Source organism: Panonychus citri, unplaced genomic scaffold, assembly GCF_014898815.1.
Source record: "Panonychus citri isolate SS breed McGregor unplaced genomic scaffold, ASM1489881v1 Contig00138, whole genome shotgun sequence".
NCBI lineage: Eukaryota > Metazoa > Arthropoda > Arachnida > Trombidiformes > Tetranychidae > Panonychus > Panonychus citri.
The window spans coordinates 60,564-126,942 of NW_026515543.1; the positions used below are offsets into that span (position 1 = coordinate 60,564).

At 32.0% G+C, this 66,379-nt stretch overlaps 5 protein-coding genes across 7 annotated transcripts; 2 read left to right on the forward strand and 3 right to left on the reverse strand.

Annotated features, from left to right (window-relative positions):
* Positions 1–2,222: 2,222 nt before the first annotated feature.
* Positions 2,223–9,062, reverse strand: LOC128393462 (histone-lysine N-methyltransferase SETD2-like). 2 transcript variants are annotated; one of them, XM_053353645.1, is made up of 3 exons: positions 8,602–9,061; positions 3,077–8,199; positions 2,223–2,942 (listed from the first exon to the last, which is right to left on the reverse strand). In XM_053353645.1, the coding sequence occupies exons 1-3, from the start codon at positions 8,774–8,776 to the stop codon at positions 2,751–2,753; spliced, it is 5,490 nt and encodes a 1,829-aa protein (XP_053209620.1). In that variant the 5' UTR covers positions 8,777–9,061; the 3' UTR covers positions 2,223–2,750. The 2 variants fall into 2 exon arrangements, with proteins under 2 accessions (XP_053209620.1, XP_053209619.1); XM_053353644.1 differs by having other exon boundaries at positions 3,077–9,062.
* A 137-nt stretch (positions 9,063–9,199) lies between these two features.
* LOC128393466 (uncharacterized) lies at positions 9,200–10,758 on the forward strand. The gene is made up of 6 exons (XM_053353650.1): positions 9,200–9,345; positions 9,466–9,561; positions 9,640–9,860; positions 9,987–10,294; positions 10,385–10,460; positions 10,588–10,758. Exons 3-6 carry the CDS (start codon positions 9,705–9,707, stop codon positions 10,657–10,659), a joined length of 612 nt encoding a protein of 203 aa, XP_053209625.1. The 5' UTR covers positions 9,200–9,345; positions 9,466–9,561; positions 9,640–9,704; the 3' UTR covers positions 10,660–10,758.
* A 171-nt stretch (positions 10,759–10,929) lies between these two features.
* Positions 10,930–35,551, reverse strand: LOC128393464 (PR domain zinc finger protein 1-like). 2 transcript variants are annotated; one of them, XM_053353648.1, is made up of 6 exons: positions 34,773–35,551; positions 24,172–24,299; positions 14,020–14,199; positions 13,363–13,741; positions 12,777–12,976; positions 10,930–12,700 (listed from the first exon to the last, which is right to left on the reverse strand). In XM_053353648.1, exons 3-6 carry the CDS (start codon positions 14,188–14,190, stop codon positions 11,243–11,245), a joined length of 2,208 nt encoding a protein of 735 aa, XP_053209623.1. In that variant the 5' UTR covers positions 14,191–14,199; positions 24,172–24,299; positions 34,773–35,551; the 3' UTR covers positions 10,930–11,242. The 2 variants fall into 2 exon arrangements, with proteins under 2 accessions (XP_053209623.1, XP_053209622.1); XM_053353647.1 differs by lacking the exons at positions 24,172–24,299; positions 34,773–35,551 and adding an exon at positions 14,628–15,804.
* A 2,176-nt stretch (positions 35,552–37,727) lies between these two features.
* Positions 37,728–39,212, reverse strand: LOC128393077 (uncharacterized). The gene has a single exon (XM_053353199.1). The coding sequence runs from the start codon at positions 38,756–38,758 to the stop codon at positions 37,775–37,777; it is 984 nt and encodes a 327-aa protein (XP_053209174.1). The 5' UTR covers positions 38,759–39,212; the 3' UTR covers positions 37,728–37,774.
* An 8,591-nt stretch (positions 39,213–47,803) lies between these two features.
* On the forward strand, positions 47,804–50,572 carry LOC128392952 (annexin A13-like). Its single transcript, XM_053353046.1, has 7 exons — positions 47,804–48,020; positions 48,100–48,311; positions 48,403–48,493; positions 49,077–49,225; positions 49,315–49,492; positions 49,558–49,670; positions 49,783–50,572. The coding sequence occupies exons 1-7, from the start codon at positions 47,960–47,962 to the stop codon at positions 49,933–49,935; spliced, it is 957 nt and encodes a 318-aa protein (XP_053209021.1). The 5' UTR covers positions 47,804–47,959; the 3' UTR covers positions 49,936–50,572.
* Positions 50,573–66,379: the final 15,807 nt, after the last annotated feature.

The following is a 66,379-nucleotide window of genomic DNA, read 5'->3' on the forward strand; positions in this document are numbered from 1 at the left end:
ATAAATTTTACTGATGGAAAAATCTTTCAATTGTTGATGTTTATTTATATTGGAAAATGTTATTATCTCTTATTATTAATATTTCTATTTCCATGATCATGAAAAAGTCACCAGAATCTGATACATGATATATAAGAGAAATTTTTTTTTCTTCCCTTCTATTATATTACAGAACTTTTTTTTTCTCTTCATTTTTTTTTCATCATCTTGGGACTTTCCAATTGGTCAGTTTAATGAGTGTCCACTAGTTTCTCATCCCAATGCTCCGAAGGTGAAACAAAAACTAATGACCAATATACTGGACAATGAATTATGGGAACATGAAAATGAACAACAATAAAGTTCATGGTTCTCATATTTCATCTGATTAAATTTAAGATTCTGAGTGTTGATTGTGTCTTTTGGCTTATCATCACAATTAATTGTATCATTTTTGATCTGGTTTGATTGTTTTATTAAGATAATCAACTTACAATTAAGTCGCAATTAGTTTGATTAGTTTTTGTGTTTTTTGTTCATAATTGCAATTATATTGATAATAAAGTTTAGCTCCTTCTTAATTAATGTAATCTAATTTAGATGGTGAAACAATTTAATTAAGTTTGATTGTTTCATCATTATGATTTGTTGTTGTACGTTAATTTCATTGTCATTGGTTAAGGTCAATTAGTTGATTGTTATTAACTATTAATTCAATTGAATGACAAAAAATCCTTTCTCATTAATTATTGATTTCCTTTCATTGTGATTATTAGGATATTCAAGTGATAAGATTGATATTGATTGTTGATAGTGATTAAAACTGTTAAACAACAATTAATTATCAATATAAGTTGGGATTCTTGATAAGGAACAATCAATTTTAATTTTCTCAACGTTCAAAGGAATGATAATGATTAAGGATCAAGTTGATTGTTCCAACAACAATTTAATTCTAATAATTAATCATCAACAAGTGTAAAAAAAATGGTCGATTTGTTAATGACAATTAAGAAAAATTTTCCAATCAATAGATTAGAAAGTTAAACATTTTCTGATTAGGAAAATCTAAGTTAATTGTTCATCTAATTGTGAAAATAAAAACAAAGTATTGATTAAAATACTAATCTAAATGTAAACACTTGGATTAAAATAAAAAACAATTAACAATTGAAAGATTATAATGAAACAACAAGAGGATATTAATCCTTGTGATTGATTTAATTAACCGGATTAAAGTTAATTAAACCAGTTGATTGAGAAACTTAAAGAAAATCTTTGTTGAGATGAGAAGACAAATCAACAAAATGAATCAAATGAATCAAATTAACCGATAAGATCAATGGAAACGGTAAAAAAAAGGTTTCTACAGATACGATGACCACTGGTCATCCTTTTCGAGAAACAATAACAAAACTTATCGTTCCATTGATTAGATGAATTAATTAATCACAAGAAACAATTGATAATAAGGTTAATGAAAATGCTCACGTTAAAATGAACACCGATAATCAAAATTGTGAAAGGAAAAGACAAATAATAATAATGGAAACTTTTTGTTATTCTATTAACTTAGTGGTCATTTTTTCTGACCTTTCTCTGAGTTTATCGTGTTCCCCATGAACATCACCATTACCCTGATAGTCTATTACTTACCCACCACACACTGTGAATGGTTGATTGATTCAATTATCGGATAATCATTGTAACATTTCAACTCCCTTCGAGTCATTATAATACTTATGAGGTTGGAAAACAAATGAAAATGTTTCTCTTCAGTAAATTACAATCATCAGATTCCTATCATGATAAACACCATAACTCCCAGGAGATAATTTCGTAAGCTAATCATTGTTTCAACTCCTTTTTCTTGTAACTTTTGTCCGTTGGGTCAGTAATTCAATGTCCAGTGTTGTCTCATTAAATGGACAATACAATTAATAAAGTGGATGACCGATCAAAATTTTCTCCCCACATTATTATTAAATCTAGACAATCAAATGTTGACCATTAAGATTAATCCGATTCTTTTGACCTTTTTTGCTTTTCCACTAATCAATTGTTTTAGATTCATTTCTCTCATTAACAGTTAATTATTTATCTCTTTCTCTCTCTCACACACACACTCTTCACTTATCATCTTCTTCTTGGTTATATTAACATTAGTATTTATGTAAACAATATTCTCTCTCATTGTTTCTCACTTAAATCATGATCATTAATAAGATTAGATATTAATCCATATTAATTTAGTTATCCAATGATAAATAACTGGCAATAATTTTTATTTTCATCAAATGTGATTGACTTTTAGATGATGATAAAGAAGATGATGTCAAGATGATGAGATTGATGATGATGATGATCGTTGAATTGATGATGAAACGGATTAAGATGATGATCAAACTCTTTCTTTATGATTCTTCTTTCTGTCTTCCATTGTCTTTGTTTTAACTCATCTAATTGTGATTAAGTTGCTGCTCCAATTTTGTTTTGTTTTTTATTTTCAATTTTCGCTCATCAAAATCAATATGTATGTTCATTGTGGTTTTGTTTTGTTTTGTTTTGTTTTTTATGTCAACTCAAGTTTCTCTTTGTTTTCATTATTTACAAATTGAATGAAAAATTGGACTCGTATGGACATTGCAATTTGTTATTTGTTTTTATATGGATTTAATGATAACTTTGTTGTTACTTTTTCTTTTTCTTCTTCTTCTTCTTCTTCTTCTTTCTTATTCGAGTTTAGGATTTTGTTTGTATTTTGGTTGTTATCATGAGTTGGGTGAACACTTTTCTTTATCCTTACAAATCTCTTCATTTGCTTCTGGCCGATAGATGGGTCCCTTGGCGGCCATGTATTTTTTCACATACTCTTTAGCTTTATGTTTAACTGTTTCACTGCAACATAAATCTTCAATGTTTCGACAATGTCGAAGCTCTTTAAGCATAACAAAATGAGTTAACTGTTAAGGGAAAAACAAGAAAAGAAAAAGAAAAAAAGTTTAAAATTAGTAACATGATATAAACACAATGAAAAAGATTCTTCTTCTCTTTGCAAGAGAGGAGAGAGAGAGAGAGAGAGAGAGTTTAAACTTACCCGGCGTGCAACATATTTAAAATCATCATTACATAAAATTCGTCCCACCCTACAATCAATTTTTCTGTATGGATTAAGACAATATTTAATATGCTCTGACATCTCTGCTTTAAACTTTTCCTTGATTCGTCTTTCCTTTTTATCACCTCGATCTCGCCTATTTGATGCTATCAGATCACCATCGTTAATTTCCATGAGAGATGAGAAATTTTTAACAATTGCTAGTGATTTTTTACTTTCACTATCGTTATTATTATTGGTTGTTGTTGTTGTTGTTGTCGTTGTCGTTGCTGATGGAGTTGTTGAGGTGCTATTATTATTGGTATGATGGGGAAGTCCAATGCTATTGGTTGAAGATGATCGCCTTTTCCTGGGATCAGGTTCATAAGAACCAGGTAAGGTATGACTTGGTGTTCCCATACATTCACTGGTTGAATCATCATTTGTTGTTACATTATCAGGTGATCCAGATTCACCACCATTGACTAATGGTTCCTCTGAGGATAATTGGGGTGATGTTTCTTTAGAAGGTTGTGCTGTTGTGGTTACCGATGGTGTTTCATCATCATTATTATCATCATTACTGTTTCCGGTATTTTCATTTGTTGTAATTAAAGTAGTAACTCCATCAGAATTGGTATTTGAATTATTATCAATTTGCTGTTGCTCTGTACATGTTTCCATTTTTTCAATTGATGATTGATCTGATGACAATTGTGTTAATTGTTGCTGTACATCTATAGGTGTTTGCTGTCCCATTGATGAGGATGATGATGATGATGATTGCTGTGATTGTACTCTTGATTCATCTTGAGATGTATTATCAGTATTATTATTATTTATGGAGGTTGTGGTTATGATGTTGGTAGTTGTGGTGATCATGTTAACACTGCTACTATCAATTGTATTGGTTATAATAGTATCAGTTTCTTTCATCTTTGATTTAATTGTCTCAGTGATCAAATTCATCTCAGGTAAATCCCATTGGACCATTTTTGTCACCTTATTGTAATAATATACATTTCCATAATTGTCTTTTGAGCAACGCCAATTGGGAGGAAGGGCTGTTTGTATTGACTCTTTGGTGAAGGTGGGTAAAAATGGTGTTGGAACCTTTTCAAATATAAATGGTTCAATTTGGTGACCATGAAGATCAAATGGAGGTGGAACAAAGTAACAATTATCATCTGGTGTTAAATAATAGGTTCCTGGGGCTGGATAAACACTATTAAAAAGAGTCTCATGACTATCATTGTTACTAGAATTACCACTAATACTAATATTACAATTAATGCTACTTGAATTATTGTTACTATTAGAACAAGATTTATCTTTGCTGTTGGTCGTTGTCGTTGTTGTTGTTGTTGTGGTGGTGGTGGTGGTTCCTGATGATGAGGATGATGATGTTGTTGACGATGATTTTAGTGGAGATGATGATGGTAATAAGGATGATTTTTTAACAGGGACATACTCAACACCATAATCCGTTGAAATAACAGCTTCTTCATCTGACATTAGAGTATGATTAAGACTAACAGTACAATCAATTAATACAGGAATTGAGGAAAATGACAAGTAATTGGTTAATGATGATTGGTTACAATCAGATGTACTATTGTTTGATGGAGAACCAAAATCGGGTCTATTATCTTTTAATCTAAATGTTGATTCTTCTGAGATGAATTTATTTGATGGATGGGAAGAAGAAGAAGAAGAAGAAAATTGTTGAGAGGTAGTTGTTATGGTGTTTATGTGATTAGGATGATGAGACTCAAGATTATATGTTTGTTGATGATAATCGGTTGATGGTGTAAGCGGTGTCAATGGGGCAACAGGGGTTACCGGTGTTGTTAAACCAGAATTTGAGGAGTAATCACTATTTACACCGTAACCGGTAAATAGATTGGCTGCTTCGGGAAACATACCAAGGGCGGTTGGAGGTACGGGCGGTGGTGGATGAGAGGGTAAACTGATTAAATTGGGTGAATTGTTGAACACTTGTTGTCCTGTTTTAAATGGGCTTTGATGTTGTATTGGTAAATTACCATGAGATGGTAAATAATTTGAGTCAAAAGTTGGTGGTTGGGGTACTGGTAGATGATTTAAATTTGGATAAATAGGTAAAGATGATTGAGGTCCAGGTAATTGTTGATTTTGATGTTGAAGCATTAACATTTTCTCTTTATATTGACGAATCTCTTCATGATATTTTTCAAGAGCAGCAGAATAATCTTTTCTCATCAATTCCATTTCAAATTGCATCCTATGAACTTCTTTATTGACTTTGGGTGGTGTTGGACCTGTAGCAGCATCTGAATTTACATTACCACCACTTGCTCCACTAAGAGTAGCACCAATGCCACTGCCACTGCCACTGTTTGTATTTGAAGCTGGTGATGAGGAATTTAAATTGTTTTGTACTGATTTTTTATCATCTGAAGGCCTCTTAACGGTCTTTTTACGTAATTCACGTAACCTAAGGATTCCAGCGATGGTATTGTCACGATTATCGATACCTCTTTTCACCTTAGGATCATAGAAAATTGGAAGACCTCGAGCTTTTCTTTCTTGCTCTTCGACAGCTTTACGATCAGCTTCTTTCTCATCTTCAAGACGTTTCTGTCTCTCAAGTCGGGGAATCCTGAATACCTCTTTCAAATCTTTCCATAGATAAAGTAATTTAGATGTTAACATTACAATATCAGGAATCGGTTTAACCAATTCTTTTGGTACTTTGGATTCCTTATTGGTATCATCTTTAATTTCATTACGAGATTTTACCGAAACTCGTCTACCAATTACTCTTTCAGCGGTAACTGGAGGTGCATTAGATGTGGATGATGGTGTTGGTGTTGTTGTCGTTGTTGTTGTTGTTGTTGAAGAGGTTGAAACGTCAATTGAAGAGGTTGTTGAAGAAGTGGACAAAGATCGAGTTTCTCGAGCTTTAATTGGTTCAGGTTTACCTGGTGTTGAATCTCCAGGAGTACTGGAAGCAGATTGATTTTCACTTGTTGCCGTCTCGGTATAAACAACACCATTAACATCTTGTTTAATCTCAATTTCACATCCAAGTTCAATTTCAACTGGTACATCGACAACAGGTAAATCTTTTACTCCAACCTCCATGGGTTCAATACTGTTATTGTTGGTAAGTTTACCCTCGGCAGTTTCATTTTGATTCACTATTTCCTCTTTAGATTGACTAATTACTTCCTCTTTAACGATAGATTCACTTTCTGACTTGACCACAGATTCAATTGTAGCTTTTACTTTGTCTTCTTCTTCCTCTTCGGCATCATCTTCATCTTTTACTTCTTCCTCTTCTTCATCTTCTTCTTCTTCTTGTTTTACAATTTTATCGGTTACATCCAATTTCTTAGATGGTTCATCTTCTTTATCATTCAATTGTTTAGATAATGGTGATGGTGATGATGATGATGATGATGATGATGAGGATGATGATGGTTTTAGCCTTTGTGACTCTGTTTCTTTTAATGATTGATTTTCTTCTTGTTTATCTTCCTTTTTCACTGGAACAGCCAAAGGAGATGATGATACTGTTGTTATTGTTGTTATTATTGTTGTTGATGGTTCCACAATTAGAGGCAGTTGCGCATTGACAGATAGAGCACCATCTTTACGTTGATTTGCTTCACTTTCTGCTTGCTTGGCCCACCGTTCAACAACATCTAATACTTTACTATCCTTGAGAACAGTTTTATTGGGTATTGGTAGGATAGCCAAAACCTCAAGGATTTCACCTTTCAGGTAAATATCTTCCAGGTCAACCATCCAGCTCCATAAAAGTTGAAGACCATGATAGTCTAAGAATAATCTTAAATAAGCAACCTCTTGAGTACTTTTTAAAACTTGTAATAATTTGCTACGATTTGGTGTATCCTCTGCTCTAACCATTAAACGAGCAAGCATAAGAGTTTGCTGTCGATTTCTTATACCACCACTGGCCGTTAATTTGGCAATTTCTTCATCTAAACCAAGATCTTCAAATTCTTCCTCGGTTTGTTTCTCTTCTTCACCAGTTTGCTTCTCAAGAGATCGCTGTTGTTTTGGTACAATTAGAGATCCATCAATATTGATACTGGTTGAATTGGTTGAACCAATAAAACCTCTACAATTTGTTGCCTCACAAAAACATTTCTGAGCCTTTTTACCATAACGTTGAAATTGATAATCAAATGTAATCTCTTCACCAGGTTCAATTAATCTGGAAGCAAAAAATCCAATCCTTAATTCACCATTAACCGTCCATTTTTGAGTTTCACCATTTGGATCACAGCTATGATTAATAAATCGAGTTAAATTTCCTTTGAGAGTTGCATCAATAATCTCATCGCTTTTCAAAGCCATAAAATAATAATGTTCACGATTCTCTTTTGAATAACGTTTAACTCGACTTTTAAATTCTCGTGGATCAAGCACCTCACCAACATATTCAACGATAAATTGTCCAGGTTGAATTGGTTGAATTGTTCGTAATCCCCAACCTTTTTTACTCGTTTTAAATGGTTCAACTTTGGCAAATTGTCTCTTCTGGAAGCGCTTATTGGCACAATGGTCTCCCAATAAGCATCTATTACCACATTCAATCATTAACATACGATTAAGACAATCATCTAAACATCCCAAGACTCCTCTTTGTCTTTCCTCTTTTGTTAAAATACAATTACAAACCATACGACGCATTTCCTTTTTCAATTTACACTTTTTTCTTTCAAAAAGGTAAATATTTTCATCAATATGATCATAATCGGGAACTGGATCTGTTTCTTTAGGTAAATTAAGTGTCAAATTATTTAGAGATGATGATAAAGGTGAGGTTTTAGTTGATTCCATTGAGATATTATTGTTATTGACCATTGAACTTGATCCTTGTAGGTTTGAAGAAGAAGAAGAAGATGATGATGATGATGATGATGATGATGAATTATTCATATAAGCATGTTGTTGGTCGGTCCCATGTCCAGATTCAAGTTCACTGTTTCTCCTCCATCGTGATTTAACCTTTTCTGGCTTTAAATTTGTAGTTCCCTCGGTATCAATGGTACGATTACATGTTGATGATGATGATGATGTTGAACTATGATTAGATGCTGAACGTAAGACTGGAAGATTAGATGGTGGAAGAGGTTGAGTGAAACAATCAGAATCGGGTGTTTTAACACTTATATTGTCTAAATTATTGACATTCATTTCACCACCACCACTTGCCATACTATAATCACTATTAATATCATTACTACTACTTGTATCTGGACATAAATTAGATGGTAAAGAAGCTACTGCATTAATGATCTCAGTAATAGTACATATAGTTTTAGCAGTAGGGGTTTTACTTGTAGTGGTTGTTGCAGTTGCTGTTGCTGTTGTTGCTGTTGTGTTGATATTGGTGGTATTGGTAGTGGTAGAAACATTATCTGTGGTAGTTGTAGTAGTAATAGTATTGGTTATGGTTGTTGTGGTGGTGGTGGTGGTATTATTAAGATTGGAACTGGATAGAAAATTACAATTTTTAATGGTCTCCTTTGTATCAATGGTAATGTTATCCATCTCATTTCCCTCCGTATTATTGTCAACATCAGAATTGTTATTATTATTATTTTCTGGTGATGTTAATTCAGTTGATGAGCAGCAGTTTATTGTTGCCTCGGCTGCCGTTGATGCCGCCATGATTGGAACCATCCAGTAGATAATAATAATAATAGAATGATATATATATATATAATATAAACAAAAAGAAAAATTAAGAAAAAGAAGAAGAAAGGAAAAGCAAAAAAAAAAAGAAAAGAAAAGAAAAACCAAAAAGGTTCAACCAAATTTACAATCTATTTGTACAAGGTCAAGAGCAGGTTAACTGATAATGACAATTAAATAAGACAATTAAATTAATCAACATTGGATCAATTTTCTCCAACTTTTATACATTTTTAATTCACAAAGACAATAAAAAAAAAACACAATTTCACTTGAAAATTTTCACAGAAAAAAAAAATCCAAATTAAAATGGATGACACGATGAACGATTCCCACCAGATGTCACCACTTTCGCTCCACAAAGGGAACGTTGGCTAATTGCGATTGGAAAAAACGTTTTTTTTTTCTAATTTTTGGAAAAAAAAATTTCCAATTGTTGTTGTTTTTGTTTCCAATCAAACAATTAACAATTTTTGTTTTAATTGTTTCCTTTTTTTTCCCGTTTAATTAACTATTGATTATTTGTTTAATTGGATTAGTTGGTGGTCGTTTCTCTGGTGGGTTGACTAGTGTTTCTGGTGAATTTGTTGGTTTCTTTTGGTTTTTGTTGCCATTGATTTGTGATTTTTTTTTCTTGATTGTAAATTTATTTTACTTTTTGATTGATGATTGATTAGGTTGGTGATTTTTTTTTTCTTGTTGTAATTTGATTATTTGCAACTTTTTTGTTGGTTTGATTGGTTCATTTTCGTTTCCATTGTTTGGTATTTAAGGTTTGTATCTCTTTTTGGGTTTTCCTTTGGAAGAGATTTTGGTTTTTATTGATACATTTTGTTGTTTTCTTTTATTAGGTTTTTGGTCTTTTGGTGGTTTGGTCATCGTTATTGTTAATCATTTGATTAGTGATTAAAGAAAAATGGTTTGTTTACCTGCTATCTCTAGGTTGATTCGTCAACAATCATTTTCCATAAGGATGATTTCACCTTTACCCTTGAGATTTGCATCTGATCAATCAATTGGAAAATTGAACGAGAAAAAAATTGATGAATCCGTTGAGATATTAAAAGGAATGGTTAGTTTTGATTTCACTTTAATTAGATTGTAATTTACTTCATAGATGCAAATTTGTTTCCTTGTTGATGAGCTTTGATATGAAATAATTTACGTTTTTCTTTTCTTTCTCTTTTCTTTTCTCTAGATTGCCAACTTTAAACGTTTCTCACCTCGAGTTGGTCTTTTCTCACCTCAGATTGAATTGAATGATGAGATATTAAATAAACAGATCAAAGGTTTAACCAATTATCAATTACATACAATGAAATATCTATTCTACCTCAATTGGAAATACAATGCAATCAATTTCAAAGCAGTCGAAGTGACCAAAAATACGGACGAAGGGATCATCGACATTAGATGGCAAATGTACGGTAAACCAGGCTGGATGCTCATTTTCGTTGTTGATTTAGCTAATTCATTTAATAAAAAGCCAGAAGAACGTAGAGACGAGTAAGTTAAATTGTTAATTAAATTGTTCGACAAAAAGAAATTGTCATTTTAATTAGAAATTTGTTTTCTTCTCTCTCTCTCTTTAATCAGCTGGGAAGCACTTGAAGGAACATCAACTTTCTACCTGGACAATGATGGAAAAATTTACAAGCAAACATTGAAATTGGTAATAATAGAGAGGCGAAAATTTCCTAACCAAAATTAACACCAGCAATTAATTTCCAATGTTTACAAAATCAATTCTATTAATTCTAATTCTATTTTCTTCTCTCATTTAAAATTCTTGTAAACAGTTAAAACGTGGAAATTATCGGGACCTGATTAGATTACCAGCAGAAAGAAAAAAAGAAACAACACCGAGTTAATTATATTTATAACAATTAATTTCTTCTCGTAAATAGTGATAACACTCTTAGACTTTTATTTAGTTTAATAAATTTAATTTAAGACATTGTTATGGACAACATTTTGGTTAAAATCTCCCCTCTCGTTGTTGGATATAAGTTTTTGTTTTCTCAAAAAAAAAGGAGTAAGTTTTTTGCTTATAATTAATAATTTTTTTTTTGATCAAAGATGAGATTTTAAATTTTAATCCATGGAGATTATTATTAATATTATCATTATTGGTGTGGTGGGTTTTGTTTTGTTTTGTTGATGATGATGACGATGATGATGAGGATGTTACGATAAATAGAATGAAATTAAACATCTTTATAAGAGTGAGAGAGAGAGAGAGAGATGATAATTTTCAGTGGTGCAAAGAGAAAAGAAGAAAATTTTTTGATGATTTTATTGACGGTGGTATCGTTGATGGAATTGATGATGACGGTGGGATGATGGTGATGAGAAAAGATGATGATGAATATGAAGATTTTGTTGTTGTTGTTGTTGTTGATGAATTTCCCCAAATTTTGTTGGTTTGATTTGTTTTTTTTCTTGTTATGTGAGTTAAATATGAAAATGACTATCAAAAAGTGCGATACTTTCTGAAATATGAGCATTAATTGGTGATGATGAGGATGAATTTGAATTTTCAATATCGATATAAGGATCATCTATTTCGTTGGGTTGACATGAGGTATTTTTCCAATGGCTGCGTAATGCGGAAGCGGAAATATATTTCTTATTACAGGCTGAGCAAGTATAAGGTCGTTCATTTGTGTGTGACCTTTTATGTAACTTTAGATGGACAAATTGAGTGAACTTGGCTGGACAGAGATCGCAAGCATAAGGTTTTTGTCCATTGTGAAGACGAAGGTGGGTTTTAAGGTTACTTGTTGATGAGAATCGTTTTTTACAAACATCACATTGATGAGGTTTTTCACCGGTATGAACAAGATTATGCTTTTGAAGGTGAGCCAATTGGGTGAAAGATTTGGTACAAGTTCCACATTTAAATGGCCTTTCACCGGAATGAGTTCGAAGATGAACCTTAAGATTAGAAAGTTGACCAAAAGTTTTCATACAAATATTACATTCGTAATGCATTTTACCGTCTTTCTTTTTCAATGGATAAGGAAGTGACCGGTAACCTCGACCATGAGCAGAACCGGGTGACAATTGACCGACATCATTTGTCGCTATACTTGAGGTGGGTGAGGAACTTTCATGATGAGGAGTTGGAATAGGAAGTAAGGGAAGATGAGGAAGATGAGGAAGATGAGAGAGATGTGACAAATGGGAGGGAAAATTGTGATGAGGAAGATTATTATTGGTACTATTGTGATGATTTAATTCAGCTGATGAAAGTGGTGCTAATTTAACACCATCAACATCTCGATTAAAATATAAACCAGGAAATCCACTTGAACCTCCACCATTACCACTTCCAGTGTTACTTGAAGGTGAACCATTGGAAGAGATAAAATCACCGTTATTTTGATTATTATGATGATGATGGTGATGAAGATGAAGATGATTATTGTTATGAGAATGGTGATGATGATGATGTAGAAGATGCTCCTTTGAGGCTGAAGGTGAGGCTGAAGATGAGGTTGTTAATGCTGGTGATGAGAGTGAGGTTGACGATGAAAGGGTTAATAATGATGATAATAATGCTGGTGATGATGAGCTTGGTGAAAATGATTTAGATGATGAAAGTAATGCTGGTGAAGATGAGGTGGGTGAGAATGATTTAGATGAGGTTGTTGAAGATGTTGATGAGAAAGTATCAGTTTTCTCAGTTGAATCAGGTGAATGTAATTGAAGATTTAAATTACAACCAATTTGTAAACTATTCTTCTTGTTATTATTGTAAACGGGATAAAGATTATGACCAGGTTGAGATACGTTAACATGAACTGGTTCACGAATCCGTTCAGTGTCCAGACAATTATATACTCGAGGCATTTTGATCTTGAAACGGTGGAATTCATTTTTATCATTTAATTGCTTACTAACTTCCAACTAAATCAAGAGAGAGAGAGAGAAATTGGTTATTCAATTGTTTCGAGTTGGATTTTTTCATGAATCAGATACTTACCTTGTTTATTTTATTGCGATCTTTATCAGCGCGTTTACTTTTAACAGAAAAATCTAAAACATAATTGTTATCACTATCGCTATCACTACTATCTTCGGGTGGGGTTGAGGCATCATCGGGTCCACAATTACTGTGATAACCTTCATCACTTCGGGTACTACCTTCGGTTCGTGTGTTTCCACCATAATACTCTTTATTATCTGTTGATGATGAAAATAGAGAGAGAGAGAGAGAGAAGAGAAGAAGAAAAAATTAGCAACTTTAACACACTGAAGAAAAAAGGAAAAGGTAAGCAGAAACACTCATAGAATAGAATAGAATTTTTTTTTTCCTTTTCTATTCTCTTTCAATCAACCAACTATCAGCAGAGCAATAAACACTCTAGTAAGTATATTTTAAGAATTGAGTATCATCATCACAAGTATATTGCTCGTTGTTGATGTTGTTCTTGTTTTATATACTTCGAGCTTTTTGTTTCTCGTTTTGTTTGACTTTCTCTCTCTCTCTCTCTCTCTCTCTCTCTCTCTCTCTCTCTCTCTCTCGCTGTTTTCTAAAAATAATAATAGCCATTGGTCAGTTTACTTACTGTTCAATTTTTGACACGTTACAAGTTCACCTGAAGAAGGTAAATTTAATCTTTGGGCAAATTCTCGGCAATACCAGACAAGTAGTTCTTGATTGGGCATGATGGGTTTAATTGTGTAGAAATAGATTCCATTTGAGATTTGACATGCAACCAGGTTTTGACTTTCCGACGAAAATGCTGGATTAACGTAGCGCATCCAATTGGCTTTGGTAACATCGTACCCATCGATGTAATCGTATTCACTTTTATCTCTATAGACTCTCCAAAAGTATTGTCGATTGGCATCTTCGGGCACTTCATCTCGTTTGTAGATTTCACCAACCAAGGGACCAAAGCGTGTGCCTCTTGGTATGTAATCTGTCCCCCAAACGCCGAGAACCTGACATGACCAAAACACGAGAGAAAAAAAGAAATTGTAAACAAACAATCGACAAAAACACTAACAACAATTCCCAAGTTACAGTTACTTTTTCAAAATGATCAAAAATGAAGGAGAACGAAAAACTTATTGAAATATCAGAGTTAAAGTTTCGAATCTTTTTCAACGAAATTGTAACTTTCAATTAAATTGTTCAAGGGAATCGATCAGAGATAATTATGAGTCAAGTTTCGAGAAAAGTTTTTCGTTTGGTTGTTCGAAGTGTTTCATTTACTTACATCGCTACAAGATTGTGATGGTTTTAATACTAAATTTCGAGGTAATGATGATTTCGCACGATTAACTTCGGTCGTTATTTCATCGCACGTTTGATCAGGCACAACGTAAACAGCTAATGTATCAAATTCCTCTTCGTTGATGGAATTTAAATCCCAAGCTCCATCTTCCATTCTACGAAGCTACGAATTGAACCATTGAAATAATCGAATAACGAACATCACAAAGATCCAATGATAGTGATTGAGAGAAAACATAAGAGAAAAAAAAACAGAGAGAAGAACAAGAAAACACAATTAGATCACAGTATTTATAAAACTTTCGTAAGTTGATTAACTTGTTGGCGAAGAAATTAAATCACAATCACAATCACAATTGTTGGAATACAATTAAAGTTAACTTAATGAAAACACGAAAATGACATTGAAAGTTTTGTTTATTTCTTCAGCGTCTTTCGGCTTACATGGTAAAGTTAATCGTCGATTTTAGTAAAAGTTTTCTTTTTCGTATCAATTTTTTTTTCTCTCTTAATTGTCGCAATTGAATAAGAATCGAGAAAAAAATCATATGAGATAAAAAAAAACTTGATAAAATTGGACAGAAATAGTACCTTGGCTTTTTGGTGTAAATATTCATCGGTGTGAAGGTCGGGGGTTGAGGTTAGGGTTTTGTATATCGAATCACTTCGTAGGTTAAGACCTTCACCGTTTGGACCTTTCATTGTCAAGGTTCTTAGGGAAACTGTTAAGGAACGAAGAAAGTACAACAACCAAGTAGAAGAGAGAGAGAGAGAGAGAGAGCGAGAAGATTATGATGGAAAGAGAAGGAGAGAGAGAGAAAACGCAAGGAGCTAAGACGATGGAGAATAAGATGATGGGAGTAAAAGAAGATGAAGATATTGGGGAAATTTTCTTCTACTTTTTTACCCCCGTTTTTTTCCTTAACAGTAAAGAAGCACAGAGAAGATGAGGAGAAGAAAGGGAATGGGGAGGAAGGAGGAGAAAGAGAGAGATGAAAAAACGAGAGAGAGAGAGTTCACCTTTCTCTCGTTATCATCGATTGGTCAGTTCGCTTAGAACTATCGAAAGGTATCTTTTTAGGGGCTGGTCAAAGGGTTAGAGATGAGAAGGGTAAGTAAAATGAAAGAAAGAGAAAAGAAGAGTAAAAAATATCATCATCGAACTGATAGAAATGAGATCTAAGGAGAGAGAGAGAGAGAGAGAGAAAAGGTAAAAGGTTTCTAATGATCGAATACCTTTACCTTTGTTTTTTATCTAAACAATCAACTCGAAAACACCGTAAAGGTTAAATAGATATAACTGTTTGTTGTGTTGAACCTCAAACGTTGTGTCGTCGTTGTGTATTTAAGGTACAACAAGAAGAACAACAACTTGCCCCTGGGGCAGAAAAAAAATTCAAGGTGAATTATCTGTTTAGTTAAGCTCATTTGAAGATAAATGAGCAAAGGTTTTTAGAAGAAGACAAAAAGGAAGACAGAGAAAGAGAAACTTTTTCATTCTAAAGTAATAAAAGAGCTAAAATACCGTTAGAATGACGGATAGAGAGAGAGAGAGAGCAAGTGAGAGAGAAAAAAATTTACAAAGGTAACATCAGCAAAATACACGGAGGGTTTTCAGTTAAGGGGCTAATGAGTAAATGGTGTAAATAATGATGATCATTATTACTATGATGATGAAGATGATGATGGTTGATGAAACAGTTAACAAGTCGCCAATAAGCATTGATGATTTCTATGAGTTTTTTCTCTCTCTCTGTTAATTATCAGTGGAAAAAGACAGAGCATGTCTATGGATGGAGAGAAAGTTTATCTTCCTCTTCCAATGACGGAGTTTTCATCATCATCATGATCAGAAATATGATAGAGCAAAGATAATATTTTCCTGAGAAGAAAAAGAAGAAAATTTCTTCCAACCTTCTATGGAAATAAGTTTATCATCCTTGTTACATAAGCAATTAATTCATTAACAAGAGATTAGGATTATACACTTATATATATTAATTACCATTGGAAAAATATTTCAATCGTAATAGATTTTTGTAATTCACTAATTTCATTTAATTCTTTAGGTTTTTCGTTCTGATTGTTTCTCTTCATGATAAATCAACTCTCGATTCATTTGATTATCATAATTATCTGTGTTACCATGAGTTTACCTATGGAGTTTTATTATTATCTTTTACTTTCTCTGGTTTTAATTGACTATTGTTGGATAATTGGGTGAGATATTAATTATTATGATGATGATGATGATTCTGCGATTCTGATTAGTGATAAATTACAAAGGTTTTTTTTTCTTCTTCTTTTAGTATTATAATATTGTTTATGGTTAAAGTTGTGAGATTAATTGTTAATTATGATTAGCATATAATCAATTTTTATCATGAAATAAGTTAAATAACATGGGGTATACACTTGGATGAGCTATTCTGGTTCACCTTGAATTTACAGTTATCTTTTTACTGTTCAAAGTTTTCTTTTTTTTTTTGATCGATCTAAATGTTAATTGTGACGATCATGATGATGATGATTATGATTATCGAGCGGAGGTTAACTGTGTGTGTGTGTCAACAAACTGAGGACAAAGGTGATTGTCAACCATTGGTACTTTTTATTTTTAGTATTATCCTTTTTTTCACATAAAACGGGATAAAAATAAGGAAGAGGATGAAGATGCTGAGGATGAGGAAGAAAAGGTCAAATTCAAATTGAATGGTTTTCTTTTCCTTATATATTCTTATTGTATTTACCATTCACCTTTTCTTCCTTATCATCTTCGAAAATGTTTTCGACCTTCTAACAGATCGCTTTTGTCTATGGGTCGATTTTACCCCGTGTGTGTCTGTGCCTGTACCTACTCGTAAGTGCCTATGGTTGGTATTATTTTTAGTACATAGAAGGTTCCTCTTTCTTTAAATAGATTCTCTCTCTTTCTCTTTCTTTCTTTTTTATTTTTCTCCTTTTTTTTTGATGATGATCCATACAAATAGGCAGAGGGTGGGAAGGGGAAGAGATTACGGTAAAAGAGAGACCCTATTGACCCAGATAAGGTCAGGCCAATGTCCTTTTACTTCAAACATCTTCACCATCTTCATCTTCATCTCTTTCTTTTCCTGTTCCTTGTTGTTTTGATGATGATGATGCTCAACACATTGGTAACATTATCATCTCTCTCTCTCTTTGTCTAACTCACTCTTTTTACTCACTCACTTATTTTTTTCTTAGCTCATCCTAACATAATGCACGCGCCGTTTGCTCGTGCCAATAAACTTCAAGTCAGTGCGAACTCACTCACTCACTGACCCTTCTAGTTCTCTCTCTCTCTCTCTCTCTCTCTCTCTCTCTCTATTCCTCGCTCACTAACTCTACTAACTCACTTATTACCAGACGAATGTACCATTAGCTTAGATTTTTATTTCATCTTTTTTTTCTCCTCAAGATGTTATGATGAAAACAAAAAAAATTCTCTCTCTCAAACTGTTTTCTTCTCTTCCTCCTCCTCTTCCCTATCATCATAATCATCATCAGTACCTCTTCCTCCCTCTCTATCTCTCTGCCCTTTATACTCTCTATCAAAAAGTATCTTCAGATGACCATATTTTAGATTGTAGAGCAAATAAGATGAGAGAGAGAGAAAAAAAGGATGATGATGATAAAGGGATGATAAAATCTCAAGTTTCGAAAAAAAAGAAGAGAGAAAACTCTCTCTCTCTCTCTCTCTCTCTCTCTCTCTTACACATCTTTTATCATTTAGAAGCTGATGTTGGGTTAAACACGCGTCTTCGTAATGATTATCCAAGGGATGATGAAGATACAAAAAAGTGATGAGGATGAAGATGCAATGGAGATGATAAAACGAAGAGACTTTTTTACCTTTGACCCGAGACAAAACCGCGAGAGCAAATTCCCGCCCTAAAAATCTTAATTCTGCAATGTTATTTCCTTCAGAAAACTTTTCGAAATTAACTTTTTCTCTCTTTCATCTGTTTAAAGTCCATTTTTTCTTCTTATCATCCTTTCTTTTTTTTTCGAAATTTCCTCCTACTCCTCCTCCTCCTCTTTTCTTCATCATCATCATCACCATTCCCTATAACTTGTGTATATATTTTTCGTCTTCGAAATGATGAATTATAACAAAGTTTATCATTTTCTCTGTAAATTGTTACCTCTCTCGGTCCATTGACCAAGGAATTTAAGTTTACTCTTCAAATCAATCATATTACACGTACCACGAACTTCGTGTTGACCAATGTAACACCCATTGTACCTTAAGTAACTTTCAACAGTCCAAAAAGTGCTGGTGCAAATGATCCCGATGACCATTGAGAAAGAGAAACAGAAAGAGAGAGAGAGAGAAAGAAAATTTTGATAACCTTTTCCGGGTCTCAACTAGTGCACTGAACAGTAGATAAGTACTGATGGTCAAGTTATGGTCAATTCAAAGGGAGAAAGATTATTTTTCTTTCCTCTTTCTTTATTCTTCTCAATATATAATCAACATTATGAAAGAGGTGGGAGGTTCATGGTGAGAGAGGAAAAGAGAGGCGGTGGACAAGGAGGAGGAGGTGGTGGAAGTTGTCTAATCTTCTGTTATATTATGATCTCTCTCTCTCTCATTCTTGACCAGTCCGTTTATCCTCGTGTTACATTGACCCAAGTCCCTATTGAACCTTAACATGTTTTCACGATCACATTAATTAATGAACCTTAACCAAGAAAAAGAGAAGGTCAAAAGTTTAGACAGAAAAATATTCCCAATGACATTTGACAGGTCACTAGGAATCGAACACGAAAACATAGAGAGACAAAAAATTCCATAGACAAAAAGGTTATTACTACTAATCAATTGTCTTAATACAAATAATTTTCTTTCGATAACCAAATCATCATTTGAATATCTCTCTCTCTCTCTCTCTCAGCTCATCATCTCAAGATAATCAATAGTATTCAACAAGAACCATTGTTGCGAAACACAATCAACAGTGATTAGTTAATGATAATCATCGTCATCATCATAACCTTCCCGATGCCCTTGAAATAAACGAGATCAATTTAGATTAATTAAGTTTTTTGTTTTACTATTATTACGAGTTTTAAAACAACAAACTTCAAGCTAATCAATCATCAACTCTGATTTATAATGAACTTTTTAACGTGACCATGATTTACCTTGAACCTGAAAAAAATCAATTTGTTTGTAAAGTTTTACTTAACTACAATCAAAAGTAAACAGTTAATAATAATCAACAGTCACAATAATAACGGTAATATAAATAAGAGAGAGAGAGAGAGAGACGAAGATTAATTATGTTTGCACCTCACCCTCTCATTAGCTCACTCATCTCATCAACTCTATCTTCACTTTCTCCCTCATCATCATCATCATTCTCTCTCTCTCTCAGTGAGAAATTCCCCTGGTTAGATAATTTCATCTTCTTTTGCCTAGTGGCATCAATAACCTTCATTTGTGATGTGATGATGATGAGAATGATAATCAAAGATGATAATTAATATTATCTAATGATGATGATACTTTTAACTCTTATATGTTTATTATTATGTATTAACTTTATATCTCATATTTTTATCATCATCTCTCTCTCTCTCTCTCTCCCTCTCACTCTCTCTTTTCATTTATATAATTATCATAATCTCGGTATTTACCGTTAGAGTTAAAATCAATTAACACAATGAGAAATTAAACTAAATCAACTAATTCAATCAAATATGTGGCTGATTAACCTTGAAATATACAACAGGTAATCCCATCATGAGGTCGATATTCCCTCTAATCAGAACAATTAAAATTGATTAATTACAATCAAAAGAGAAAGAGAGAGACAATTAGATTTACAATAACAACAAACTAATAATTGTCCAATCGTTCATAATAATAGTTAACCGATTATGGAACTGAAAAAGTTTCAACTCAATCAACTCGCTCATTTGAATAAATTGGTTGATTGTTTTCAATCAAAGTTGATTAATTGCAGAAACAAAATTCGTCCGTTAATTGTTTAACTAATTGTGATAATTTCAGCAAAAAAAAATAAAGAATAGAAAACAATGGTTACCCTAATCAGAAGAAGATGCAATAATCATCAGAATCATGAAGGAGTCTGTCTGAGAGATGATGAGGATGATAAAACTCATGAAGATGATCAGAGAAAGAGAAAGAGAAAGAGAAAGAGAAAGAGAGAGAGAGAGACAATTAGATTTACAATAACAACAAACTAATAATTGTCCAATCGTTCATAATAATACTTAACCGATTATGGAACTGAAAAAGTTTCAACTCAATCAACTCGCTCATTTGAATAAATTGGTTGATTGTTTTCAATCAAAGTTGATTAATTGCAGAAACAAAATTCGTCCGTTAATTGTTTAACTAATTGTGATAATTTCAGCAAAAAAAAATAAAGAATAGAAAACAATGGTTACCCTAATCAGAAGAAGATGCAATAATCATCAGAATCATGAAGGAGTCTGTCTGAGAGATGATGAGGATGATAAAACTCATGAAGATGATCAGAGAAAGAGAAAGAGAAAGAGAAAGAGAAAGAGAGAGAGAGAGAGAGAGAGAGAGAGAGAGAGAGAGAGAGAGAGAGAGAGAGAGAGAGTAATATTCATATTGGTTGCACAGTTAAACTGATAATGGAAATTACCGATCATTCAACTGATTGATTTGATTGATTTACCATCGCATTTAATATTGATTTAGTTTCTATTTTGGATCGATTTCAATTTTTTTTCCTTTATTCCATATGATTAACACACTAATCATGAAAGTTAATCATCCTGTTGATTATCATGTTATCAACAAAACTGAACAAAAAGCTCATTGAAAAAAATAATAATAAACTTGAAACTTTAATCTTCATGTTACTTTCCCATTGTAATTGAATGAAAAGAAAGAGTAAAAAGAAAGGTAATGTTTTTCTTATCATCATGGATGCGGATGATAAGAGTGAGTTTCATCTCTCTTTCTCTCTCCTTCTCTCTCACAAGGATGGATAGAAAGTGGCAAAGAAAATGATAGTTTGTTTCATTCTTTTTTTTCCACCGAGGGTAAATCGAAAACGTGATCAGTTAATTCAGCAATTCTCATTCTTTTCTCTTTCTTTCCAATGTCAACAAGTTGTCTCAATACTCATCATCTGATTCCATATATATACAATAATATAAATTAACTCTCACTGATCAATTGAATCAGTTAATTGAATACGTGTCCAATGATTGAACTAAAGTCACCATGATACTTGAATAATCACACATGTATTTATATACATGATCGCATCTTGTATATGTTTAACATTGGACACTTTTAATTTCGGTAAACAATCAAAAAGTTTCTTGTTTAAACATTCAATCAAATTGAGATTGTAAACTCACCACAGGAGATTACACTTTCTCATGTATTTCCACATCCACCATCACCTCCTCTTCCTCCCACTCAAGATGACACCTTACCCACTCTCTCTCTCTCTCTCCATCTATTCATTCAAGATCCTATTTTAATTTTACCGATTGTTGAACAGAATTGATTAAGTATATTGAAAAGATTTTAATCTGATCATGTTGTTACACCTTGTTTAGGTAATGACAATTAAATTATGGTTGAAAACACAGAAACCAATCAATTCATTCACCTAAATACACACACAATTTTATCATCATGTTGATCATCCTTCATAAGATGATAAGTAGGAAGATATGTTCAGACAAAGTGGTAAATAAAGTAGAGAAAAAAATCACTTTGATCTTAATCTTCATCTCTTTTTTTGCTTCTTTTCCTCTGTATCATCATCATCTCTCTTCTCTTTCTTTCTTGGCACTTTCACACTTTTCTTTTCCTTCATCATCTTCATCTTTTTAATATCTTATTTCTGTTCCAATGTTACTCGATTCAATCTGTTCATTTCACTTGAAATCACTGAATTCATTTTCTATCCCACAATATGTATCAGAATCTAAAGAAAATCTTCAATTGAATGAAAACCAATAATTTTTTTCCTCATTCAATATCGTCTCTCATTCAACCACCGCTGCGATTATCACACCACTCTCTCTCTCTCTCTCTCTCTCTCTGTCTCCCTCTTCTTTTTTCTATTGAGAAGATGATGAAATTTCATTTCTTCGAATTATCATATCTTTTCTCCTTTCATATGACATGAGGAAAAGATGGAGAGAGAGAGAGAGAGAAAAGGACATCCTCATCTTCAGCTCATTGGGACTTGTTCATCATCTTCCTTTCATCTTCAACATCACATGGACGTTGTATATTATGATACATGAGGTGTACATAATGCGTGTTAAATTGATTATATCTTTTCATCTGTACTTTCAATGATGATGATGAAAAAATATCATCACTTTTATTGTAAACAACTTTGTAGGATGACCAATGGTGATGAGGATACAAAAAAATATATCAACTTTTCACTCAACATAACAAAAAAATAATTTCTACTTTTAGATGAACCCAAACTTCATTGTCATACATGTACAAACATATATATTTGCTACTTGTGGGTGGTAGTGTGAAAATCCACCCCAATAAGAAGGTAACTTGATAGAGAGAAAGAGAGAGCGAGAGAGAGAGAGCGATGTAGATGATGAGGATGACAAAATAGCTCAATGTACAATATTAAATGTCCTAATATCAATTTAAGAAGATTAACTTTTCTCTTTCTTTATCAATCTTATATTTCAATGTAGTGAAAATGCTCAAGTTAAATTGATCGACTGTTTCTTAGGATTTATTTTCACCCATAGGATTTTTCATGAAACAGAAAAACGAGTAACTAGATTTTATCACTAATCTTATGGAAATTTTTCTCTCTTCACAGAGAGAAAGAGAGAGAAAGATGATGATGAGGAGGATGAAAAGTATATATATTACATGGTTAATTCAATAGGTTGTTGTATCTATTGAATTGATCATCTTGTTAAGGAAAAAAGTGGAGAAGATGAAGATGAGTCTTCCTTTTCATCTTATCCATTCAAACGAAAGGGTTAGTAAGTAAAGTGAATATACACACATTTAAAACTCGAAAGTTTGTCTTCTTCTAAACTTCTAGTTTTTATTGTACTTTACAAATTCGAAGTTAGAACTTTTTTCTTGTTGTTTTTTTTCTATCTCGAAAAAGTCAAAGCCCAAATATTGAACGAAAAAAACAACAATAAACAACATGATCTTCTCTACCTATGGAAATCTACTGTATATTGAATTCTGAAATTAGCTGAGTACAAAGAGAGATAAAATTAAGTGGAGGGTGGGGAGGCAAAGGATACCAACCACTGCGAATGTAAATTGAACGAGAGAGAGGGTGGAAAAAGTCTCTCTCTCTCTCAGGTAAGCTGACAGTTTTTCTATGTAGGAAAGTGGATGGTGGGAGAGAGAGAGAGAGAGAAGGAGGAAAGATGATAAATGAAAGAAACATTTTTCAACTTTGATGCTTTTTTTGTACCTCTTGAAATCTCATCTTCCACCTTGTCATCACTCATTCCCTCTCTCACTAGCTCACTCACTCACGAGCTCTCTCTCTCTCTCTCTCTCCATGTGATGTTGTTGACAATGTCAACATAAGGATTGAACCTTTTGTATTACCATGTAAGCAAATAAATACTTTTTGTATCAACTTTTGTTGTTGTTGTTTCTTACTTTCAATGGACTTTCATATTATTCAGTCATGAATACCCTTCTCATGAAAAGGTGCCGATGGTATATCAACAAACACACAGACACACTCAGGGTGGGGATTTATACAAGTTGATCTATTCATGAATATCCCCTGCATCTAAATATTAGATTAATTTAATCCAATTCAATTTGCTTTCAATGTGTATCAATCTCACTGATTGTTTACCTTTTTTTATCCCAACAAACTTTGTAGCTACTTTTTTTTTTAATTTAACATTCAAATTGTATTCAACAATCAACTTAATCATTCACCCAGTCTCTTAATTAATTGTATAATTTACATATAAATTATATATATCATCAATTACTTTTGATATATAAAAAAGTTAAAAACTATCGATCAACTTTATGTGTATTACAAATTGTGATTGCGATTGATGAATTGATTAATTACTCATTTGATTTCTATTTATATTTAATAACAATACTTACCTGTAACCATTAAAATCTTTAATTAAATTGTTGATTAGTTAATTTCACCTTTCGAGAAGTTAATTTTCCAATTCAATTGATCCAACGTGATGGTCAACAAGTTCAGAGAGAAAGATATCCAAGTAAGTCTAAAGAAATCAATAAGAATAGGAATATAAAAAAAAGTAAATTAGATTGAGAAGAATATAAATAAATAAAAAGTTTTCGAAAAAAAAAATCGAAAACTATATTTGGACATATTGCATCATTGTCGAAATGTGATAATAATAATATGATAAAGATGAGAGTGATTTTCATGTCCAATATTAAGTGTTAACCATTAACAATATCTACCTATTGGATAATGATGATAATCTTTTACCTCACTGATGATCAATGAAAATTTTGACCTAAAGCTAATGGATTGTGATTGATATCGAGATGAAATCGAGAAAAAGTTTAGTCCAAAATGATAATCGTTAAATAGAAATGATCATTTGTTATGTAACCGTCCGTGAAAGTTTGTCAACTTTGAAAGTCTTTGAATATAAGTGAAATGATCAGAAAAGAAAAAGGAAACAAGATGATAATTCATTGTTCATTCATCATCATCATGATAACAGTCATTTCTATGGTGTTTTATATAATATATTTGAGAAATTATCACTTGTTCAAGTGTACGATTGATGGACTCTCAGTTTGGACTCATAATAAGATGCAATTTACCATTGAAGATGAAGATGATCATCATCATCATCATCCAAATATACTCATCATCATGTAGGATAAAAGCATCATCATCACCATCAGTTACTCTCTCATGATTATCATCATCATTTCCTTTTAGATTATTTCCAAATATTTAGCGAATTTTTTTTTCTCTTTCAAACAAAAAAAGAGAGACTATTAAAACTTTAAAGAAAAAAAAAAGTTCGAACCATCGAAGCGAACTTAACATTTTAAAATGTTCGATGAAAAAAAAAACAAGATGGAGGAAAAGAAGATGATCAAGTCTCTTCATGTTCATCTCTTTGATAGACATGATGAACACATTGAGAGTTGATTCTAATAGAGGCCATCATTTGGGCGTCCATGTCGGTTTTAAGGCCACTATTTATTTTTTTTTTCCTCGATGAGAAGATGATCAGGATGATGATGAAGATAAAGGATAAATTTGAGTTTCTCATGAGAAGACAAACTGGTTACTGTTGTTTTCATCCCATTGAAGCTCATGGCTTCAAGGTAGCTCTCAATTAATCACCTAACAGGATTTTGCATACTCACTAAGAGACGAATATCATCATCCTCATCATCTCCATCATCTCCGTCATCCTCATAATCATCTTTTCCCTCTCCCTTTCTCTTTTTTCTCAATATCATTATCATCTCACCTTAGATAATTATTATCATCATTGAATGAGTGAGACTTGATTAGTGACAAATAAACAAAAATCATCTGAAAATGTTGGTCATTTAATTTAACCCAATTTGATTTAACCTTTAATATCTTAACGATATTATTACATTATTATTATTCAATAATAATAATACTCGTTGTCAATGAAGGTCAATCTTTCAAAAGTTGACACCTCAATGTTGAGAGATTGCAAGAGAAAAGGTAAATAAACAATCAAATAATTGATATCAAACTAATTGTTATCATTATATTATCTTTGTAAATTAAATTATTAACCTTATTTTCATAAGTACATAATAATCATTAAAGGTAGGAAGTGATATTAATGATAATGTTCATTAACTTAACTAATTGGTCAAGTTTAAATTTCCGTGGGTAAACATGATAATATGATTAATACAAATAATAGTTCATGATATTATTATTGTTAATTGTGATATTTTGTCTTGTTTATTGTTAGTTAACATGAAGAAAAAAAAATTCAACATTATAATGATGATAATCATGAATAATTGTTCAGTTTTCAGGGTAAAAAAAGTTATTCTCATTGTGAGACAGGTAAAGGTAACACATAAAGGGCTATATAAGTTGACAATCTCTTCCGGGTTTAGTCTCTCTCTCTCTCTCTCTCTCTCTCTCTCTCTCTCTCTCTCTCTCTCTCTCTCTCTCATCTTTCTACTTTCTTTCTCTTCACTCTCTATCATCATCATGGAAAATGAATAGAGCATCTAACAATAACATGTACCTTGAATTTCCAGTTTCTCTCTTTCTCTCCATTGAAGAATGAAACATCTTCATGATGAAGATAATAATGATCATCATCTAATCTCTTCCCTTGACCCAGTCTCACTTAGAACTTTTTTTTCATCTTCTTCTTTTTTGCTCTTCACTCACTTTATCAACTAACCTTCTGTCTCTTTCTCTGTCTATAACACTCCTTTTCTTTACCTGGAGATGAAGATGCTCATCCTCATCACATATAAAAGGCTGTATCACTGTCTCGTATCAGTTTTTTATCAATTACCTTTTTTTTTACTGCTACTCATGAAATCTCATCATCTTGCTAATCTTATTAAAGGTGTATAACTTGTCCGATCAACTTTCTCGGTTATAACAACAGTAATAGTAACAGTCTTATGAATACCTGATAATGATAATAAAGATGAGGATGAGAAATGATGATGAAACTGATTATCTCTCTCTCTCTCTCTCTCTCTCTCTCTTTCTCTCGTTTTCAAGGTGATACAGTAAATAAATTGCCCTTTTAAAAGTCTATCACTGATAATGTGCTGCAAAGTTGTTAAAGGTCAACGGGAGGAGTAGATAAGGAATCAAATGAAATACCTGGTACATAAAGCAAACCATCAAGGTAACATCATTATCATCATCATAAGCAACAACAACAACAACAACAAACAGGTAACCTTGTCAAAGGTTAAGCTGCATTATGCATTATTGAATGTACTAAGATGACGATGACCATTTTGTGGCAAAGGTTTGACCTTGGTACAATAAAATTGGACAATTACAATCACCATTATATGAGATTACATGTCCACCTACCTGTCCTGTCATGTCATGTCTCTGCAAGGTCAATAGTAGAAGGGCAAATACAAATGATAATGATGATTGTACAAAACGTTAATGATAGAGAAAAGAGAGAGAGAGAGTCGCATAAAACGAAGCCCGTTAAATAGGAAGAGAAAGATGAAAGAGAATGATTTTTTTCTCTCTTTTCCCGGAAGAGAAGCGGAAATGAGCTTACTGGAGCATAGATCACCCTTCCACCTCCACTAAGTTTTTCTTTCCTCTTCATCATGTAATCATCTCTCTCTCTCTCTCTCTCTCTCTCTCTCTCTCTCTCTCTCTCTCATCTTAAGAAACGTAATAAAATCAGAGTAAATACGCTTAGAATTAAAGATCAGAATCGAATCGTCGTTTTTTTCTTGTCCATTCACAGGTTAACATTATCATCTTCATCTTCATTCAGGTTGTTTACTATTGAGTTGTACCTTTGTATCAACTCTGTCAACATGTAAGCCCCTTAATGCAATATGAATGTATTATTGTTATTACCATTAGGTGACAAAAACGAAAGGGCTTACAATAGGATTTATATAAGAAATTGTTATTATCAATGTTATCCGACCAACAACAATCAACAATCAACAAAAGTGTTAAAGGTTAAAGCTGAAAAGTCACCAAAGGGAAACAAGTTAATCATAACGAAAAGTGAACACATAACAATCAAAATTAATCATAATCAGGAAAAAGTTATTGATTGAAAAAAAAATTTATTAATCATTTTATCAATACAATCGACAAATTGAATTGAATTGATTTTTTTTGCGGCTTCTTAACTTCCCTTTAATTTGATTGTTGTTGATTTACCTGTTGATTGTATTTTTTATATTCTTAAAAACACAATTTAGTTATTAATCAATAAAAACTAATCATCGATCTCAGATTAAAATATAACGGTAAATATAAGGATCATAGTAAAGGACGAGAAACTAATTGAACTTGATTTTCTTGATTTTCGCAAACTTAGTCGTTGTAATTGTTTCTTAATGATTGAAATCAAATTAAATGATTAATTTGGTTTCTTTCATAAGGAAGAAGATGAAGAGAAAGAGAAAGGCCTCAGAGCAGTTATCATCTTCCAGGTATAATAAATGTTATGCTAAAAATGGAGGTGAAGATAAAGAAAGAGTAAGAGAGAGAGAGAGAGAGAGAGAGAGAGAGAGAGAGAGAGAGAGAGAGAGAAAACGAAACATGAGGAAGAGATAATTCTGACAGGAAGGCCAAGGTCGATTGTAGGTCACCTTGTATTTGGAAATAAAAATAATGATGATTACAATAATAAACAGTTAAAAATCCCGGAAGAAAATACTACTACTACTAATACGGTGATGATGATGATGAAAAGAAAGAGAGAGAAGATGAAAGAGTGAGTATCGGAGCGAGTTAGTAATTCATATCTTTCTTTTTTCTCTCTCTCTCTCTTTCTCTTTATTTCTCTTCCTGTAGAAAGAGAAGTTGAAGATGAGAAAGAAAGGAGACCATAAGAGCGTAGCATAAGTCACTCGACATCTTTCTTCTCTCTCTCTCTCTTTCTTTCTTTCTTTCTTTCTTTCTTTCTTTCTTTTCATCCTTTATTTCATCTTGTTTTCTATTTAGAATTAATATTTTCTTTTCCTCCTCATCTTCTTCTTGAGGGTGATTTTAGCTCTCATTCATTTCTTACCCTCTCTCTTACTTATTTGTCTTTCCTTTTCTCTTTCTTGGTAAAGTGATGGTGAAGATGAAGGAGAAGGTGTCTTAATATTATTTTCCCACGAATTTGTCTCCTTTTTTTCATCCTCATCTTTTCTCTCTCTCTCTCTCTTTCTTATCTTCCGCATAACGGGAATTCATCAGTTTATGTATTCGTCTCATTATAACAATACCCAGAAGCATAAAAAAGACACACACACACATACACTTACAGAGGAAAAAGGGATTTATGATGATGACCTTCAAGACTTTTAAGATGATGAGGAAGAGAAAAAGAGAGAGTAAAGGTCGGGTGAAAGGGGAAAGATCAACCTTGAAAGAGAGAAAAAGAGAGTAGATGAGAGAGAAAAAATCACAGAAAAAAGGGGAGGATAATAATCAAGGAAGAAGGAAGAAGAAGAAGAGAAAAGAAGAAAAATAGCATCATCGTCATCTTTTTTTTCCATAGAGTTTTCTTTGGGTACTTGTTTTCTCTTCCTCATTTTTATTTTCTCATCAGAATGAAAATGAAAAAGGAGATGATGAGGATGAGGATGAAAACGCAACTGATGATGAAGATAAAGGTGAGAGCGATAAAAAGAGTGAGTGAGTGAGAGAGAGAGAAAGGTCAGATCAAAGGAAGATCCCTCAAGGAAAATGAAAAAGCGTTAATAACTTGCTAGGGAATCTTTTGACCTTGTGGTGATGAAGACGATGAGGAAGATGAGGAAGATGAGACTTTCTCTCTCTCTCTCTCATTTACTGTTGTTTTTTGTGTGAAATCATCAGCATCCTTATCATCAGTAGCATATCAACATGTAAATGAACTTTCATCAACTGAAATTTAACCTTCAGGTCACTTCACTTTTCACCATTTCCCTATCAAAGCCTCACCTTAATTTCATTGAAAAAAAAACACAAGAAAATGAAAAAAAAACTTTCAATATTATTAATCACAATCACTAATCAACAAGAGTAATTAAAACCCAACCCATGTATTTATAATCAACATTTTTGATATTTTAAAATCAACTAATTGCCAATTGATTACTAATTACTTAGTATAATCTGTAATGTTAATCTGCTTTCCTCTAGAGATTATATCTATCGCGTTGATTTGTTGAAATTGCAATTTAAATCGTTGATATTGATTAGTTAATCAACAGGAATCAATGTGTCTACAATTGTGATTTGCATAAAGATTATGATTGACATTGAAAAGGGAAAAGATTTCATTGAAATTTGATAAAAGTTTTAAGGTAAAAGTGAATAGATTTGATGTTGATATACATAACTGACCATTGATTCAGTATTGGTCATCGTTGGATATTTATACCTGTTCAATAAAAGGTCAGTCTAGAGATGATGATGATGATGAGAAACCCTAAGGTGAAGGTAATCAATGAGAGGAGAAAGACTTGAAAAATGTAAGATACATAATAGTAAATGATAGTGATGAAGATAAAGATGATGACATAAAAAAAGGTTCAAGAAAAAAACGAAACAAAATAAAGGTCAAATTAGGGATGAAGATGATGAAGATGATGAAGGTGATGAGGATGAAAAGAAAGGAAAATATTTCTCCATCTTCACCTGAAGAAGTTGTTTCCAAATATTAAGTAGAGAGAAAAAAGTAACTTTCATCATTGAAAAGAGACTGAAGATCCATTGGAGGTCATCAAAGAGGGAAGATGATGGTGATGGCGAAAACAAAGAAGAAGAAGATGAAAAAGAAGAGGATGATGATGATGATGAAAAAGATAGACAAGAAGAAAAAAGAAAGAGAAAAAGTAAGAAGAGTGAAGGGCAAGGTAAGGTTACTGGTTGAGATACTCAAGAGAAATCAGGTTTTCAGGTATATTCCGGGTTCTTCTCTTTCTTTTCTTTCTTTTATTCTTCTTTCATTTCCGTATATGAATCTTAAGCTTTTTTCCCACCTTAGTACAAGAAGAGGATAGAAAAGTGTATATATGAGATGTCAGACTGACCAGTGATCGCGAAATTACTGGACAATATGAATGACACGCATTTCCACAATATTGGAAAGTTGGAATCAAGACCATTTGGTCATAACGGTAACAGATTTTACCTCTCGAGTATTTCAGGTAAATTTGGCCTCGGTGGGTCAATTAGGAAGACGAGAGAGAGAGAAAGAGAGAGGAAAAAGGTTAAGAGGTGAGGAGATATGATAGAGAGAGAGAGAGAAAAGGTCGAGTGGTGTTTTGGAAACATTTAAATACTACAAATGGTTTGATATTAGAACTTAAATTATGTAAACTTTTGATTGGAAGGTTGAAAATGATGATCGAAATGACAATTGTAACTTATAGACGAAACATTATTGATGCAATATTCATGCAACTCATTAATTCATAAAGGTAAATGCAACAACCCTGACAACACCATCACCAGCAGCAACAACAACAACAGTCCAACAATAGTGACCATTGAAATGCTAGAGGATTTTTCATCTTGTCCAAGAAAAAACAAACTGTTACAATTTGAATTGAAATTTTTTTTTCTTCTACAGCAAATTTGATTACAAATGTAACAATAACAATTGAGTCTGATGGTCATTAATATTATTTACTAGCAATTCAAGCTTGACCAATCCCTTTAAATGTAGCAAAAAAATAGCATAACTTTTGAGCTTCAGGTAAAAAAATTAACTCACCTAATGTGTTTATACATAATAAGTTTAATCATCATCACTACATTAGCATCATCATTGTTATCATTTAATGTAATTTTTCAAGAGCAGATATTGAACAAAATGAAAAGACTCAAATATTGATTCATAATTTTTTCCCCCACTGACCATTGTTCACCTATGGTCAATGGTAAATGTTGATACAATAACTTAATAAACAGGTAAATAGTAACATCATCATCAGAGAGACCAACCTGTTGTGTGTGTCAATTATTGTCAAGAGTCTTGGAAAAAGTTTCTCTACTTTTCCAATGTAAATTGTGTCATCGTAAAGGGATTGGTTTGAATATTTATGTTCGATAAATTGTCAACAATTAACTAATTTTATTTTCCATTTTTCTACAATTTGTTAAACATAATCATCTTTACATGTAAATTTGTATCAGCCAAAAATATCAGATGATAAGTGTCATTTGTCATCATGAACTAATATATGGTTCTTATGATAATGTTTCTTTATTATCATAATATTTGAGCATCGAATGGATGAAAAGAAAAAAATATTCTTCGAAATTTTCATGTTTTTATTTATAGGGGAAAAAAGTTCTAAATTTTTTCCTATGTTCCATAGATTCAGAGTTGTTATTACTCAGAATCCTAACCTATCCTTGGATCGACTTTGATTGGATAAGATGAATGCTCAGAATTGGATGCTCATCATCTTCAGCATTTTCTAGAGACTTTTCTTTCCTATTGATCTTGTGATTTTCCAAATGTGAGTCTATCTCTTGAATTTTCTTGGATTTTTGAAATTATCATGAAATTGAATCAATTTTTTCTCCATATTTCAATTGTTATCTTCATGTTTTTGTGGTTGATATTTTTTTTTCATCATGATAACTTTTACTAAATCTTAGTTATTACATAGAGAATATCAATATAAATGTAAATTCTGATCATGTAAAGGAAGATGAGTAAAGAGGGAGAAAGAGTGAGTGACCACTTGGAAAGTAAAAACTTATATTGACCATAGGATGTTGACTTTTTCTGTTCAGTTTTCACTTCATGAACTTTTCATGTTCTTTCAGCTCATTTTGACTAAACTATTCCAATATCAACTCTATGTTATCTTCATCATTCAGTGAGGGTGAAGATTATCTTCCTGATTTTCTTATCTCTCTCTCTCTCTTTCATATGGAGTAAAACCTTTTGGATGGATTGCTCTTCTATCTCTCACCCATTTCCTACTGAGTTTCTCACCTTTCATTAAGAAAAAAAGTTTCATTTCATGGAATAAGATACTTCCTTAATATCTCTTTCTTTTTGGGTGATTTTCCTCTTTTCTTCCTCTTTCTTTTCATCATCATCTTCCACCATCAACAAGGTGGGGCACTTCCTTATAAACTTGCATCATTATAAAAATTTCAATCATGATGATGCTCATCATCATGGTGTAGATAAAGTAACTAGGCTATCAAAGGATAATTTGTTTAGCTAATAAAGGGAAGTTCAAAATTTCAATTTTTCAGGAAAAAAACAAAATTTCTCAATGAGATTTCATGATAATGAATGATGATGATGAGAAAGGTGGGCTCATGGTAATGATGATGAAATGATCATCTCTCTCTCTCTCTCTCTCTCTCTCTTGGAAGAGTTTGAATAAAGCGATTTTTTCACTTTTTCTCTCAGGTAAACAAGTGATTTTCCAAATTAATCGTTAATTATCAATGGAAATTCAACTTAAATTGTTAACCTCCCAAAAAGGAATAATTTATTGTCTTTATCATCCTCATCTTCATCATCATGAAAATTTCAACTCTTTCTCTTAAAGTTCATTCATCATTGTCAACGGAACTAATTCAATCTCATGAATCAACTTTTCCTCTTCCTTTAATTATTAATATCATTTTCTATCCAATCAATTAAACAGGTTAGACAATCAGAACCCTTTTCCAATACCATCAATGTAACAATTTACTAATTATGATAAACAATAAACAGTTAATATTAAAAAAAAAGAGAGTACAATTATCATAATCATGATAATGATCAAATTAAAAGTGTGATAATTTAAATTGCTATTTAAATTAATAACGATGAATTAATAACAAACGTTAAGGCTCACGTAATGATAATAAAAAAAAAAGTTTAATCGCCATTGGCTATTTAATTTGATAGTAATTAAATCAGATTTAAATGATCACCCATCAAGTTTACAATTTAAATTGTTACATTGATAATTATTTTCATGTTACTTTGCTGTTACTATATTTGAATATCATGATCTTTATGGTGAAAGGTAATTGAATTGATCAGAATGAGATAAAATTTCCGATTCATTTTCATTCATCATTCTTGGAACTTTTTTCCTCCATGAAATTGAATTTGAATCCTCTTTTAATTCTAACCCATTCGTCTCAGTTATACTCTCTCTCTCTCTCTCTCTCTCTCTCTCTCTCTCTCTCTCTCTCTCTCTCTCTCTTACATGATCTTTATCTTTTCTCTTACAAAATCATCTTCTGTTTCTCTTCCTCCCTCCAAATTATTCCGGTTTCTTATCATTTCCATCATCATCTTAATATCTTGACTTAAGGTTGCCAGAACTAAGAGCTCACTCTTGGTGTGAAAGAGAAGAGAGAGAGAGAGAGAAAGAAAGAAAGAAAGACAGAAAGAGCTGATGATGAGGGGGAAAGATGAGGAAGCCAGTGAAGAGGGAGAATACATGATGAAGAGGAAGATCATTGATGATGAAAGAAAGGGAAGAGAGCAACTGAACTGAGAGCTCTTACTCATTCGATTCATAATCTCTCTCTCTCTCTCTCTCTCTCTCTCTCTCTTTTTCATCATCATCATCATTGACCGTGAACTTGTAATCTTTTCCCCCTCTTTCTCTTCCTGAATAACGGGACTTCATTTTTCTCTTTCTTTTCCTCTTTCTTCATCTTTTATCGTTTTCAACTTTTATTTTTTATTGTTTTTTTTTACTTTAAACAAAAAAGTAATGATAATTATTTAGTCTACAAACAATGAACTCTGATAACGATAATTGTAACGTCGTTGAAACTTGATTTCGTTGCAACGATAATCATTTCAGTGTAAAAGAAAGCAGGTTGACAATTTCAATGATGAGCTCAATTAAGATAAACTGATCATCAGCTGATTAACAATCACGGAATATAAATTTTCATTTTTGTTAATGGAAACAATTTAAAATTGGACAATTAAATTATAGAACTAATTTCAATTGTGATCAAGAAAATTGAACAGAAACAAAAACTAATACGGAAGTGATAAACTTACCAGTCAGTTAATCAATTGTTGAAATTGTCCCAATACAATTAGATTATAATTAATTGATGATTACGATGATGATGGTTTTAATGATGTTAATAATAATAATAAATATATATTTAAATTGTTGCTGGTGATTAGGTTTAATTAGCAAAAACACTTTAACACGTTAAGTTGATTAATGAATATAAATTAAGTTGAACACACAAATAGTAGTTTAAGTTATTCCCTTGGCTTAAATTGTTTTGATTACTATCACAATCAGTTAATTGTTGTAAAGTTATTCCAAAAAAAAGAAATTAAGAATAAGAATCAATTAGTGAATGAAGGAAAACAATTAAACGAAAAAACTGTTAACAATTAACAAACGATTGTATAAATTGTTCCAATGGTTTAAATGAATGAGGAAAAGTTTTGTTATCAAACGAAAAGTAAAGTTTCAATATAAGTGAATATAAATATCAATAAATAAATGGATGACAATAAGTGGATGAAGGATAAATACTCTGATGATGAGGATGCTGATGATTATGAGGATGAGGATAAATAACTTTTTGGATTAATCAGAGATGATAAACTAACGATGTCTAAGAAAATGTTGTTATTAAGTTTGTCGTTGTTGATAAGTTGAGGATAATGAGGAAGAAGGAGAAGAAGATGATGATGATGAAGATCTGAAGAATGAAGATGAAAACGATGATGGTGAAAAAGATGAGGATGATTTGAACATTTCTTTTCAAGATCAACTTTAATTCTGAATGAAAAATGTGAAGTGAGAAAAAAAAATCAACTCATAAAGCAAACAACAAACAGAACAACTAAAAAAAAAGAGCAGTAACAGTAACACAACAGGAATGGAAGAAAATTTCAGCCCCGGCTCACAGTTCAGGGTGAGAAGAGATGATGATAGAAAGAGAGATTATTTGAAAAAAGAAAGAGAAAGAGAGAAAGAAGAGAAAGGGAAAAAAAGAAAGAGAAACATGAGGGCAACTTGATGGAAGCGCCTCCATCGCCATTTTCCAAAATGCTTATAATCAGGTTTTCCAGGCAAACACAGAGTTGGAACCCTGTTTTCTAAACGGTATCATCTTCATCTTCCTCATCCTCATCATCTCTATCATTACCATCTCTAAGGTATCATCATCATCATCATCATCATCAACATCAACATCGTTATTACATCAATAGGAATGCAAAATATTCACACAGGTAAAAAGATGATACCTGGGATAGAGAGTCGATGGGAGAACCTGTGAAACTTTGTCTAACTTTTACTCTTCCGCCGTTAATTTGGATCCAATCATATTTGAATTATCGATTTCCAATCAATCAGCTCATCAGAATTTGAAAACAATCAGAATAGGGAAACTCTCTTACCTGTGTAATAAGCTTAATCCTTTTCGCTGTTGATAATTGTGCTTTTTTTAGCTTCAACTAATTGGATTATCTTGAAGGCTTTTGCTTATGGTTTTGTTTTTTTATGTTTTATTATTATATTGAAATTGTTTTTTTACTCTTCCTTTTTGTTTTGTTTTCTTGTTAACCCTTACCTGGTTTACCTGTGTATGAGTGAGAAAGCAATTGTTTTGTCATTGATATTATTATTAGATATTGTCAATTACTTACAAAAAAGTCACTTCTATAAAAGTTTTACCACCGGAGGGCAAATGAGCTGGTAAAAAACTCGTACAACATTTAACTCTTTAGTTTTGTTTTATTTTTTATTCTTTTCTCTCTTTTTTTTCTTCTTCTTCTTATTCTCTAACATTTACCTGGTCAATCACTCTCCTTGTAACTCTCTAACACGATCACTATCTTCATCCACATCCACATCATCTTCGATATACTGGACTTTATGTCTCTCTCTCACTCACTCACTCTTCTATCATCATGATAGTTGATTTTACTCGTTGATTTATTGCATCAATTTGCTTGATTCTCTTCCTCATCTTCATCTTCATCTTCATCTTATTTCTCCTCTCTCTCTCTCACCAAGAAATTGATAATATGTTTCTCTTTCTTTATCAATATAATCATCTTCATCTTCATCTTCATCTTTTCTTTTCTTTTCTTTTTTTATTTATTGGAATAACGTGATTTCCATCAGAATCTAAAGATGATAACTGACCATTGCTTCACTTGACCTGTGATATTGTAAAAGTAAACAAAACAATCAAATGTAATCAATTTCTTTGGTGTTAACAAGCTTGACCATTACCATTAAAATTAAGGAGAAAAATTTTATCCACAACCCGGGTTTAGATTTTAATAAAAACTGGTGAGAAATTGTCAAGTTGATTCAAGGTGGTATCTTAGTGGCGCAACTTGGCACGTTCTCAATTAGCAATATAAGCCGAAATCAAGTCAAGGTTTTGTTGATATCCGAACAAAAAAATGATGCGTGATTGACATGAGACGAGAACCAAACTATTAAGTAATAAGCGAGAGACTTGACAGATTTTAGTTGAATGAATTTACTGAGATTTTATTAAGAAACATCAGATCAAAATGTTCAAAAAATTAAAAAGAAATTATCGGTAATTAAACAGCGAACTTAGTAGTAAAATGTTCATTTACTGATCAGTTTTTTTTCGTCTCATGTTTATCTCCAGTGAGCGATTTCTATAGAAATTTGACAAAAAAACTATCAAATGTCTTGGTGGAGACTATTCGAAATGTAAATAAGAATTCAACAGTTACATATTAGTTAATTGTCAATTTCTTTTTAATCCCTCTCATAATTTCCACGCAAGATTCCAAAAAGGTATCTCAAAGATCTTGTACAACAATTGAAGTTAAGTGCTTGGCAAGATCTTACAATTCAACTGCATGTACTCAAGTAATTTCTTACATTAAGCGAATGAAAATTTGTTAAAATACCATTTGATTTCTCAGTGATTTTCATTGATGTTCTTGTCAATTAATTAACAATGAGACTATTTAATTTTTGCTGAATAATTTTAATTCTTGATTCTATTTAGCTTAGAGTTGACAAAAAATTGATAGAATATTCATAGGTTTTGTGTTAGGGGAATAGCTTGAGAATAAGGGAAATTATCTTTGGTTTTATCAGAGATCTCAGTAAGCTCTTTATCATTATTATTGTTTGCTGGTTTCTCACAAACAAGTTGACTTGTCACATCATCAGATTTTGAGCTTCCTATTCCTGTTTCCATATTGTCGTGTTTTTTGCGATTTCCTATCTCATCTGGTTTATCCTTTTCCTTGAACTTTTCCTTGGCGTTTTCTTCGTCGTTTCTTTCAATTATTTCTGTTTCTTTTAGCTTTGATTTCCTTGGAGGATTTCTCTTACCACGATCTTTTTGATTACTCGAATCTGAATCGCTTGATGAGATTTCAGTGATATCTGTTTTCTTTGCTTTCTTGACAATAGGCTCTGAGTCTGTGGCTGAATCAGATGTATATTCATCACTGAGACGTTTCTTGGCTTTTTTTACATCTCTTCCTTTTTGATTTATATGATATTGAACTACATGTTTCCAAGTTTTATCTGATGTGAATGTATCATCAAAAACTGATAGAACTCGTCGTAATCTTGACTCTTGTTGTACATTGAAGACATGAGGCCTCTCACTTTCTCGCCGAGATCTTTCCCGCTTTCCATTTCTGCCAAGAAGGTGGGTGAGAAGGTCTGTACCAAATAGAATCGTTCCGATATTCGAAATCATCTTGGTAATTCGTCTCTCCCATCTTAGTTCATCCATGATATTTTTCTTATCCCTTTTACCCACTTTTATAATTTCCCATGGAATTTTTGATAATTTCTCTTCAAAATTCTGGTTCAATCTTCGTTTAGCAACTTCAGAGGTACAATGTTGGAGTAGTTCAGAGACTTCTGATGACGATGGAGCTCGAGTTTTCCTGTTTTCACATGAACTTTTCTCGATGATTTCATCCAATTTAGTTTTCAAGTTCTTATTTTCATTATCAAGTTTATCCAATAGATTCTTCACCTCTTTTTGTTCAGATCTCATCACGGCTAGAAGCTTGTAGATATCGGAATTATGATTGGGATCATTAGGAGTTATTGGTGTGTTTCTTGTTGATCTTGTTGAGTTTCTACTAGTAGATGGCTCTTGTTCGTCGTGAAAAAAAACATCTTCATCATTCTTGAGAGAGTTGATCAAACTCTTGCCAGTATCTCGATCACCAAAATAAACGATTCTGTAAATTTCTTGTCCATTTTCTCTTTTAGGGTCACAAATCAGAATTTCATCCTTAGCATACTTTTCAATTTTGATCCTACCAAGAGTTTTTGCCTCTCGTAATTTAACTGAACACGTTTCCGTATTATACAAAATCACATAAGCACCTTTAAAACATAATTATAAATTAATTAATTGTGATTTTTAAAAAAGAACTTCACAATCTCTCATTGAAATACTTACTTGATTTAGGAAGCGAAAAATCACTTGTTGAGAGAGCTGAATCACAATCAAAGGTCATTTTAATAACTTTTGAATTAACAAAAAATTTAAACTATTCTGGAGAAATTGTTGAGATGATGTTGATTTATTAACTTTGAATGGAAACGGAAATAGATGATCAAGATGATTGCCCTCTACTTCCACTTTTATTAAAAGATTTGATTTGTGATAAGAGCAATTTAATCTCTTTATCAAATATAAAATCAATTTTGATTATCTTATCAGTGTTTAAATATTATCTTTTCTGCAAACAAATGTTCAACAAGATCTCATCAACGCGTAAACGAGCTCGTGTAAGAGGCTTTGAAAATACACTCGATAGAATTTACGATCAAATCAATCAATCTTTACCAGTTTTCCATCAAGAAACAAATTCTACATCTAGTGACTCAACAACATCCGAAATTGCTTACGATGAGACAAGTTTTGCTTCTTCTTCATCAACATCTTCGCAAGATTCAACTACATCAGAAAATTCATCTAGATTCTCAATTTCAACTAGTTCTCATGAATCCCAGCAAGAACTTGATACAGTTTTAGCAACCCATCAAGATCTTGTTAATATTGCTGAATCTCACAATGATATTTATGGATTATCACTAGTGATTTCACAAGTGTTTTCTGAATGCAATTTGAATGAATCAGCTCAAAAACGGATATTTGAACTCATCAAGATAGTTTCAAAATGCAAAGTCAATATTATGGAGTACTTTCGATTCAAAAACGTTTTGAATTCGTTATCAACGATCACGACATATAAATTTCTTTTCTGTTTTCAGCAACAGGAAATTGTCGATTTCCCTGCAAGATCACGATGTTGTACTGGAGCTCATGGAGAAATTGTCGTATTCAACTTTTTGGATACAGTCAAAAACATTGTGAACAATAATTACCAGTACTTATCATGTTCTCAGATCCAAGAAACAATTGATTTAACTAAGACACGACTATACAAGGAAATCTGGCAAGATCCTGTTAGAATCAACGAAACTTTGAGGATCACTTTACTTGTTAATATTGACGATGCTCAAATGATTAAATCGTCAAGAGCTTCTACAACTCCGGTTCCTTTCACAGTTGCTGAGCTTCCAAGTTATCACAGAATTAAGAAAAATAATATATTCAATCTGGGTATTTATCATGGAGAGAAAGCATGTTCACCTGATGTAATCTGGCAGAAAGTACTAGTTGAACCATTTATGGCTCTTGGTATTATCTCATCAAATGTTCAGCAGGAGATCTCGTACACTGATAATCCGATTTCTGTTGACACCAAATATGGATGTATTCAAGTTCTTGTCAGGATTGGCTGTGCGATAATGGATAGTGTTGCCAAAGCTAAAAATTTAAACATAAAGTCATTTATGGGTTATTATGGTTGTCCTTATTGCTTAATCCAGGGAATGCGACTTGTTAATGAAGAGCAAAGATCGGCAGTTTTTGTTTACCCATATGAATCTGACTCATTTTATCCTCTAAAAACTAGCCATTTTTATGATGAAGCTGCTGAACTGGCTGAATTTCAGGGTAGACCCCACCAAGGAGTGAAAGGAAAAAATATTCTTGCTAGTTTCTTGGCAGTTCCTGATGCTATACCAATTGACTACATGCATAATATCTTGGAAGGAGTCTTCAAATTTCTTCTTTCTCTCAAGCCCTTCAAAACAACTCGAGTTTGTCAAGCTCTTGATGGAAAAGTAGCAAAAATTAAGCTTCCTCATGATATATCAAGAAAGTTCAGAAAAATTAGTGAGATTTCATACTGGAAAGCGTCCGAATGTCGTACATTTCTTTTCCATCTGATTCCACTGTTTCGAGAATTGATTGATGACGACTCATTTATGCTCCTCCATTGTTTATCAACATTTACACGCATCTTCTCAATTCCAAGATCACAAATAACGAGACAAGAATTTGACCAAGGGACGCAATTAATTGATTGGTTCTTGTCAAGCTTTCAGGAAATATATGGCCAAGAAAAAATGAGATTCAATTTACATTTACTTTGTCATATCCCAAAACAATACTCTAAAATGGGGAGCTTGATAGATGTTTCTGCTTTTTGTTTCGAAAACAATGTTTTTCGCCTGAAAAGATCATTTCACGGGACTCGTGGTCATATTGATCAAATGGCAAAAAGTTATGTACTTGAAAAAGGAATGAACAATTACAAAAATGATATCGACCAATGGTTAACTCGATTCGATCCTGACAAGAAATTATCAATAAATTATTCAGAAGAACGTAAAAGTTTTGAACACGTTGGTGCTCAAGATCCTGATCATGTAATAAATGCTGATTTTCTCTCTGGGAGCGCATCTAATATTAGGCGAGAAACTATTAAATGTTATCACAGTTTTAGAGTGAATCATGTAGTTTATCATAGCATCAATTACAAGTACAATCGAAGCTCTTGTAGTTGGGCAATAGCTTATGAAGAAAACAGCCTCAACTATGGTCAAGTTCTTGCATTCTTCACAGCAAATGATCTTGGATATAATCTAAAGTCTTTTGCCTTAATCAAACAGTACAAAATAATGGAGAGACCCAACCTCGTCAAGAACTTGAAGCCAAATCAAAGATCACTCAAACGTGCTTGCTTATTATCTTCTTGCAATGAAACTTACAAACTGTTACTTTTGACTGATAAGATCCTGACAATTAATTGTAACAAAATACAATCTAAATTAGTGTTGATACCTTATCAAGAAAATTATGTTAAGGTCTGGGCATCAAAGATCGATACACAGTTTGATCATGATTGAAATAAATAATTACCTAACAGTTGTAGATGTGGTAACGGCCCCTTAACAAGAAAGCGCGTTTATTCTCTGGAGAACTTTTTTTATTCTTTTCAAATTAAACTCTTTTTTTATTGATTTTTATCTTGATTTTTTGATATGAGTGAGAATTCAACAACAATTGAATTAATAGATTATTTCTCACCAATGTATTCACAAAAGAATAGTCCCGCTACTGATCAATCTGAACCATTAAACTGGTCAGTTCCTTTACAAGGTAAGTTATTTCATTTACTTATTTGGTGAGCTTTTAATAAATTTCTTTTTACATCTTTTCAGTTGGCTATCTTGTAATGCAAGAAATTGGCTGTGGAGATATCAATGTGATCAAAGCCGATAGTCTTGGCAAGAGCTTGAAGAGCTTATTCGAAAGCTACACAGAAAATGAGCCTGTTTCATTCATAAATTTCAATGGAAAGAAAATTCATTCGTTCGTCAAGTTTTATGGGGATAATGAGCAGTGTTCAAAAATGTTGGAACATTTTCGCCAAGAAGCAAATGAGAAAAAAATTGCAACCTTGATGCCTCAGCAAGATCTGAGAGAGAATGAAGCAGTCATCCCAACAATCGACTTAACAAGATCTCCACAAAAAATGAAGAAGATTCGAATCAAACAAGAAGAAACAACCAGTTTCAATGATAAAGTTGAATCAATTTTCAAGACTCTTGGCGAGCTTACCAAGAAAATTGACAATATTGAAGCAAATATTACTCATATCAAGCAGTCAAGCTCTTGTCAGAGCAAGCCAGAGAAACCAGAAGGAGCCACATCGGGTTATGCTAAGCCACAAAAACTTGTCGGCGCTGAACTTACAACTGAATTCATCAAGTTACTGGTCACAAAACGTGAATCACCTGATGTAAGTATTTATCAAGCCTTTATATTACACCAAGATCTTGCCTAATTCTCAATTCTTTTTTATTCATATTTAAGTGGCGAAAAAAACTACGCGAAACTGTGATCAAAGATGTGAGTCCTCAGCAATCAAAGAATATTAAAGAGCTTTTTCTCTATGGTTCCGTAAGTGTTGGATCTTTCATGCGCTCATTAGCCAGGGAACTTTTTGGAGAAGAGAGAATAGTGGCAACTTTACTAGGAGAAGATGGTGAGTTCTTGAAAGGAATCAAGATGAACCAGGACAGGCATCAATTGTTCAGTGTCGAGGAAGAGATGAAAATCATCGAGACCTTGAAGATAATCGACGCTGATTTTTTCACAAAACGTGATGTTTATCGAGTATTGGTGAGAGATAAAATCAATTCATTTGGACGTGATTTAAAAAAATCCATGGATCTTGACAAGTCTCAGTCAACCAGTAATAGGAAGTCAACAAGCTCTTCAAAGTCATATAACATCACCAGTTACTTCAAGAAAATATCAAGAGCTGGAAATCAACAAGATCTTGTGAAGGATAATTCTGATGAACCAGTTGCTGGACCATCAGGGCAACAGCAGCGCTTCGACGAGAGTCCAAATACAAGCTCTTATGAAACACCTGATCGATCTGATACAGAGTGAGATCTCACACGGTAAAGTGTCATTTTCTTAGCAAGTCATCATATGTTTCCGACTTGCAATCATTTCTTACTTTTTACTCAAAATAGTTGCAATTTTCCGATAGAATCTTGACAAAATTCTATCAAAATAGCCAAACCTATCTTCTCGTTATATCTTATCAGTTTATCCATTTAAACTCACCAAAATCTTGGTAAGATAAAAAATACAATTTTCTATCAACTTCTTTTTACTTTTTGTTACAAGTCTAACCAAGTCCATACAAATATTATGGAAAGTATATTATCACTGATTTCCCGTTTAAAGCTCACTGGTTAAAATTTTTGTGTGATCTATTCTTGACAATCCATTGTAAGACTCAAATCTTAACAAGAACTCACTGAATTCTCAATAAATTCTGACTTTCTCTTAATTTTTAAGATTTTAATATGCTTCTTGATGGAACATAGCAGCGAAAAGTGTCTGTTCATGAATTTGATATAATTGATAAAGAAATCAGTAAGATTACATAATCTATTGAGTTCTTGATGATTTCACTATTAAACCTAAACCCGGGAAAACTGACCAATTTGATTTATTCATTAACACTCTAAACAAAAAGCATCTGGTCATCTAATAGATGATCATATCAAGATTATCATCCTCATCCTCGTCATCATCATCTTAATGATTATATTATCAACAGAGGATATTGTTTACTGCAGATTAGTATTAGATTAATGATAAATTACCATTGATAAGATCATCATCTAAATCAAATGGTTGATCAAACATTGATCATACATGTTGACTATTATTATGATATCTAAATATATTTATATATCAATTTATGCTTGACCAATGGTCAATAGTTGATGATGATAATAACAAAAACCAAACCTAACAAGTTAATATTATTGATTGTAAACCTTTAATAAAGTTATTGTATCTCTCTGTTGATAATCAATTGACACATGAATTCAAACTAGGTGTTGGTCAGTTGATGTTTCATATAAATATAACTTTGACAGTTGACCTATGGCCTAAAGTATATATTCAATTGTTAGTCTATTAAAGCATAATATCAAGGTGAGTGTTCAAAAAAAAAACCAATAATTGAAAGTGATATTGATTTGAATTGTGATATAAACCAATAGGATTGGTTAACAATTCAACAGAATCCGAAATCACAATTGATGGAAACATTTTTTTATGTCTTACACCAATGGTCAGTAATTTTCTTGGTTTCAAGGGAAGGTCAAGGGTAAATGATGCATAAGTCAGCTGACCTTTAGAGGTTCGAGTAGTGACCTTTGATTATTTATTTACAGAGAGAGAGAGAGTGAGTGGCCTCTGTTTAAGAAAGAGCAATGATATTAACCCTTGTTAATAGAACCCGAAAAAAGAGAGTAACGAAAACTAGGATTGACTTTTTACTTTCTTTTTTACTTACTTTGCTTTCGAGTGACCAAACAACAAAACAAAAGTAACACTTGAACACGAAAGTGAGAGAGTGGGTGAGAGAGAGAGAGAGCAAAGTTATCATCGTTATTGACCATTGAAAGTAAAGGATGAAGATGAGGATGAGGATGAGGATGGTTTTTGATGGTGATCATCTTGATACGGATAAATGGCTTCTCGTTTAGCTTTTTTTTTATTGAGTTTTGTTTGTCCTTTTTTTTCACAACTTGACCGTTGGAAAAAGTTTCATTTGATAAATGAATTAACTCTCTCTCTCTTTTTTTGGCCTTTTTTTTTGCTTCTTTACTGGTCAATGGTCAGTTTCCAATAGGTTTTATGACAACTTGATGTCTCTCTCTCTTTTTCTGTTACCATGTAGAAAATATGATCTCTGTCTTTATTTTGTATCATCTCTGATTTTCAGACTTCTACTTGTGTCCATTGATAATCACATTTTTCAAGTGACAATTTGCTGTGATTGCTTGTCATCGTAAGTCATTAATTGTATACAACTCGTTAATTGTGAGTGATTTGTGTGATTCTCTATGGTTATGTCTGATTTAGTTTCTAAATCACAATCAATTATAATATCATACACATTAGTTTCTTTGTATCGCTTTTCAAATACTCATTAGATTATCATTATTAATTGTTGATTAGATTTTTCTTTTTGTTTTTTTCCTGGAATTGATTATATTTGCAATGTTATTATTGCCTTTTTTTCAGTTAAAGTAAAAGTGAATTGCCAATGATGAAGATGATAAATAAAAAGAGAAATGGAAATGGAAATAAGATGAAACTAAACTGAAAGAGATGAAGAAAATGAAGAAGAAGAAGATGAAGAAGATGATGATGATGATTTTACATGGGAAGCACGAAACATCCTAGTAGAGAAAAAGAAACTGACCTGACCTTTTCTTTGGTATATAAATTGTTTTAATGTTGTTCGGTCGATGACCGATACTACTGATGATGAGAGTCTAAGACGTTATTTACTAGGAAAAATACGAAATTAAATTGAGGAGGAACAAGAAGATGAAGATGCAAAGGAAGATGAAGACTAAATAGTAAGTGTGTGAGAGAGAGAAAGAGAGCTAGAGAATAACATTGGCCTCTCAATGGCCTCAGAGAAAAGCTATGATTTAGAATTGGAAAAGAATCCAGGGAGAGATGGTGAGAGAGAGAGAGAGAGTAAATATAACACTAAAGATGAAGATTGGGGAGGGTCAAGAATGCAGAAGATGATGATGATGATGATGAAAAAAGTAAAAAAGAACTAAAATTATGTACATAAAAAGTAAAAGGAAAAGCAATTTGATGCTTTTGTATTGGAATGAAACGAAGGCAAAACAGTGAAAGTGACCAATACTGACCATCATCATCACTATTTACTGATTGTATCGAAAGAAAGAGAAAGAGAAAGGAAGAAATTGTCTTGCAAACAAAGAATGAAAGAGAAAATAAAGAAGAAGAAAAAAAGATTGGAAAATCTCGTCTTGACCATTGGTTCCAAAAGGGTCAATCGTTACTCCCTCTCTCTCTCTCTCTCTAACAAACGTTGTAATATCGTCGCACAGTTAAGATAACAATGCAACTTTTTTACCCTCGAGGCAAAAACTTTTTCATTATCATTGCATTTGTATTGAAAATCATTGATAGTAAATAATATTTATACATTTGGAGACTTTAAATTTTCCTCTTTTTGATTATTGAATCAACTTGTCCAGTGATGATTATGATGACCATTGATATTAATTACTGAACCATGAATGGTCACTATTGGATAGTAATAATAATATAAGGAATAACAACAAAAAAAAACAATTCTATTCAAGGTTAAAGTGTCGATAATACTTTTAATACAATATCTTAACTCCCAGAATATATAATTTTCATCTTCCCTAATCATTATCATTATCATCCTAATCTTCATAATCATCATCACCCCAAAAGGTTTGGTACTGACCAAGGTCCAAGCATACAAATACATAAGGTAAGGCTACAACATTAAATGATCAACTCTTACATTCATTTGCAATAAGAAACCATTAAAAAGTGAGCAAGAAAAAAAAGTTATCCTTTATTATTGATCATTGACCATTGGTCATTTACAAAGATATGTTATGACCCATAACAATTACCTTTTTTTTTAAGGTTGGTTAAACTTTCATCTTCTCCATGTGTGATGATGAAGATGAAGAGGTGCTAAAGATTAAGATGATGATGATGATGAGGATGATAAAGGTAAGGATTTTTTTTTCTGTTCTTTTTCTGTATTTTTCTCCTTCGGCTTCAATGAACTGACCATTGGCTATCGTCAGCTTAAGAATGTGTCTTGGAAAGTGAGCTGCTTATTATTATTATCCTGTTTGCGATTGTCAAGTAATTAGACTAATTTAATTGTAACAATTTAGTTACAATTTAACTTTTCTCTTGTTTTCCTTTTCATGATTGCTCAGTACAATTAACGGTTAATAATGACCAGTTATCAATTTCTCTTGACCATCAATCATTTGTATTAGGTTCTAATTAAAAGCAAACGGAAATTTAAAAGTTTTCTAGACGATAATCTGTTAAATTGTTACAAATAACAGTTAATCAGCTGATACAATATGGCTACAAATGACAATGACGATGACCAATAGGTGGACATGATGGTTACCCTGATAGGAAATGAATAATGAATAATCCATAGTCTTAGTTGAAAGTTACCTTGAAAATTGTCTCACCCAGATCGATAATTGTTCAGTAATTGTTATCATAATTTATTTCCACTGGTCATCACTACGCATGAAAATCATTAGATTGTAATGGTCAGTCGATTGGAAATGAACTTGAAACTCAGTTTCATCATTCATATTTTCATTCTGTACAAAGTTAATTTGACTTTTAACTTGGTGTTTCCATAAAATATTAGCTTTTTTCAACGAGAAAACTTGACCAATGGTCATTTTCCCTTTTGATACTTTGTGATTTACATTAGATGAGAAAATGACCCTTCCCCTGAGGGTCAGTGAGGCTCGTCGATTGGAAAAGGCTTTATTTCAAAATGGTAAGTTTAATTGTCTTAATATTTCCAATTTCTTTTCACTGTTAATTAACTAATTGGATTGACTTGTCTCTCAATCAAGGTAATAACAACAATCACATTATTGTCGATATCTTGACCTCTCTCAATAGTGACCAAAGGTTACAATTGGTGTCAACATATGAGAAACTTTTTGCTCGACCTTTAATCCTTGATTTACAAAGTGAATTAGGAGGTTTATTTGAAGATTCATGTGTAACTTTGGTCAAACCATATCACGAACTGAATGCTGATATTATCTATTCATCGTTAGTGGTCAGTTGGTCATTTTTTCCCACTTGGAATCACAATTCAATTTGACAAATTTTCTTTTCCAATTCCATGTCTTTTATTGTTGATTCAATAGGGAGATAAATTCACATTATTACCAATCATTGATGTTTTTTTTACTCACACCAATGGTCAGTTAAACAAGATCCGGGAACAGTTCATTGAAAGTAAGTTAATCATAAAATCAATCAAACGATTAACTGACCAAACAATAATAATGATAAGGTAAAGAAATAATCATTTACCATTTGATCATTAATTATCCTCCGATAATTGTTTGATTAATTAAGGTAATTGATTTTCTTATTCATAATGATGATTATGATTACAGAGAAGTCGATTCCTGACTGACCATCACATCATTGTCTCTCTCTCTCTCTTTCTCTCATGAGTATTGGTCAGTCTATTTGATAGAAAATAGTGAAAAAAAAGAAATGAAAAAGAAAACAATTTCCATATGATAATCAATGATCTGATTAATTATGAGTCACGTAATTGTGTCGAGGTCAGTGGTTAGGATTAATATATAAACTGACCATAAGTAGAAGTGAAAAAAATGAAACAATTAAAGTTGACAAAAAAAAGAAACGTGAGAATTGATTAATCTGATGAAATTAACTTCGATTAAATGTCTTGATCATTAAATTAATTAACCTAATTTAGAATTTATTTTTATCATGAAAAGTATCATGTTGACTGATTATCATTTCCTTTGTCTCTCTCTCTCTCTTGATTTAACTTCCGGTCAAGAGTATGGAGGTGATATAAATGAGTATTTGATTAACATCCCAGATTCAAATCTATTTGAAATTACCAATCGGATATTGAACATTGATCGTGACTCGGACGATTCAGTTGATCTGTATCTTGCCTACGAAGAGGTTGACCAGTTGAATTCAGTAAGTTCCGAATTTTTTGAAATTCATATTTTATCATGTTGACCATTGGACACTTTTTTCGGGTCTTTTCTTGTTTATTGAAACTTTAGTCTGGCCTTGGACTTTCATGGACTCGACAAAACGAGTTTCTTGATCTACTTTGCACTCGAAGTTTCGATCAACTTTCCTTGACCATGAAAATTTATCACCAAGTGACCGGTGGTCATCTTCAAGATGATATCAGTCGTTACTTTGATGGCGATCTACATGATATCTTTTCATCAATCGGTAAGTGGTCAGCATCAAATAAGAATACGACTCGAACTGATCTGATATCTTTTTCGATTATCTAGTCTCTTGCATCCAATGTCCAGTTGATTATTTCGCTGGTCGGATCAATGAAAGTCTCAAAGGATCATTGAACAACGATCAGAATATAATTAATATTTTCGTAACTCGATCAGAGGTAAGAGAGAGAGAGAGAGAGAGAGAAAAGAATTAGAACAAAGTTCTAACATTCGAAGGAAAAGTTTCTCAACTAATTTGAACTTTTTTCTTTTGATTCTATTTATTAATAGATTGACCTTTCGCAGATCATTAAACGATATTCATCGATATTTAGGAAACAATTAAAAGACGAAATTAAACAATCAATGAAAGGTGATTTTCGTCGACTTTTATTGTCACTTATTCGTAAATCAGAGCAAACTAATTACACTGAATCTAATTAGAGATCAATTGTTAATTAGAGGTTAGTAATCAATGTAATTACTATTAATAATAAATAGTAACAATTAAATGGTATCTTAGCCGATTGATTTGATTAGTTGGTCAGTATTTATTAATATTTTTCATGATAATTTTGGAACTTCACAAAATCAGTTAACTATTAATTCTGTCTGAACGGAAGTAACTTTTTTTCATTGTCATCATGAACATTACCATGTTCTCATCCTGATGATATTACTTTGAATAATAATGGTGAAAATCATTGTATTCAGACAAAGGTTGAACTGTTGACTGATTTATCCGATAATGAAAACAAGGAAATGAATATGAAATTGATGCTGAAATTCAAAGGTGAAATTGAAATATATTTCATTTGTGAATTGATGCTAATGATGATGATGGAAAGAGGATAAAAGGTGTACTGTCAAGGTAGATTATCAGGTAAACAAATGAGAATACAATTGACTCATAATCGTATCATGAATTAAATGAAATCAAGAATAAGAGGAAAATTTCATTGTAATTTTGATCTTTGATAATAGTAGGAAGTGGTTATTGAAACAAAAACAAATTTCACGCAAAACGATAAGATGATTAAGATGATGGAAGATGAGAGAGAGAGAGAGAGAGAGAGAGAGAGAGAGAGAGAGAGAGAGAGATGAAGAAGAAAAATGAAATTTCATTGATATGTTCCATCATATTTCAACATCTTCATGATGATGTTGATCAATTAGAAATTATTCTTGACTCTCTCTCTCTCTCGCTCTCTCTGTCTGTCTCTCCCTGCGTGATTTAAATAAACTTCCGGAGAAAGTGATTACTTGTTATCAAATAACCGGAAAAAGAAAATTCAAAAAAATATTGATTAGATGGTGAAGAAAATATCTCTCGTAATCTCTTTCTGTTATCATCTTTTTTATCACCTTTTGTCAGCTGAAGTTAAGCTTCAAATTGTATATCTAACTGAAACTTGTTTCAACGATTGTTAATTACCCAAGAACAATTAACCAATCCAATTGAATAAATATCATTAATTGTGATGATGAACAAATAAACACCTCAAATTAACATCAGTGAGTAACTTTACCCACCACGACCATCAACCACTTCAAGTCATGTCTCTCCCACTCTCTTTTTCTTAACGGTTATATTGAGTAACCAGTAACAATTATCATCTTCATTAACTCTTATTATCATCATCATTCAAACAAAGCAATGAAAACAAAGAGAGAGAGAGACAGAGAGAGAGAGAGAGAAGATAAAGAGGAAGAGAGATGAAGATAAAACGTAAGAATAAGGAAACAAGGAAGAGGAAGATGATTCATTTTTTGGATGTTATTTTAACCCCTTAAGACAAAAGCTCACACTTTTATACATTTATCTTCATGACGATGATGATGAAGATGATAATTACCTGGGTGAGCATCGTGTTCACAGTTGATAATATTTATATATAAATAAAATTTGGAAGAAAAAAATTTTATTAGTGAAAATTTAATATTTACTTTTGATCATCTTTGCAAGTGATGAAAAGTGAAGATGAGGAAAAGCAGAAGCAAAAATAACGGTAAAAAAAGAGGAAGTTGAAATGATGAGAAGGATCTAATAAAAAGTCATATAAACAAATCTATTTCCGGAAAGTAATAATTTTCACCTTATGATCAAATTATCTGTTATTATATTGATTCAATTGTATTTTTATATAACTACTTTTACCATGATAATGATGATACAAATAAAGATGATGAATATGATGTTCCCAGTAAAAGGTCACCGTTATGGTCAAGGTTAGTTGTTAATTTCTTTCGGTTGATTGTTTATTCATGATTAACTTAAATTCAATATGAAACTTGTCTGAGTTTCTTGATTGTTTTATTACTCTATGGTCAAGTTAAGTCATCTTCTCATGATGATGATGATGATGATGATATTTTTTTATGATGAGAAGATTTCAAATTCTTGGAATTATATAATCTCAGAATTGATAGAGACACATGAAGATAAGCATGATGATGATGAGGTTGATAATGAAGATGAAGTGAAACATGAATAGCCTGCGGTCATTTTAACAACACTGTTAACTAACCTTGTTTGGTTCGTTTTTTTTCTTACATGTACTTACTTTCCGATGTTAGTAATTTTCATTTGATAATATATATTAATTTACCTGAGATGTATTATCATTCATTAATACCATGAAATTTCATCATCATATATCTCTCACCAGGAACTCTGGTCTCCATCATTATAATCATCCTCCCCTGAATACCCTAAGTAAGTGTAATTAGTAAATATAATCATTTTTTATTCAGTAATTTTTTCTGTCTTTTTTTTCTTGGTGTAAATTTGTTCAATCAGTTGAACCCTTTGGCTGAATTTTTTCATCATCATCATGAGAATGAGGATGAGGATGAGATTGAAAGTTTTTTCCTTGACTTGTGAAAACTTCAGGGTGATTCTTAGATTGTTAATTACAATCTCATGAATCAACCTGTAAAATATAAGTTCCAAGTTCTCAAATATTTTCCAGCAAATTTTCAAAGTTCATTTGTATTTTTTTCTGCTAGTATTTTATATATATATATAAATGATTTTGTTAATTAGCTCAACCATTAATTAGTTAACTGTAATTAGATTCATGAAATAATGATGATGATAATAGGAAAATAATCAGACAATTAACAAAATGATGAGGAAACATTAACTCATCTAATCAGCTGATGATGAATTCAGTAAATTGTTGCAATCAAATTGTATCAATTTGGTTTGATTGTTGTAACAAATTAACAATTGATCAAGAGATAATCCACAATTTAGATTTATTTGCCATTCCTTTTGCTAGATTATATCGGAAATAGTTTTCGTTTCCATGATTAAGATTACCTGAGAAATTGGATTGACAAAGTAAATTAAAGTGTAATCCATTAATCTTTCAATGTTAATCAACAATTAAATCAAATTGAAAAACTTTGGTAAAGTTTTTCCTCTTGCTTTTCAGATTGCTAATCATTGTAATCATTGTTGGTGCTACCTGTTGATGATTTGATTGTACTTTTATTGATGGAAAAGGGTTTAATTGTTGCAAAGGTAATTGTCACCAATGATCAAAGTAAATTGTTTCAAAGAATTAGAAACTTTTTTGTCAAATGTCAACAACAGTTAACTGAAAGGTAAAGGTGAATGTACTATGAGAGAGATGACTTATTGCTTCCTCATCCATTTAATCTCGTATCAGAGAGAGAGAGAGAGAGAGAGAGAGAGAGAGAGAGAGACAGTTAATCTCATCTTCTTGTTAATCGTTATGTTGTTAACCTGTTTGTCGTTTTCATCTTGACTCTTTTTCTTGCCCAGGTAAAGATCAAACAAAAAAGAGATCACCTTGAAAAGAAGATGATTTCTTTTTCTATCATTATCATCAAGATGATAATGATTATGATGATGATGATCTTAATCATGATATTTTTGGTGTCATTTGTTTGGTTTGTTTCAGTCTCATTGAAATATCATTAACATCAACATCTTTCACTCAGAGTTTGTTGATCTTTGAGAGTGAAAGTTTATATTACTATGAACACAAGGTTAATCCATTGAACCATTCAAACGTTTTTCTTCAAACAGAAATGGAAAGAAAAAAAAAAGTTTCAGTCATCATGTTGATGACTGATTTCATTGTATTCTATCATCATCATCAGCACGTATCATCATTTAACTAATCACGGATCATGGTAAAGCCTTTCAAATGTACGTGCGAATCATTTGAATACTCATATTGAACTTTTATCAATCAATTAATTGTTTACAAACGTTTCATTTTTTATAATTGTTTTTTCTACTTCTGAATAATTTATTATTCATCTGATTGTCAATTCAATTTCATTTCAGGAAGAGAGAGAGAGAGTTGATAATTTAAAAGGTTAATTGTTGGATTAGGTCATTAATCCTTAACTTAAAGGTAAGAAAATTATTACTTATTGATTATTGGATTTAACAGTAATCGCTTTTGAATACGATTAAAAGTGTCAACTTTAATTATCAACCTTTTAATTAAACGTAATTTACATGATCAATGATTTAGTTTGTTTTTTTCTTCATCTTTATGGTTAAATCATTTGAATGATTAGTTAATCATGATTATATTGTCAAATGTTGTAACCGCAAACCCTTTTAACTTTGTTGTTTTTGTTTACTGAACATTTGACATTCGGATTAGTGTTTAGTTGGATTAATTTTCAATTGGATTTGATGGTAATAAACAAAAAGGTAGAGATTTAAATTTACAGGTAAGAAAAAGGTGACAAATTAAATCTCATTAAGTTGTTACGTTTCAAGGTGATGAAGATGATGAGGATGATGAGGATGATAGAGAGAGAGAAAGGCTTTTTCTTCATCGAATCAGAAAAGTAGCAAGATAATCATGTTGAATATTTGGTTACCTGAGATGAATTAATAATTAGTTTGAAAAGTTTAATGATTTATTTTAATTTCTAACGCAACAATTTAACCTTTACTTGATTGATATGGATTAATGATTAAATCTAAGTAGTTGTCTCGTTGATTTTATTTGATTGTCTTATAACAATCAAAAGTATCATTTTGCAAATTGTCTAGTTAATTGTTTGATTGACAAATACAAATTGAGATGAAACTTAAATTCATTCATGTTACTTGAATATTATATTGAACCCTCAATATAATAATATACAAATTGGCCAAGAGTTAAAGGTCAAGGTAAGTGAGAGAGTGAGAGAGAGAGGGTCAGTAAACGATTTCTAAACAGAGGCAGAAGTTGAGATTGGAAACAAAGTGACCAGTGAAGGGGATAAATATGTTTAAAGGGATAATAGTAATAAGATTAATATAATAAGTCACCAAAGGGACAAATGTCATCATCTTCCTCCTTTTGCAAATGATGATGATGATGATGATACATAAATATATTGGGTCTTTCGGTCAAGCGGCCGTCAGGCCATCAAAGTCTGTTGCCCTCTCTCTCCCTACATAATAGGGAAACTGACCCTTTGCTTCCTCCTCTTTGACACAAAACTGATTATAATGTTCACCATTCAAGTCTCTTGACCCCTTTGTCTTTTACTCCAACAAATATCACCATTGGCACGTCCTTTTTGGGATAATATCTTTACTCTCGTGCCAATCAGTTAAGACGCAAAAAAAACACACACACAGACACAGACACACATGCAAATGTATTACCAAGGACGAGGTCAAAATAAAGCGGAAGAGGTTTTTTGGTCTTGCTTCTCGAGGTCACCAATGGTAATACCAACAAATAGGAAGTAAACTATTGATCAATTGACAATTTCGTAAACTAAATGTATATTTAAATGTCCTTTTCATTAAAACGGAAGTGATTCTCACTAACATATATATACAAGCCCAATGGTTTATGACCTTCAAGCTTTAATTTTTACCCGTTAACCTTTAGATGTTGTGATACATTGACTTTTTATTAGCATTTCTCTTTATTCTTGTTAGTTATTCTTGACCATTAAAGTTTATATGGTCAACCATTTAGTTTTTATATAACTTTTTTTCTTCATAATACTTTTGACCTTTTGTTTGATTCATTTATGTGGATACACATGATAATCATTATCACTGAACTGACCATTAGTAATATGTATCAAGGGAAAAGGTCAAATTTTATGTCAATGTGGATTGGGCAAAAATATGGTCTCAATATTGAGAAAGGGCAACATTTTTTTTGTACGAACTGGAATTTGAAAGGAAGATGATGATGATAAGTAGAGGAAAGAAAGAGAAAAGAAAGAGATTTTCTTAAGATATGTAATATTATTATTTTGCCTCTTCGAAAGATGCGGATGATGATGAAGATAAAAATGATTATTCTAAGCTTCATCATCTTATCCACTGTGGTTAACACAATCATGTAGGTCTTAGGGTAAAGACAAGAGAAAGTCGGACGTTGACCTTAAATGGCCTCTAGGGTTTGGAGAGAGAGAGAGAGAGAGAGAGAGAGAGAGAGAGAAGAAGATAGTTACGGTCAAGGACGATTCTTCTTTTCTCTTTCTATTTTACTGTCTAAATTTTCTTCTTCTTTATTCTCTAGTCATCATCTTTATCATCATCACTGTTATGCAACAAGTTATCATTACGAGTTCAATCAACATCATCTTCAAGTCCAAGGTCAGGACAAAGGTTAACATTTTCACTTACTACAATCAAGGAAATGACCAATTGACAAAATGATTGATAAAAATGAAAAATAATCACAACATTATTTACAGTTAATTGAATGACAATTTAAACAATTAAACATTATTTTCATCATCTGATTAACCATCAAGAGCCATTTACACTTGACCTGTTACCTTTTCAAATAATTTAAATAAAACTACCGATTTACTAATGATTATCATTGAAATTAAATTGATTGTGATGTAATAATTACAATCAGAGTAGTAAACTGATTGATTGATTGATTGATTGTTATTGCAAATCTAAGTAATAGTTAAGCTAATAATACATGTGATGCATGTGAGGAAATCGTTTGACCAATGAAAAAGTAAAAAAAAAAGGTACAGTAGGTCAATTGATTTTCTCGTAAAAGTTTACAAATGAAAATGAAATGAAATTGAGAATGACCAAAATGATGATAATCCCTAATGTCCAGTTTATCCATTACCAGTTTTTAATTTTACTTTTACCATCCATTTGTTTGGGTCAACAAAGCTTTTGGAGGCTGTTACTTTTCAACTGGTCAATGGTCAGTGAACATGGAGACACAATCCATTAAAAGTCAATACATTATCAATTGATTTATATATGAATTCATTTCATTTGCATCATCATCATCATCATCACCAGCAACAACATGATGATGATAATGATGACAATTGAAAATCAAGCCTTTTACTAAGCTGAAATCACTGGACACACACACAAATTTGTTACAAACTAATAGTCCAGTAAATAACAGTGGGTCAACCAGTGATAATGAGATGATGATGATGATGATGATGATGATGACCATTGATCTTGAATTGAAAGTAATGTAACAATAAATAGATTTAGAATCCTTTTCATCCTCATCCACCTTCATCTTTATCCTTTTGTCATCATCTCCTTTTCACCTTTCAAAGGGTAATAATAATAATAACAACAACAACAACAAACACCCTTTGATACTAAATAACAAAACTTGGATAAAGGAGACAAACTGGACACACTGGACACACAGTTTATGTATATTTATGGTAACATCATGCATCTAAATGAGACCTTAATCATAATAACAATAAGATACAGATAATAAATTCAGTTAACAAATTGAATACATTAAAAGGATGTTACAAATCTGAAAATAACCCGACATTTGATATAATATCATTAACGATTTGATTGCTAACAATCAGCACCTTATGTTAATTTTCAAGGAAATGATTAACTCAATGCTTAGTGTATATCAAGATCAAGGTGATTAGTTAATTGTTAGTTTGTATCTCAACTCTTGGAGAAAAGGGAGAGAGAGAGAGAGATACATTAGATTAAATTATTATAACAATTTACACAACTTTTTTTTAATTTCTTCGTCCAATTAAAATTTCTAATTGCTAATTCCTCCTTCTATCATTCAATCTCTCTCTCTCTCTCTCTCTCTCCAATCTTTATCATCATCTTATCTTCATTATCTTCTTATTTACCTGTTGTAGTAGACCTTAACTGTTTACTGGATAGAGCAATAAGATTTAAGCATTTCCTTAATCGCTTCAAGATGAATTAATAATCAATTGAAAGTTAAAGGTTAATCTGTTGTTTGTGCCCATGTTGATTTCCAGGAGAAGATGAATAATCTTCCCGATTCTCTCTCACACACACACTCACTCACTCACTCACTCACTTGCTGAACAAATTATTTACTTATGTCCAGAAACATGATGATGAGAATGATAGAGATTATCCTTTTCTCTTTCTCTCTCACTGATTCTACTTTATCTTTCAAAGCCAATTATTCATTCTAATGGATCTAAATCACCTTAAGTCTTATTCAGTTTAATTGCTCATCATTATCTTTATCGTGAGAGAGAGAGAGAGAGAGAGAGAGATGATTAAATCCTGATGATGATGTTGATCCAATCAATGATTATCATTGGGTTTTGTTACCTGTTGCCAAAAGGTGATTGTGGTTTGTCATCTTTATGAAACTATTTTCCTTGATTATAATTAACATCTAACAATGATAATCATTTGTAAATCTTATTGCTTTCACCCCCAGGGTCAAATGTAATTAGTTCATTAATTAAAATCCAATCAACAAACAACAACAAACTTACACTTTAAATTATAAAAATATAAAGAAAAAACAATTTCATCACATATTACAAATGGCAGTTAATTAAACTACAATCAGCTGATTTTATTATCATATTAGAAAACCAATCAAATATTAACAATACAAACATTTAAAGTTAATTGTAATCAGATTAATTTATAATCAATCATTTGAATTTGATTTGATAACTTGCTGAAAGATCATATCAATCTTAATCATTGTTCAGTTAAGTGATCATAATCAATAACCATCATAATCATTTATGATGATGGACAATAAACTGACCAAATATGAATTCATTTTGCTTGTGTGTGTCCAGTTTTTGGGATTTTTATTGTTAAATTACCTATTCAATTAACTGAATATCCAAAATGTTAAATGAAAGAGAAATACTTTCCTTTTATTATCAATTGTTATCCATTGTCCAGCCAACGGGTCAATCCTTTTTAATTTCTTATATTCTTATAAAGTTAAAGTCCATTGTTTTGACCACAACCAAATAGAAGCCAAAACCCTACGACCTCCCAATGGGATAATGAATGAAAAGTGTCCCCAGAATCATTCATGACCTTTATACCCAGAGGAAGGCAAAATATTCATTCATGGTGAGTACAATTGACCAAGAAGATGAGAGAGAGAGAGAGAGAGAGAGGAAAAAACCAGAGGCAAAAGTATTTCTTTCTCAATACAAAGGTGTATCTATGTAAGTAAATTAAATGTTGACCAATGGTCATTGAAAGGGGTGACCATTGGCTCGCATAGTTGCCTGGACACTAAATGAATGAGTACAAAAAAAAAGTTTATCCATTCAAATGAATAACAATAAAGGTAAAAGTTAGTAAAGGAGTGAGAGTTACCTGATAACTATTAATAAGATTGACCATTGGGCATTTTTTTCCTACTTTTATATATTATGATTTTATCTTGAATACTATAAAGATAAATTGTTTCCAATCAATAAACAATCAAAATCAAGTATTATTTGTTAGTTAAATGGATTAATACAATTCTAATGGTCATCGTCATCAATTGACCATTGAAACTTTTCAATTCCAAACGATGGGTCAATAGGTTACAATAGTATCATCATCTTGTTGCTGATGAAGGAAACAAATTATTACAAAGACAATTAATCAACAATCAAGTTGATTAACCTTTTTTTTACCTTCCATTGTTAACTAACTAAGGTAAACGATAATTACAATTACCATTTGTTGATATATACCAATTCGTGTGGGGATAATTAATCATCTACTATTTGTATGAATCTAATTGTTCATTACCTCTAATAAACAATTAGAGGAATTGAAATCGAAATGGTCAAACTAATTAACCTTAACTCCATTCGTTGGGGATATTGATTGTTGTTGGGTCAATGTTATAATAGGTTAATGAAGATAACAGTCTGTTTAACAAGAATGATATAATTATAGCGATTGGATGATGATGATGATAATCTTAATTATTAGGGAGACAATAATTAACTTACAATGATAATTTAAACTTTGTTTTCGTTAACAGGTTCGTGCAAAAGGTTCAAAATGATTTCGTGAGTAACAATTTCCAAGTCCAAATGGTTGTTATGAGTGGATTTCGCTTAAATTTAGACTCTGAAAGTGACCTAAAGGATAACATTGACCCATTGGTTACCCCATTGATCCAATACATGGTAACACGATAACCTTTTGTTTCTTTGTTGACCATTGGTCATTGGTAACTTTTTTCTTCCATATTCAATACCTTTCGAGTTTCGAGTTACATTTCGTTGACCAAACGGTTGATTCTATCTGATTCCATTGACCGATCATCGTTATACTATTATGATAAGGATGATGATGATGATTCCATTACATGTCTAATGCTTTGTTTCATGTTACTGGTCAAGCTTAACCTTTGGTCATTTTGGAGAAAAAAAACAATACGATCTCAGTTTATCTCTATTTTTTTGCGTCTGTTGTTGTTTTTGTTTCTTTCTCTTATTTATTAATGTTACTTTTACTTAATTTTCATTTTCTTTTTGGTCTCGTGTTTATCTTGACTGACCGATGGTCAGTTTTCTTACTTTGATACTTTTGCTGTTATTGATCTTGACCGTGTCACGATAACCCTCATCATCATCATCTCTACATCACCTGACTGTTGCTTTTGGTGATGATGATAATGATATAGTCAAAGGGTACTGCCCAATGGTCAATGTCATCAATACTGGTCAGTTTTTTACTCTTCACCTTTTGGTCATCTTTTCTTTATCATGATATGAGATTGTTTTTTTTTGCCTTCTACTGGACATTAGTATAAATAAGATGTGTAACTTTTGACTTGACCAACAATCAACTTTCCTGATATTGGAAAGATTAACAATCATGATTAACAATAACTAATACTTTTCTGTAAGATGACAATTTTATCATTGATATTGATCAGTAAACAGATAATCTTTGTACTGGTCAAGCTGATTATTTGGAAAGGTTTAAGTTACTTTCTCAATCCCTTTTGTCCATCATAATTACTGAATTTTCATCAATTTATTAACAGATCAGAGGAGTCAATCAAATTTAGATTATCCAATTTAAAGATAACTATTAATCCTCAAATGAAGTGGACACTTACTGATTCAAATCGAATGGTCAAAAAGTTACAAATTCTAAGTCTTGACCCATTGTGGTGAAAATAATTGAATCAACTCAGTTGTGGACGCAAAGTTTTGGGATAGTTAAGTTTCTTGGACATTTAAAAATAGCTCGAAATCAGTGGTCAGTTTTAATCTTGTTGCAAACTGTGACTGTTGGCTGTTTTTTTTTGCTGGAAAATTGATCTTGACCCTTTAGTATTTTAAGGAAAAGAAAGAGGAAGAAAGTTAACAGGGAAGTGCGAAAGAGAAACAAGAAAATTATAGAAAGTACTTAGAGAGTGCTGGTGATATCACACATCAGCACGGTCAGCAGCCGAAGTGACCTTTGGCTGAACGGGTTTTTACTTAACTCTCTTTCTCTCTCTCACTCGTTTTTTTTACTCTTTTTCCTGTCTTCCCACATCCAGTGACCGTTTATCCTCCTCATCCTTTTTTTAGGTCTTTTCATCTTCATTTCTCATCTTGTTTTTGATCTTGTTAAAAAGTAACAACGTTCTCTCTCTCTCTCTCTCTCTCTCTCTCTCTCTCTCTGACCATTAAAATGCCATTGGTCAATAAAATGAAACTGTTACAAAGCACAGAGGGTTGACCAAAAAAATGGAAAAATTTTAAAACAAAAAGTGACCATTGAGTGGACAACAGAACAAAAAGTTATGATGATGATGATGATGATAAGAATATGTCTCCTTTGTGTAGTAGACAGGATAGATGATGAAGATAAAAAAGTTTCTTCTCGATGGTCAAGTGAAAGCATCTTCCTGAGTTCGGTAACGATACATCATCATCTTCCTGTTTCTTTCTCATCTTCTCCATGTTAACTGACCATTTCCTTTTCCCAAGTGACAAAAAAAAACTCAAACTATTTCAATCTTAAGCTTTGTCACTTTGTCTCTCTCTCTCTCTTTTAACTGTTTAATTATTCATCACTTTGATAAACATTATCGTTAATTCATTCTGATCATCATCAATTGTTGATAATCAGACTTGAGATTGACATTGACACAATTTCTGTCTCTCATATTATTTAGTTAATCGTCTAACATAATAATAATTACACTCAAATTACGATCATCTTGATAACTGGATCAGTAATTGATTTAATCTTTTAACTAAAAAAAAATGTACGATTAAACAGGTAAACTAATCAAAGGAACAATTAATAAGTTAATTACCAAGAGTTAAGATTAATTATCAATGAAGAAAAAAAAATGAAAATTCAATAAACTTTGTATTGAGAGGAAGATGAAGTTAATCATGATGGAAGATTAAAAGACAGAAAGAAAGAGTATCAAGAAAGATAATTAACCATGATGATGATGGAGATAAAGTTCAGGTAAATGGTTATGTTGATGAGGAATATTTTTAAATGATCTTCAATAAGAATACGTGATCAGAATGGTTCGGATGTCAAAGTGAATCTTTTGTCTTCCGGGAGATTTTTTTTTCTCTTCGTCTCTACAGTAAAAAGAATCTCAATTCTCAGGATAGAAAGAGAAAGAGAAAGACAGGAAGAGAGTGGATGATGAGGATCATCTTCATCATCTTCATGATGAGAAGTGGGAGAAATAGGGAAAAGTAAAGGTAATTTAGATGCGTGAAAGGGGTTGACGATGGAAAAGCATTTGAAAAGATTGGTTTCGATTCGATGATCTTAGAACTTAATTTTCACTAATTCATCCATGATTAAGATGAAAGAGATTACCTTTTATCATCATCATCATCATGTTACCTTGAACTAAGAAAATAAGGAAGACATAAAATGATGAAAAGTATATACAAAAGTTTAGACATTAAAACTCAGGTAAATATTAAGATACTATTTTTGTTTCAGGAATAAGAAACAAAAAAGTTGATCATTTCAAAGGAAAAGTATCAGGAAGATGATAACTGTTTATTATCATCATGATGATCATCATCTGATTAGTTATTTTATCATATTAATTACTTATTGATCGGGCAGATTAGAGTTCTGATAATCAGAGCAACTGAAACTTTTTTTCATGACAATTGGTGGTGATTGAAGTTTCTCAGTGTTATCATGAAAGATTCAGTTTCAGTGTGTGTATATGAAAATTTAATCACCAATTAATTGTTAGTTTGTTTAAAGTTTATTTTATTGTTAATACAATTAATGTTCACAATGATTTATTTAATGATGATTACATGATGATAATATTATAGTAATTGGAAGATTTGATTTTTCTTTCTCGTTTTTTTTCTTAACATTGACTTAGATTTTTACCTTGACCTGGACAATTTGAATTGTGAAAAATAATATTAATCGGGAACAAAGGAAAAGTACAAAACAATCAATAACCATTATCATGATAACTGAATGAAATTTGATGATGATGATGATGAATTTTCATGATAAGTGAAAGAAACGAAAAAAAAAATTGATAACAAGGAAAAGATAATCATCTTGATTTTGGAAAATGATGAAGATGAAGAAGAAGAAAAGTTCCAAGGATGAGAAGATTTTGGATGATAGAAAGTGAGTATTGTCATTAAATGGACGAGGATGAGGATGAGAATGCTAAATGGAATCAAGAATAAGTGTTTGCTGGAATCGAAATAGAATCTGAATAAATGTTATCGAAAAAGAAAAGGTAAATATTATAAACAATTGGATGATTTGAAAAGAGATGAAGAAGGAGAAAAGTTCTGATGAAGATTATTGATGAATGATGAGAATGATTGAAATAGGTGAAAAGAAAGAAAAGGAAGAGAAAGAAAAAACTCTTTTCCTCATCTTCCATGGAAAATATTATTATACCTTAACTCTTTCAATAGGGAATTAATAGAATCAGAATTTTGTTTTGTTCAGAACTTTTCTTCTTTTCTTTTCTCTCTATTCCAACTTCCGCAAGTTTAAGGTCACAATTTCATGATCGGGATTGGATCAAATTCAGCTCTCTCCCTCTCTCTTTCTACCTGTTTACCCTGTTTCTCTCTCTCTCTCTCTCTCTTCCAAAGTGGTTAGGCAACTACTAAGAACCCACCAAGCCCCTTTTCCCCTCATCAAACCTCCGTCCTCTTGATATCCACTCTATCCAAGCATATCAGACACCTTTCATGAGGGAAGATGATGAAGATTATATTGACTTGGTAACAGTCCGTATCAGGCCAGGTTACCGCGCTCAACCCGCCATAAAAAAATCTCTTTTCTTTTTTCTTCTTTTTTTTCATCATCATCATCATCATCTTCTTCTTCTTTCTCTTTCTTTTTCCTCGAGTTTACTGGGTTATCAGTTTCCTTCTTTTTTTTCTCTCTCTTTCATCATCATCATTATTATCCTTTACTCTCTTCCTATTTTGTTTCTCTCTCTCTCTCTCTCTCTTAGAGTTTACCGTTACTCACTGTGAGAAGCCTCATTATCTTCATCATGTTAATCATCTTTGCTCATCTTCTTCCTTCTTCGTCTTTCACATTTCTCATCATCTTCATTATCTTCTATTTCTTTTCTTTCATCTTAGTAGAAAAAAAGTCCTTTTACTTACAGTCTTCCCTTTTTATCTTCCCTTTTTTTCATCTTCATCTTTTCTTCCTTTACCTTTTATACATATAATTCATTCCTGGTGATGATGAAGATGAAGATGATGATTACAATATAAACACAATGACGATTGTAATTATATACTTAAAAGTAACAATAGTTACAGTTTCTTGTACCTTTTACTATTTTCATTGTTACTTTTTTTTTCATTCATTATTTAGCTTTTGATTAAATCCTTTGAAAATTGCATATAAATTGTTAATTTACTCAGCGGTTCAATTGTTTACAGATCTCTTAATTTCCGGAAATTTGACCGTGAACATGAAAACGTATTTTTTCACGTGCTAGGTCAAGATATTAATAGTAGTGAACTCTAAATGCTGGAAGAAAACTGGACCGTCTTTGTTTTTTTCTCGGTAACTATTAATAAGTTTTTTTTAACCTTCTCCTTATGATGAAGCCCATAAGGGCGCGAACGGAAACATTGAAGTAACTTGAACATCCGTTTATATTTTATCATCAACCATCTTCCTACTCATCATCTTCATCAAAAATGACCATAGAGTTAACTGGATACATAGAATATGTTATAAAATTTTTTGATTTTCTCATAGAAATTAAACTTCCTTGTTCCGTCTTCCGGGTTGTTTGATAGCCAAATATAAACGGTGACCTTTTCATATTAATACAATGGTAATACAATATATCTACTCACACAGGTCTATGTTTAGGTGATTGTTGATTATGATGATTTAAGAAGATGATTGAATAAAAATATCCTTTGGATATTTATAATAACATACAAAGGGAGGAAAATAAAAGTTTAACTTCCTGTTTCCAAATCCTAACGTAGTTACAACTTCCTTCCTGGTTTCTTACTTTTCCTTAATTTTCCTCTCATCGCTTTCTTATACTTTTCGTTCTTGCCTCCTCCCTCTCTCTCTCTCTTTCTCTCTCACTCACTCTCTTTCCCAGCACTTTCTTCCGCATTTAGACGCTTATCATCATCTTCTACCCAGAATATACCCCAAAGGGCATCTTTGCCCCTTCTCGAGGGACTCTCAGGCCGAGGTGACTTATTTACCGGAGTAAAAATAACGGAGGTGACAGGTATTTGTAATAATACATTGAAGAGAGAGAGAGAGAGAGAGAGGAGGGAGGGATGGAGATAAGGAAGATGATGAGAGTAAAAAACAGTTTGTACAATTTATTATTATGCTTTTTTTAGATCTCTCTCTCTCTCTCTCTCTCTCTCTTCCCAGAAGGAGATGCTAAGAGCCCATCATCGTCTTCCATGTCGATCCGCTCCAGTTGACCTTAAACTTTTTATCCTTTCGCTCTTATCATCTTCCTCTTTCTTCATTTTATCTTAACCTTTACCTTTCTCTCTCTCTCTCTTTCTCTCACCTTGACCTTCAATACTTTTCGTCCTCCGTCCTCACCCAATAGATCATTTACCTTGACGCTTTTTTTACAACAGAAAAAAATAATACAATTTACTGAGATTTTTTTTCTCTCTCTTCCGCTTCCCATAGTTTTTACTTTTCTCTTTTTTATTCTATCTCACTCACTATTTTTTCTCCATTTTCTTGTACATTATTGTTTGCATTGACCATTGGTCATCTTCTCAAACACCTTAAACCTTTCACCTGCTCTCTCTCTCTCTCTCTCTTTCTTTCTTTCTTTTCTAACTCTTTGGATGAAATCGACTGCAACTTACCTTTGGTTAAGAAAATAAAAAAGAGCCAAAAAAAGTTTGATGAACATTTTTTACCATCAAAAATCTTGACCAATGATTACGATGTGTCCAAAACTGACCAAAGGCTCAACAGATTTTAGTAACAATCAAACTAAAGGCCACACCAATAGATAAAGAAGATAACTTTTCAAAAAGACTCAAAAAACATCAAGACGAAGACAAAAACTCATAGAATTTATAAAAAAATGAAGAAAATATCACAATTTAATCAGCATCTTCATCTCTCTCTCTACACCCAAATCTCCAG

Excerpts from the sequence above, each read along its gene's own strand:
- LOC128392952 (XM_053353046.1), top strand. The coding sequence starts at position 47,960 with ATGACCCTTCCCCTGAGGGTCAGTGAGGCTCGTCGATTGGAAAAGGCT. Across the intron at positions 48,021-48,099 it reads AAAGGCTTTATTTCAAAATG|GTAATAACAACAATCACATT; the intron begins GTAAGTTTAATT and ends CTCTCAATCAAG. Across the intron at positions 49,226-49,314 it reads AGGTTGACCAGTTGAATTCA|TCTGGCCTTGGACTTTCATG; the intron begins GTAAGTTCCGAA and ends TTGAAACTTTAG.
- LOC128393462 (XM_053353644.1), bottom strand. The coding sequence starts at position 8,776 with ATGGTTCCAATCATGGCGGCATCAACGGCAGCCGAGGCAACAATAAAC. Across the intron at positions 2,943-3,076 it reads TTAAATATGTTGCACGCCGG|TTAACTCATTTTGTTATGCT; the intron begins GTAAGTTTAAAC and ends TTCCCTTAACAG.
- LOC128393464 (XM_053353647.1), bottom strand. The coding sequence starts at position 14,738 with ATGAAAGGTCCAAACGGTGAAGGTCTTAACCTACGAAGTGATTCGATA. Across the intron at positions 14,200-14,627 it reads ATTTACACCAAAAAGCCAAG|CTTCGTAGAATGGAAGATGG; the intron begins GTACTATTTCTG and ends TTCAATTCGTAG. Across the intron at positions 12,977-13,362 it reads AACGTGTCAAAAATTGAACA|ATAATAAAGAGTATTATGGT; the intron begins GTAAGTAAACTG and ends CATCATCAACAG.
- LOC128393466 (XM_053353650.1), top strand. The coding sequence starts at position 9,705 with ATGGTTTGTTTACCTGCTATCTCTAGGTTGATTCGTCAACAATCATTT. Across the intron at positions 9,861-9,986 it reads TTGAGATATTAAAAGGAATG|ATTGCCAACTTTAAACGTTT; the intron begins GTTAGTTTTGAT and ends TCTTTTCTCTAG. Across the intron at positions 10,461-10,587 it reads ACAAGCAAACATTGAAATTG|TTAAAACGTGGAAATTATCG; the intron begins GTAATAATAGAG and ends TCTTGTAAACAG.
- LOC128393077 (XM_053353199.1), bottom strand. The coding sequence starts at position 38,758 with ATGAGATCTGAACAAAAAGAGGTGAAGAATCTATTGGATAAACTTGAT.